This window comes from Herpailurus yagouaroundi, unplaced genomic scaffold (genome assembly GCF_014898765.1).
Source record: "Herpailurus yagouaroundi ecotype Mexico unplaced genomic scaffold, PumYag 201, whole genome shotgun sequence".
Taxonomy (NCBI): domain Eukaryota; kingdom Metazoa; phylum Chordata; class Mammalia; order Carnivora; family Felidae; genus Herpailurus; species Herpailurus yagouaroundi.
The window spans coordinates 8275922-8348010 of NW_024412432.1; the positions used below are offsets into that span (position 1 = coordinate 8275922).

The 72089-nt window shown below is 37.3% G+C and overlaps 1 long non-coding RNA gene across 1 annotated transcript; it reads right to left on the minus strand.

Annotated features, from left to right (window-relative positions):
- Positions 1-9024: 9024 nt before the first annotated feature.
- Positions 9025-29959, minus strand: LOC121014144 (uncharacterized). The gene is made up of 2 exons (XR_005783061.1): positions 29835-29959; positions 9025-9237 (listed from the first exon to the last, which is right to left on the minus strand). It is a non-coding gene; the product is annotated as an uncharacterized LOC121014144 (long non-coding RNA).
- Positions 29960-72089: the final 42130 nt, after the last annotated feature.

The window sequence follows — 72089 nt, forward strand, 5'->3', positions numbered from 1 at the left end:
TAGAATGGCTAAAATCAAAAGGACAACATATAACAAGTGTTGACGAGGATGTGGAGAAAAAGGAACCTTCAAGCACTGTTAGTAGGAATATAAACTAGAATAGTCACTGTGGAAAACACTATGGAGTTTCCTCAAAAAATTAAAAATAAAAATACCATATGATCCAGTAATTGTACTATTACTGAGTAGTTATGAAAACATTAATTCAAAAAGATATATGCACCCCTATGTTTATTGTAGCATTATTTCCAATAGCCAAGATATGGAAGCAAGCCAAATGTCTATCCTTAAATGAGTGGATAAAGAAGATGTGGTATGTGTATGTGTATGTGTGTGTGTGTGTGTGTGTATTCAATTACTCAGCCATAAAAAGAATGAATCTTACCATTTGCAACAACATGAATGGGCCTAGAGGATATAATGATGAATGAAATAAGTCAGAGAAAGACAAACACCATATGAGTTCACTCATATATGGAATTTAAGAAGCAAAACAAAAAAAAAATAAACAAGAAAGTAGGTTCTAAAATACAAAAAGCAAACTGGTGGTTGCCAGAGGAGAGGTATGTAGGGGGATGGGTAAAATAGATAAAGGGGATTAAAAATACACTGATCTTGATGAGCACTGAGAAATGTGTAGAATTGGTGAATCATTACATAATACACCTGAAACTAATGTAACACTATGTTAATTATACTTAATTTTTTTTAAAAAGAGCAGAAAAAATAAAATGAGCCACCGAGATTTGAGGAACTTTTTTTTTTTTTTTTAAACGTTTATTTATTTTTGGGACAGAGACAGACAGAGCATGAACGGGGGAGGGGCGGAGAGAGAGGGAGACACAGAATCGGAAACAGGCTCCAGGCTCTGAGCCATCAGCCCAGAGCCCGACGCGGGGCTCGAACTCCCGGACCGCGAGATCGTGACCTGGCTGAAGTCGGACGCTCAACCGACTGCGCCACCCAGGCACCCCGAGGAACTAAACTTTTTATGTTAACTGATTTACATTCAAATTTAAATAGACACATAAGGCCAGTGGCTAGCATACTGGATAATGCAGATCTAAATAGCATTCATATCCTAATCATCTTATTTAATTATAGTATCCCCCAAATGCAGAAAATAGCCCAATAAAGACCTAACTGATTCCAAAAGCTGGATTATTTGATTTTACACATAGCACCATGGTGCCAATGAGGGCAATGACATGGAGGCATATTAGCTTTATAAACAAAGCCAAACAAAATATATGCATTATCCTAGCCTAATATAAAAGGACTGCATAAATGAGCGCAGCTCTGGAAAAAGTTTCCCATGTCCTTAGAAAATAATGTATCCAAAGGCCTCAGAAGTTCACCTTTATAGACAAGGACCTGTTTATTCCATTAGTTGTACCTTAAATGTCTTGATTCTATAACAGGAAGTTTTGTTGCCCAGCATGATTCTTCATTCCTTTTTCTTATATATTTACTAAAAAACAATAATTTACTTTCTTAAATTTTTTTAATGTTTATTTATTTTTGAGAGAGAGACAGAGTGTGAGTGTGGGAGGAGCAGAGAGAGAGGGAGACACAGAATCCAAAGCAGGCTCCAGGCTTCCAGCTGTCAGCACAGAGCCCGACATGGGGCTTGAACTCACAAACGGTGAGATCATGACCTAAGCCAAAGTCAGATGCTTACTGACTGAGCCACCCAGGCACCCCAATGATTTACTCTCTTGATATTGAGATTCTTTTTCCTTCCTTAAGTGAATTAGTCTGAATGGATCCCCACTGAGCTGCCAAACACTGACCACTGTGGTGTTTCATTCAACTGCTACTCTTATATTGACACTGAATCATTGCAAATCTCATTGCCAACTAGGTATGAACCCACTTAATGGTAATCTAATTTAAACCATGTTTTTCCAGGAACACAAACATAGGACCAAATCTGTCCTTTAATTTTTTTAAATAGGACTTGCTAAGCACTATTCCTGGAGCTGGAAGAACACTACAACATGATGTAAGACCCAGTCCCCAATCTAAAATAGCTTAAATAGGGGCCCCTGGGTGGCTCAGTCGGTTAAGCATCCGACTTCGGCTCAGGTCATGATCTCACAGTTCATGGGTTCAGGTCCCACACTGGGCTCTGTGCTGACAGCTCAGAGCCTGGAGCCTGCTTCAGATTCTCTCTCTCTCTCTCTCTCTCTCTCTCTCTCTCTCTCTCTCTCTCTCTCAAAAATAAATAAACATTGGGGCACCTGGGTGGCGCAGTCGGTTAAGCATCTGACTTCAGCCAGGTCACAATCTTGCGGTCCGTGAGTTCGAGCCCCGCGTCGGGCTCTGGGCTGATGGCTCAGAGCCTGGAGCCTGTTTCCAATTCTGTGTCTCCCTCTCTCTCTGCCCCTCGCCCGTTCATGCTGTCTCTCTCTGTCCCAAAAATAAATAAACGTTGAAAAAAAAATTAAATAAATAAATAAATAAATAAATAAATAAATAAACATTAAAAAATGTTTAAATAAATAAAATAGCTTAAACATACAACATTTTATACTAATAATCAGAGAGTTAAGGGGTTCTCTTTTATTTATCACTTTTTCAATGTCCAATTATGCTACATTCCTCCAATTTATAATGATGTGTCTTCTGAAATTTCTGGATTCGTGAGCAGAGTGATTGCATGGTAATACCTGAACTTCTTTGTATTTCTGTTTCCTTAAAACTGCTTTGTTAAAACTTGCTATGATGCAGTATCTGTAAATTATCTCCAGTCCCTCAAAGGCATTATTATTCTATGTTAAATAAACTTTGTCTTGAAACACTTAGAAGTACCCCATTTATTAACTTTATTGAAAAAATAGAACACTATGGCTTAGAGCTCAAACTTTGATTCTTATTCTCTGAACTTCATTCTCACCTTTTTGTTTTGTGTAATCAATAAAACACAAGTGAAATACCATTAAAATCTTATTGCATTGAATAATTTTCAAATATTCTATTTTTCAGACATAAATTTTGTAGACTAATAATAACTAACATCTGCCCAGCACTTTATAGTTCAGAAGATCTCACTTAGTCTTCATATAATCCCACATGCTCTCATTGTTACTCTGCACATTACAAAACTACAGTTTAGTAGTAAGGTGGCTTCTCCAAGAGAACATGTGGAAATTATGATCTAGAGTAGTACTTTACATTTTGTGTCCAGTGAATCTTGGTTTGCCATAAAATAGAAAACAATGAATACCATATACCGTTGTTGAACTCAAAAAGCTCATTACCATACTTAAAGCTCTGAAAAGCTCTGCACTTAAAAAATAATCTGTTTAGGGGCATTTGGGTGGCTCAGTCAGTTAAGTGTCTGGTTAAGCTCTTGGTTTCAGCTTGGGTCATGATCTCGCAGTTTCATGAGTTTGAGAGTTTGAGCCCTGCATCTGGCTCTGTGCTGGCAGCGTGGAGCTTGCTTGCGATTCTCTCTCTCTCCCTCTGTCTCTGTCCCTCCCCCATCATGCTGTGTCTGTCTCTCTCAAATATATAAACTTTAAAAACAAAACAAAAAAATAATCTGTTTAACTTTTAACCCAAGCATTTCCCAAACTTATTTAGCCACAGAATGTTTTATTTTTAAAAAATATAATTTATTGGTCTACCAAATACCCTTTGAAAAAATATTGAGCTATAAAATGTCCTTAAAATATCAAAGGTGATAGGAAATGGGGTGACTATATAAAACTTCTTAACTCTCACATATTTGGGCTGTTACACTTCATGTAACCCTAATGTCTAAATATTCTAAATGTCCTCTTCTCAAAATATCCTCAGTTAATGTGTCTGTGATGTACCTGTGCCCAGGAAATAAAGCTAAAACTATGGTTCCATTAATGCTTCAGCAAGAAACATTAGAAATATGGGTTTGTTTCTAAATGTGAGGGCCAAGAAGCTAAAATAAAGTTATAATTATGTAAGTAGTGTCTATCATCCTGAATAGTGGTCTGGCAGAGCTCCTCCTCAAGACTGCATTCCTAGAGCACCAGGCATTCTTTCAGCCTAGAAGAACTTCTCTGGTGTCCCTAGGAGGTCTCTCAAATAGAAAGCCTCAGCTTCAAACAGAACCAACAGACACATCTCCTCACTTCCTCTCAGACCTCAGGCCCAGTCTTTGTTGCCCTTTGCTTAACTTCCTAAATTAGCTGAATTAGTATAGCTGTCCTAAAAGACAGCAAACTCAAACTAGCTTAAGTCCTTGGATGACCTCAAGATGTGCCACTTCTTAATTCAATAATATGAAAAATAAGTAACAGAAGATCGCCAAATGGTACATCCTTCCAAGAGAAGCTATTTAAGAAAAGGAAGGTGAAGGGTGGCAGGGTAGTCTGGAAGCTGGCCCAGAATAATTGTGTTTAAGAACAGGAATATCTTAAAAGGAATGACCATGACCACCAATCAGACAAGCACTCTGGCTTGGCCTTCACCCACTTCATCTCAACTTGAACCTTGTTTCCTTCATGAGTAGAACTTAATCACAACAGAAACGAGACCTTTGAATCTTCAAGAAACAGTTCATCAAGACTGTCTCTGCCATCAGCAAAAGAAGACTTAACTTTGCTTTCGGTTTGCAGTCTCAGCATCTCTGTTTGATTGGGCCTGCCTTTTCTCTGCTGCACTCTTTTCCTGACAGACCCATCCTGTCCTTACCCAAAGTTTCCTGGCTTTTAGAAACTATTCATTTGAAACCTGGCTCAGTCTCCTGTCAGAATTAGTCTTCCCTCCTCTGATTCCCTCCCCTGTCTCCACCAGCGCTATTCTTCTCTAGAAAGAAAAATAAAGGGCTGGGCCAGTTGGATGTTAGCCCTTCAGAATCAATAAAAAAAGGGCTTTCACTGGAATAAAATGGTATGATGGTAACATACAAATTGATCTTGCTCATCAAAGCTGATAGTATACTTGAAAAGAAAAAATCCTGACTGATAATAATCTTGCCTCTGTTAAATAGATGTTAAAAATTTTTTTTTAATATTGGTTTTAATAACATCAAATTATTAGATATTTCAGAATCTCCCACTGGTGCAGTCTAGGCCTATTTATCTGTTAGAATGCAAACACAATATAGTTAGTTGCATGTCTGTCTGTGTCATTTTATACTTGCATTCCCCAGAAATTAGCGCAATACCTTGCATTTGGTAGGTGTTCAATAAAAGTATGTTAGATGAATTAACTGATAGTCTTTCTTACTCCCAACTGTAGGCTATAATCTAATAGAAATTGGAAAAGAGGGCTGGCTATTTCCTCAGTTACACCCAAGCTATTTAATTACCTTAATTTCTCCAGGAAGTTTTGAAAAAAATAAAAAAGCAAATTGAGAGAGAAAAACCAGTTCCTTCTGTAAGGATAACCTGTGCTTGCCTATGACACAACTACTTTGTGGAAGAAGATAGTAGAGAGATGGGATTTAGCAGAGTTGATAAAATGTACAGCTTTCCTATTCCTTCCAAGTTGAATATTGACTAAATGGTCTCTTTATTTGTTTTGTAATTCTCTAAACCATTATACACACACCCAACGCCAAATGCAAATAATGCATTTATCCACTCTTGAGATTTTCCACCAGACTCTTTACCTCCATTAATGCCTCCATTAATGCAGAGAAAGTGAAGGCAAATAGCTAACATAGTAAATTGGGCTAGAAGTGAATTTACCCATTTGGTCCTTTCCTCTGCCTTTCTCATTCTGCTGCCACTTCATCATACTGTTAACATACATGCATGTACATGCTCGTGCACATGCATACACATACACACTCCAAATGAAACCATGATATGAAATAAATTCATCTCCATTATATAGAAAATTCATTTCCATTGCTTAGGTTTCTTATGCTATGTTCTTTGGACTTAGCCAGATCCAAATTCTATTCCAGCTCTACCATTTAGTAACCATATACATGACCTTTGGCAAGTCATATAACATCTCTGAGACTCAGTTTTCTTTTGGAAAATGAAGCTGATGATGTTTCAGCTTTCAGTCTTTCAGACTTTCTGGGAAAGTTTAAGTTGCGTGATATATATTCATATCATATATGTATGATATATGTAATAAATATAATATATATAATATATAAATATATAAATGTATAATATATAAAATGTATATAAATATAATATATATAAATATCCAGAAAAGTTGCAAATACAGAGTAAATACTCAATACAAGTGCCTCATTCTTACTGATTAAATTATCTTCTGAGAAGCTGGAACATACCCCAATGAATTTCTAACTGTTGTAAATTTGAAGTTGTTTGTATGCGCTCAACCATACCCTACAGCATGCCCAAAGTCTCTGCTGGCCTCCGCTGGGCCTTTGTAAGAATCAGGATCTTCCAAGCCCCCTACTCAGCCTTCATTATTCAGACACCCCAACCACATCCCCAACACACATAGTCCTGCAGGCCAGCTACTATGGAGAGGAGCAGGGCCTGTATTTTATCTCCCAGTTGACTCCTTACCCAGGCCCTTTTGCAGTTCACAAGCTACACGGTCATATGAGGGAAGTCTGAGTGTTTCTGTACTCCAAATCAGAGCCTTTCTAAACCTTTGTCTTCACCTTATCCCCAATGAACAGTGAAGGTAGTTCTTCAAATCCTCCTTTCAATAAGAATTGCTTAGGCATCATTGTTATCATTAACAAGAACTCCGAAAATATCTCCTCAATTTTGGGGCACAAAAATGGGAAAGAACTAGACCTTATAGTAGCATTTCTAAAACTGGAAACTTTGACTACTAGCATAGAAATTATGCTCTCAGACTTGGCAATTTCCCAGGAAAGCTGATGCAAAGACTCCTGGGAGTTCAAGAACTCAGAATTGGGTTTGCAGCATAGGATGGATGGTAAGTGCCCAGACCAAGTGGCCCACAATAAGTCAGAACCCAGAGTGTATACAGCAGCAACTACAAACAAGAAAGACTTGCATTCTGCTCAGTTCTGTCTCTGCATATACTAAGAGGTAATGCTGGGCCACACACTTTGCTTCTCTGGGATGCAATTTCCTCATCTACAAAATAAGAGTTAATACATACCCTATTCCTTAACAATTCCCCCCAAATTTTTGAGCTTCAAGTAGGTAGGATGGTATACGTGAACTTTAAATCAAAAAGGCAATATGAATAATTCATTATCAATCTTCGTCCCCCAAAATTCATCAGAATCACAGTAATAAACCAGCTGTTGAACCAATGTCAAAGAAACAAGCAAATAAAATATGATTATCATTAAGATGTTTAAGTGTCAATACCCAACTCAGGCATCGCCGTTTCTGCAGACCCATTCCTGACTCTCTACCCCATGCCATTCTTTCCCGGGACAAAAGATACTTGTCCTCGGTGTTGCTGCTATTTTTTGTAGTTACTTCTTTGTTGCACATACTCCCAAGGAATTATAGTTATTTGTTTGCTTGTCTGTCACCCCTGCTAGACTGTGAGTCATTGCAGGCTGGAGCCATATCTGTAGCCCAACTGTGACCTGGCTCAGTGCCTCCCACATAACCCTGCTGTAGGTGTCGCAGAAGGTGAGTGGAACGGAAAGCCGCCTGACCCGTGTTCTTTTCTCAACTCTGCACCTCATCAATGCCATGAGCTTGCACAGATCCCTTTTCTTCTGTGAAACAATGACAATAGACTAACTCAAGTTTGCTAACAGCTGCGCTCCAGGCCCAGTCTAGCCCCCAGACATGGCTTTTGGCCTGATAGCAGTTGGCATCCATAGTGTTAAAAAGAAAACTAAACTAATTATGAACACTTAGATATCAGAAATCACATAAAATTATAATTTTCAGCTTCTCTTTAAAAAATGAAAAGCTCTCACAGCACTGGGCTTCCACTCTTTCTAGCCACAATTGGTGGAGCTGGCTGGTGGCTTGATCCCTAAGACAGGCTAGATGCTGTCTGGTCCACCACAGTCCCTATTCCCTCTTGGCTGAGTTACTCATTCCATTCAAGTTTTCTAAATGTATTCTAGCCCCAATAACATCATTCTCGGTCTACAGGAATCCTCTCCCAAACAGATACAAACACACACTCACCCGCACAGGCACATGTTTCTTACCACAGAAACAGGAAGCTCTGAAGCCCACTGATGCTACCATACTACTCACTATCTTCGTTTCAGGCTGAAATCCTTAGTAATTAATGAATAAAAGGAAGGGATATCAAATACAGGAAAAAACAGGAAGGAGGAGGAAGAGAGTGAAGCTTTAGCTACAAAGAGTGCTACCAGACATATCATGATATCATGTGAGGAAAATTAGATAGTTTTAGAGTGCCAGATTTTCTATCCAGCAAAGCAATCATTTTGTCTATGATCCTGAAAACATACATAATAGCTGATGTGAAAAACTGGAAGTTAATCATCAGAAATTATTGTGGCTTTGGGTGTCACTCCCACTGCGGTTCTCTCCCTCCTGCTCCCCATGGCCTTCTTGCAAGGAGCTGCAACTAGCAATTTGAAATTTACACACCTTCACAGATGGGTTGCCCCCATCTGTAGCATATCCATAACTTCCCAAGGCAAAGCTGCCATTACTTACAGTATAATCAGTGGCACAGCGGGTGTAAGAGGAGGAGAGACCTAGGTACATATTACTAAGAAGCCTGATGAGTCCAACATACTGATTGCCTCTAACAAGTACTGCCCCAGGAAATTTAAAACAGCACATTTCAATGTGCATGGCACACATCTTCTACACCCACGGTGGTTTTTGACTGGACAGATCAACAACAGCCCAGCCTGCATTTTCTCTCCAGCTTCCTCCATACTCTGGCTAGATCAGTTACGGCACAGAGCCCAGCATAAGCTCTGTCTTCTGAATCTTCAGCCAGTCACTTACACAACTACCTGCATCCCCAAATTCCCAGGGCTTCCCCCTTCCCCCAAACTTCAAGTTGGTAACTGTAAGAAAAAAAAATTATTAAACATGCTGTATATTAGTATTCTTATCCGACACCATGGTGTTTTGAAACTAATCCATCAGCTAATGAAGAGCAGGAAAGTCTTATTTTATAATTTTGTTTTATTAGAATCTGTGCTTTGGGGGTGGGAGATTTTCATAAGAAACTTGATACCAAGCACAATCAAATTGCTAACTGTTCCACTCTCACCCAAAATATTCAAAGTGTAGTTTTCAGTCAGTGTCTCCATCTCATGAACACTGTTCTCAAAGGTGATAGGTCTGTAAAAATCTTAACATCTCTGGATTTCCTCAACTGCAAAACAAAACACATGAATTAACCTCTAAAGCAATGTTTCTCAAATTTTAACATGCAAATGAATCACCTGAACATCCTTCTAAAATACAGATTTTAAATCAGTAAGTTTAGAGTGGGCCTGACATTCTGCAGTCCTAACAAGCTTCCGGATGCTGCTAATAACTGTTGGTCCAGGGACCACATTCTAAGAGCAAGATGCTGAAGTACTGGTTCTCAAACTTGGCTACAAATTGGATCACCTAGGAAGAAAAGCTAACAATGACCGGTACCACCCCTAGGACCTGTTTTAATTGAATGGTTGTGTTTGAGGATGAGTTTTTTAAGTTCCCCCGGGTGATTATAATGCACAGCAAAGTTTGAGAACCTCTGCTCTCTTCCTTAAAAGTTTAAAATCATGACCTTTATTTTTTAATCACATTACATTTATACAGTGAAATTCCTCATAGCTATTATCTCATGACAACCCAGAGAGATAAGCAAGGCAAACACTATTAACTTTGATTTACAAATGAGATAACCAACCACCCAAGAATCAGGTGACTTGATTAATAGCATACAGCTAATAGCAGACCTTCTGCTACTGGAACACAGTTTTCCTGATACCCAACCTGTGTTTTCCCCAGACTGCTTCATACTAGCTTGTACATACCAATAATGACAAGCAAAGAAAGAAAAAGATGGCAGTTTTTCTGCCCCAAATTCCACTAAGAATGATATGAATGGCAATATAACAGAAAAATGTGTGCAACTAGTAAAACAATCAAAGGTATAATTGGTGGAGGAGCTACTTGGTTGCTCTGGATGCACAATAAGGTTGCTAAGGTTATGTCAGCAGGACCAGTCATTACATGTCAAGTGAGCACAGCAAGATGGATTAACTAACTCAGTACTCGGAACACAACAAAATGTACTGGCGGGCGGGCGGGGGTGCGCCATAACTCATCCTGGGCAAGAGACCAGACAGTCTGCCATCTGATGAAACTAATAACTCATTAGAACTTATTGAGATAGCCATCCCACCTCTACACATTTGCAAAACCTACACAGAAACAAAACAAACTTAAGAGTTCTGAGATCAGAACTAAGACAAATGTAGAAATTAAGGAAGAGTGGAAAGAAAAATAATGACATATTTAAACCTTACTATGGATCAGCCATTTCTATGAATTTTCATGAAAGGTAAGTTTTATTATTCCCATTTTATAGAGAGAAAAGTGACTCACAGAGTCCTTTACACCAAGTTACACACTTCAAAGTCAAAGCTGAGTTTAAGCCTAAATCTGATTTCAACTCCCCGTGTCTGTTCAGCTATTTCTCACTGATTCCTACACACACATTAAACAATCCTCAGGTCAACTACCATTCTTCCCCAAATCTTCATCTTGTCTATACAGCAGGAATAAAATGCTATTATAATGTCACAGCTCTTTGCTCCATCCCTCTGAAGGAAAATGAAAGCACTGTTTATGGGTAGATAAGCTGGCCAAAACAAAAACAAAAACAAAAAACATCCACGACTTTTTTGCCTTTTGGTTTTGCAAAGGTGAAGCCCAAATTCTTTTCAACAACAGAAGTTGCAAAATAGCAGCCTAAGGTCAGATCCAGCGTGCAGACATGTCTAGTTAAAATATACAGTACTGATCCTCATAGTGTTTTTAAAATTTTAGAATTTAACAAACCAAAAAGCAACATTTAAATACATTAACACTTGGAAATATGGATTTCTGGTGTGTTTCAAAAATGCTGGGAGGGTTGGGAACACCAGCACCATGATCTCTTATAGTATAATGAGCACAGCTGAAGTATGTGCTCTCCATTTGCCACAGTCCCATCTTTCCCCATTCACTATTTGTGTCAGATGACAATTGTCATCACACTTAAGATGACACTATTAAAGGCTGAATAATAAAACATACACCAAGAGGTCTACCCATTTATTTCAAGAAAAACTGAGGATAGCATACTTTTTCTTCTATCTAGCCCATATCATCCATTTACATTTAACAGGTTTCAAAGATATCTGAGTTTGTAAATCCTGCCCTTCAGGAATAGGTGGGTTGAGAAAACTAGATGCTAAACTCTTCTACCTAATAATATAAAAGGCCTTCTTAAATGGAGGTAGTGTTGCAGTGAGAATGAGGTTATGAATTTACTGGGGCATGAACTGGAGCCTAGAGGTAAATAGAAAAAAAAAATTAATTTTTAAACGCTTTTATTTATTTATTTTTAGAGAGAGAAAGAGCGTGAACAGGAGAGGAACAGAGAGAGAGAAGAGACAGGATCCCAAGCAGGCTATGCTCTGTCAGCATGCAGCCCGCAATGGGGCTCAATCTCATGAACCGTAAGATCATGACCTGAACCAAAATGAAGAGTTGGATACTTAACCAACGGAGCCACCCAGGAGACCCTAAATAGAAAATTTTTTATTGTTCCTTTTTCTTTGCAGCTCAAGAGAAAGTTGGGTGTCACAGTGCTGAACAGGAGAATCCTAGCCAAAGGACTCACCTTGTTAAGATAAAGATGGCCACTGGGTTGGCAAAGGAGAAGCAAAACCAGGCACAGGCACTCTATGGAGGAATATGGCCTATAACTCTAGGAGTTATAATATGCACAGTCTGGTTTAAAATTATTTCTGTGTTGTAATTTTCTAAGTAATCTGCAGTCCTTCAGCAGAGTTTGTAAAATGTTGGAATCTACATTTGTGCTACAGAGAATCAGATGCAGGGTGTGTGTTCACATACGGAACAGAATCAGAAGGGAATATGGCAGCATCCTGGAGAACCTTGCCACAAGACTCCCAAATGGTACTTGAGAGAGCCAGAACAAAGTCTGAGGCAGCAGGCATCCCCCAAAATAGGATTTGGAGAATATGTATGTGATCCTCGGGAATTCCCAGATTCGTAGGGGATAAAAACCTAAAGACAAGCCTTCCTATGGTTATATTGGGTGTGACTGTGAGGAGCTATACTATTTCAATGCATTTCAATGTACCAGGAATTTCAATTTCAATGCAAAGGGAAATGTGGCCCTAACACCTAGGGAACTTGGGAAAACTGGTTTACTAATGAAGATAGTGAACAGTAATACCTGTTCAATGCAACACTGCCTCCATTTAAGAAGGCCCTTTACGGGGCGCCTGGGTGGCGCAGTCGGTTAAGCGTCCGACTTCAGCCAGGTCACGATCTCGCGGTCCGTGAGTTCGAGCCCCGCGTCAGGCTCTGGGCTGTTGGCTCGGAGCCTGGAGCCTGTTTCCGATTCTGTGTCTCCCTCTCTCTCTGCCCCTCCCCCGTTCATGCTCTGTCTCTCTCTGTCCCAAAAATAAATAAAAAACGTTGAAAAAAAAAAATTTAAAAAAAAAAAAAGAAGGCCCTTTACATTATTAGGTAGAAGAGTTTAGCATCTAGTTTTCTCAACCCACCTATTCCTGAAGAGCAGGATTTACAAACATTTCTATGGAATGCCTCCAACCCTGCTGATGTAGAAAACAATTCATAATAAAAAAAAAAGGAATAAAAATAATGAATAACATTAGATGTAGTTATGCCTTCTTAACAGGTTTTAAAATTTTTTCCAGACACATAATGAAAATACCCAAAAACTGAAAAGCAAATCAGTGTTTATGGGGTAAAAGTGTGCCTAGAGTTCTGAGTAAACATTTGAACCTATACAGATCATATGATTCATTTATCTTTGGCCCCTATATATCTAGCACCCAGATGTTTCACACATAATAGGAACTCTTCATTTTAAATGAAAAAGGTTTTAAAGAGTCTGAGGAAGAGATTTGAAAGTTAAGTTAGCCATTCACAAAACAATAATCAGGAGAATTCGGACATGGTATTTCTGAAATGTCCCCAACAAGTCACAATTACCATTAAGTGAAACGTGGGTGCTGGGCGATAAGCTAAGTTTTTCATCGGCTGAAATTTTAGCACTCATACTAGGTACTTCTTTGTCCCACACAATCCTCAGTAACCCTAGGATGCAAATATTATTCCACTTATCAACTATTACATGATAAAGACCGTTGTGCCCTTCTGTGTTCAAAATACAAATGTATTTGCAACACCAAGAGCAAACCATGGAGAAAAGATACAAAAGGTAGAAAACAGCTATTCATGACCCATTACTAAAGAAATCAGAAGATCTGTTCCTCCTACTTGTTTGCTTTTTTGGAAGACTCATATTGGTCAAAGTAGTAATTATTGATAAATGAGCTTCAAAGTCATCCTTTGGCACAACAGATCAAGAATAACATCTGTGTAAATGTAATATCACAACATAAACACTCAAAGCCACAGAGAAGAAAATAATGCTGTTTGGTTTGGTTTCATTTAGGGGAGCTTATTATATATTTTTTTGAACAAGCCGTTCTCTCTATAAAACTCAGCTAGCAAATCTGCCTTGCCTATTATCATTGTGAGGATAATGTAGCAAACAGATGGAGGGTTTCATACAATTTGTTGAACTAAATTTAACAGGTTTGGCTGTGAGTGTTAACTTATTTTTATATTCTATTTGTGCTATGTTTGTAATAGATGCACACACATGAATAAAAACAGAAAATCTGTACACACAGTACAGCTGGTTTGATAATGTTTTCATTTTAGCATCACATACTCCTAATTAGAAGGCTTTATATTTGGCCACCAAGAAATGCTGGCTGCAGGGCTGCTTGTATGGCATTCACATGGCAAGAAAATCTTCATCAATACTGTAGGAACATTTGAATCCTTTCTCCACCTATGATACCATGTGTGAAAGGGACTAGGACAGATTCATTAAATTAATAGTGACCTACTAAATAAAAGAACAATTGAGTAGTACACCACAAAATTTAATAGGTGGAGTTCATTTGGCCCAGAGGCCCAAGCAGGAATGTGTCTATGACAGATAAAACATGGAGCACTATGTCAAAAATATGAGCCAAGAAAATTGAGTGTCATTAAATGTTAAAGGATAGCAAGAATCTTCAAACTTCAGCTCAACTTTACAATTCAAACTCTACTGTTAAGGAGGCTTTCATTTTATCAACACAAGGAACCAATTGGAACATAATTGAGAAACCATTTAGGCAATATCCTTCTAAAATTGGTTATTAACTCCAGTTGCCCTGTGATCATATTTCTTAATTCATTGAAATAGCAAGATGGAAACTATAAAAGTAATATATGTCATAGTACCTAGAAATGAAGAGTGCTGGTCCTCAGAAACCTGTCCTCTATACTGAAAAGCAAACTGTGGGTCCGTGCACAGGAAGATAGAGGCACATTCATATACACACCAAAATAGATCCAAGCAAGGAAAAAATGGCAAGGCACAGCTCCACATTCAGAATCTTAGATTCTCCAGAAATATAAAGTATGATATGTAGATGTCTGACTAAAGAAAAGGCCTTTTAAACTTCTTTAAATCAAATGGTCCTTTATTTAAGCGGGCTTCGCCCTCTAGTAAATTGCAGTGTATTTGGATGTTTGAAGGAATTTCTACAATTAGGAAACAGGGCCTGAGCCCCACTTGCCCTCAATTAAAGTCCCCACTCTCCGTGTCAAAGCTTCCCAGTGCCTCCTCCTCTTACGCTTCACAGAGCAAAGAGAGGTGAAAGAGTCACTGATTTTAATTGTACCAGCCTTTCCCCAGGCACAAGCCTTAGCAAGACTTTTATTTAAAAGAGATACGACACCATCTCATTCACCTGGCATGTTCTCTTAAGCGATATCTGCTTGAACAAAAATAGTATCTAAACAACGTTAAATTAATGGTATGGATCAGATATGAACCACCTAAAGTCTATGCTCCCTAAAGTTGATTGGAACTTAAATATTTTAGCAGTTTCTGAAGCAAACCAGTATCTGTTACAAAGTAAAGAAAGTGTTTTTTTTAAAAAAATAACCACAGCTGTAGTGATGATGCATGGACAGGAGATAGAGAGAAAACAAAATATAGCCTGAAAATAAAACAAAATAGAAACTTACTCAATAAATTCATCATTATAGCCATAAAAAAAAAACCTAGTACATTCCATCAAGCTTATATCTGTCTCTGTACAGTAAGAATATACCCTTCCATCAATCAATGGCCAGTATCCTCACTTTATGAAGTATAAAACTCCCAGAACGTTATTTTTAAGGTATTTAAGTTGGCAATCTTTGTTTCATTCTAGTTATAATAAATAACACTTTTGTTGAATTAGCGTCCGTTTAGAGACCAAGATTTTTTACTGAAATCAAGTTCAATCAGCATGTTAACCTTCAATGATGTTTTTGTTGAGATTTCCTCTATGTAATATTACAAGTATTTTATATTTTTAAAATTCTCTTCTAAAAAAATACCTTCCTAACAACCATTGTTCTTCAAATCAATGTTAGTACCAAAAATAAAAGACCTTCACTGTCCATATCCTTCATTTTTCTCCCTAGTTCTTACTAAGAATCCTTAGGAGGGATTTTCTTTTTTTGTTGTTGTGTAATTCTCAGAATTTCTTTAATTGTTAAATTTTCTAAAATATTCTTTATGCCTTTAACTGTCTGATTCTGTCTTCAGACATTAAAGACTTCAGGTGCTTTTTTCCTAACTTGTACCTTGCTCAGTATTGGGCACGTTGGGAAAATAAAAAAGACAGAATCCATCATTCCTGTCCTGTATTTTATTTTATTTTATTCTTATTGAAGTATAATTGGCATACAATATCCTATTAGTTTCAGGTGTACATCACAGGGATTCAATATTTTTATATATTATGAAGTGATCCCCACAATAAGTCTAGTTACCATCTGTCACCATACAAAGTTATTACACCATTATTGACTACAGTACCTATGCTGTACATTGCTTCTCCATGACTTATTTATTTTATAACTGGAAATCCATGCCTCTTTATCCCTTTCCTATTTTGCCCACACCCCAATCCCTATGTTTTGAAAGCTTACTATTAGAGACCCAAAATATTTGGAACCCTTTGAAAATTTTATTTCTAGCTGAAGACACAAGACATATGTAGAAATGATAGCAAAATGTTTGTCATCAACTTCATGTGTAGCATAGATTGAGCATATTACAGAAATTTCTAGAAGAAAAACACAACTTCTCAGTCTCTCTTTTGAAACCCGTATTTCCAAGTGCCATCTAGATAAAACATAGGTCAAATTCAGCATGTTCCAAAAAAAAAATAATTTCTACTACTTTCTATTATTGTGTCAGTTTTCTATAATAGTAATCATTCTAATTGTAATTCACCAGTTCAGTTTTCTACAAGCAGCCCTTAAGACTGTCGCTCTCACTCTCCATATCCGATCTATGTTTGATTCTAGCTTCTAAATACTTCTCAATTCTGTCCCTACTGCCTCTCTCCTGTTCCCACAGTGACTGCTTCAGTGAAGGAAACAATTTTATCTCATTTGGACCATTGCTTCCATTCCCTAATGCATTACACTTCCTGCCCATTCACTACCAGAAGAATCTTTCTAAAATATACATCTCAACAAAAAATAGCCCACTGATGTTTCCTTCTGGATTAAAGGTTAAGTGTAAATCCCCGCCCCCCCCCCCCTTTTTTTCATTTCAGCCCCTAGGATCTGTCTCAGTGTGACCACAGCCTTCCTTTTCAGCCCTGCCCCAGCCTCCATTCACTTGCACCCTAACTCCAGTCTCATGGACATTCCCTGAACACCTCAAGCTTTTTCACACTCCAAGCCTCTACTCATTCTGCTACTTTTGTCAATAATGCCCTTTCCTCATTTGCCTCGAATCCCTGCCAGACCCAGTTCCTGTGAGAAACCTTTCACAAATCTTGGGGAATCAGTCCCCCCACCTTGCTTATCTTCCAAAATACTGTGTTCTCATGTCTCTATTACAGAATTTTCACACATATTTAAACATGTAAATATTTAATAATTTAGTAAATAATTTAAGTAAATTTAAGTAAATGATTTACTTACTTTTTAAAGTTTATTTATTTATTTTGAGAGAGAAAGGAGAGAGAGAATCCCAAGCAGGCTCCGCATTGTCAGCACAGAGGCTGTCACAGGGCTCAGTCTCACAAACTGTGAGATCATGACCTGAGCCAAGATCAAGAGTCAGACACTTAACTGTCTGAGCCACCCAGGTGCTCCTAAATAATTTATTCATATAACTATCTCTTGAACCCCTGAAATACATAAAGTTTGGACATTCATCTTTAAGTCACCAGTATCTACCACTGTGTTTGGCATAGTAGCTAGCCAACAAATGTTGAATAAATATGTTAGAGAGGGCACTTATAGAGGAAGTGGGACTTCAAGCTTTGCCTGAAGAAATGAAATACATAGCCTGTTGAAGAGTCCACAAATACTCAGGCCTCATCAGAATGAACCCTATTATAAGAAATGGTTCGTCCAAAGTCTTTTCTATGTACCAGCTTAAAATATCAGTGCTTTGCTGGGTTGATTATAAATAATTTTCTTCCTCTGAATAACAGCCAGTCATCAGATATATTGGATAAGAAGAGAACTGAATTCCTCACAGATCATTATATCTGTTACCAAGTAGAAATTATCCTTCAAATGCTCCATCTATAACCTTACCAACTACAGAAAGAAACCACTGGATTTACACAACTTTCATCAAAGAGTAAACTAATATAACACTCAGAAGAGCCAAAGGAGCTTGGACGGACAAAAAGGAAGACAGGTGAATATGTGGCATATTTCTCATTTTCCTGAGAATTCAAAGAACATGCTTTTACTCATTAATTTACTTTTGACCAATTGAACACCATCTCTATTTCACCTAAGCTCTTTCAAGACACACAACTTGGGGTGGGGGTGGGGATTGGAGAGAAAATATTTCATAATTAGACAATGCAATGAATATTTTGGGGGGTGGCTGTGGGCATTTGTTGCAATGATATATAAGTACAGATATTAATCTTATATAGGTAACAAAGGTTTGATTTTCATCTTTGTACCCTAGAAAGTTGTGCTCTTGGTCATTGAGTTTCCACCTCTAAAGTATATTTGGAACTTGAGCAGAGATTGTATGTATCTTTTCTATCTCAAATCTCTAATTTTACCTAGATCAATGGACCTCTTGGGGTCCCAGAGACTATAGGAAAATCTGTCAAGTCAAAACTACTTTCATATTAATAACAAGATGCCTGTACACTGGTATTTTCCATAGTAACACTGCAACAGACTAAATGCAGTTGCAGATATAAAAATCCAGATGTCTTTGTGCCAGACATTAGAGATTTGTAAAAGTAACTCCACTTTCTCTAAATATTCTTGTTTTGGAAACAGTTATTTTGCATAAGAATGTTATTTATGGGGTGCCTAGGTGGCTCAGATGGTTAAGCATACAACTCAATTTTGGCTTGGGTCATGACTGCACTATTCATGAGTTCAAGCCCCATGTCAGGCTCTGTGCTGATGGTGAAGAGCCTGCTTGGGATTCTCTTTCCCTCTCTCTCTGCCCCTCATGCGCTCTCTCTCTCTCTCTCTCTCAAAATAAATGAACTCAAAAATAAAAATTAAAAAAGATGTTATTTATGAATAGTGTATAACAGGTTTGGTTTTTAATGAATTAATGAGTAAATTTTCTTAAAATTATCAGCTTTTTTTTTTAATTTGACAGAGCATGAGAGAGCAAGGGAGGGGGTAGATCATTTTTTTAAGCTAAAGGAGTTTGTTTTTTTAATGTTTATTTATTTATCTTGAGAGAGAAAGACAGAGAGCATGGGGGAGGGCCAGAGAGAGAATCCAAGCAGGCTCTACACTGTCAGCAAAGAGCCTGATGATGGGCTCAAACTCACAAACCATGAGATCATGACCTGAGCCAAATTCAAGAGTCGGATGCTTAACCGACTGAGCCACCCAGGTGCCTAGAAAGAGAGAAAATCTTAAGCAGGCTCCACACTCAGTGCAGAGCCTGAAGTGGGGCTCGATCCCACAGTCCTGAGATCATGACCTGAACCGAAATCATGAGTTGGATGCTCAACTGACTGAGCCACCCAGATGCTCCTAAAATTATCAGCTTTAATTTCTAATATGGCACTGATAGCTATAAGCCACATAAACACAAGCTCTCCGGGATCCTCAGTAATTTTTAAGAGTGTTAAAGCATCTTCAGATTCAAAAAATTGAGAACTGCTGATTTAGATAAAACGTTGAGCTAATCAGTGGTAAAACTGGCAGCTCTGGTATCCAAGCCAAACTATTCAAATTACTCCTGAAATACCGTCAACAGAGTTTCTTAAAAGACCTGATCTGAGGATTTGACTCTTCCACTAACTTACTGGCTAACTTCTATGATATCAATTAGTTGTTTGTGTTTCCATTTTTTTTTTAATCTGTAAAATGAACTAATACTTATGGAATGTTACTAAGTAACCAGGATTATTCTAAATGCTTCATAGGTACTAATAACTTAATCCTTACAGCAAACCTATGAAGAATGTACTACTTTACTATCCCCATTGTACACAGAATAAAATGGAAGCAGAGGAAGATAAAATAATTTATCCAAGGTCATACACTTGAAAAGCTTTAGAACTGGGGTTTGCACCCCTATAATATGGGTTATTAGACCTCTTTAAGCACTATGTAATATGACAGTTTCCCAAACACTACAAGTCATATACACTGTTCATCTCCTTTGGCTTTGTACAATCTGCACCCCTAGGCTGTTTGTCTTTTAGTTTTGACTTAAGTCCCTTCTTGTAAATTCTTTCTCTAATACTATTTTCCAAACATGGGCCATTGGGTATATACAAATAAGATCATCACATTACTCCAGACGTTTATGCTAAGTCTCCCAATTTGTAAAATTCCAAACAGACCAAATAAAACAAGTCTATGCACTGAATATGACTCATAGGCTATCAGTGTGCAAACTCTAATATAACAGGAACTAATTCTTTCACTTCATGAAATATTACAGTATCATACTTTATGTGATTTTTAACCAAAAATGTTGGAGAAATTATGTGATTATAAAAAGAATTAACAATACTATAACTACCACTTCACAGAATGAAACTACTTGAACAGACAGGAACTATCCAGAGAACATATTATTTACAATACTGACTTACCAAATCCATGGAAAAGCTGAATGCTAAGTGGCTGGAAAAGTACAAAGAGAAAGTGGCAGAAGGAAGGAAAAGCAGATCATACCAATCCCCAACTCAAAAAAGCCACCCCAGTGGCTTCCAAGTGTAGCTGGAATAAAATCCAAACTCCCAATCACAGTCTTCAAGACCCTGCACAATCTTCCCCTAATCTCTGCACTGTGGCATGCAGGCTTCTTTTCTGTTTTTTCAGTATGTTACAGTTGAGCTCTGACCAATGTAGAGGTCAGGGGCACTGACCCCTTGTGCAGTTGAAAATCCACATACAAGTTTTGACTCAACCAAAACTTAACTACTAATAGCCTACTGTTAATGGGGAGGCTTATGTTAACATGAAGAGTCAATTAACATGTATTTTGTATGCTATGTGTATTATAAGATGTATTCTTACAATAAAGTAAGATAGAGAAAAGAAAAGGTTATTAAGAAAGTCATAAGGAACGGGCACCTGGGTGGTTCAGTCAATTAAGCATCTGACTCTTCATTTCAGTTCAGGTGATGATCTCCTGGTTAGTGAGTTCAAGCCCTGCATTGGGTTCTGTGCTGACAGCACGCAGCCTGCTTGGGATTCTCTCTCTCTACCCCTCCCCTGCTTGCTTTCTATCCTATCTCTCTCAAAATAAATAAAAAATAAACTTAAAAAAAAAAGAAAATCATAAGGAAGAGAAAATACATTTATAATAGTATGCTGCATTTATTGAAAGAAATCGACATATAAGTGGTTCCCCATAGTCCATACCCATGTGTTCAAGGTTAACTGTTAATCCTACTTTGGGGTCTCTGGATTATGGTTCCCTCTGCCTTGGAGTTCTCTTTTTTCCAAATCTTCAGCTTAAAGTCATTTCCTTAAAAAGACCTCCCCAGACTACTCTATAAAATTAGTCCTGCCAGTCCCATTCCCCACGTTACAATACTCATCTCATTATCTTTTAGAATTGATATGTAATAGCTATAAAATGTCTTGTATGTTTATTGGTTTACCTATTTATCTTATGTCTTCTCCCACCATACAGTACACAAACATCAGAGAACCTACCTGTCTTCTATTTCCAACAATGCCTAACATCTAGAAAGCACTTAATAAATATTGTTGAATAAATAAAAGACTCTAAATATGTACTGGTTGTGCATCATCAGGTTCATATATGTACAGAACCATTGTAGAAAGATATTGCCCATCCCTCTAGGATTAATTTCTTTCTTCTTATTGCTCAAAGTAAGGTGAGTTACTGAAGCCAGTTTCCCTGGAACATTAGAAAAATTAGCTACAGAGATGAGATATTGAGAGACAAGGTCTAATAGCTACTCTGACTGAACTCAGTTGAAAGCCTTTAGATGCATTATTGATTATGCAGCCATTCAGCCTCTTGCTGTTTGCACATCAGCATTTGCATCAAGGAATCAACTCTAGTTGGATCTATCTAAAACCATCCGAACAGAAGTCATTTATTCCAGCAATTAAAAACAAATACGGTCGTGAGGTTCCTGCAAAAAATAAAAGGATATTTATTAAGTACACTACCTTAAGGAGTTCTATTAAATTGTATTCTTGAGTGATCCTTAGATATATAGCACATTAATTAATATTGGGCCACCTTTTATTAGGAATTGATGTTTCTCATGCATGTCAGTGCACAGTAGATAATTTGAACGAAAATATGTTGGCTAAAGAAAGAGTGAGCTAATAGCAGCTTTTGATCTGGGAAATTTGCCAATCTTGATAGCATCAAATGTGCATAGTATATTAAGGAAAGTTCTTATCTCTCTGTATTTAATTTCTTTATTAAGAACTTTCCCATACAATCTGTAGACAGATTTGACCAAAGAAATAAGATAGTAAAATGTCTTCTTCACTTTTAAACTCACAAATAGACCTTCTACCCTGAAGGATTAACTTTCCTGGCCATTTGATGATGCATAATATCTCTTTGAAAGTAAATGTTTCTGAGATAACTCTACAGGGTGTGAGTCTTACAGCTCACTAGAGTATACTTTCTAAAGTATACATTTTATAAAGACAACCTTCAAGAAAACATTGTATGACCTTAGATTTGCCCATACACTAGAGATCCACTACCACCGGTCTACAGTACCTACTCTATGAAAGAAATTCCATCTTATACTTCTTAATGACTGAATCCAGAAATCTTTATTTCATCTACTTCCTTGTGCTCATAACCAACTACCTCTCTTCTTTAAACTGCTGAGATCCAGCACATTCCAACTCTTCATTGACCGTCATTCCAAGTTTTCACTGATCCTCCCAAGCTAATTTTTGGCTTCCAGGTCTGCCCTTTAACCTTGTAACAATTTTTAGAAGTGGGATATGGCAAACAAATATCAATATAGTACAAGGAAATGATCACTCCTGTACACAAGAAAGTCTCTATCTATATTTGGGTTTTATGTCATTTATATTTCAGAGTAGTATTCTGAAGTTTATATAGCACAGTTACATTCATTCATTGATTTTATCATACTGTGATAATGACTAGACAGTTGTATTAGGTGTATTAGTCAAAGTTCTCCAGAGAAATAGAACCAGTACTGTGTGTGTGAGTGTATGTGTATGTTTGTGTGTGTGTGTGTGTGTGTGTGTGTGTGTGTGTGTAAGAGAGAGACAGAGATTTTTAAAAATTGGCTCACACAATTATGGAGGCTGGCAAGTCCAAAATCTTCAGGGCTGGAGAACTAGGAAAAAGTTGATGCTGTAGTCCCAAGCCTAAATGCAATCTGGAGGCAGAGTTCCTTCTTCTTTGGGGGACCTCAATCTTTTCCCTTACTTTTAACTGTTGGGATAAGGCCCACCCACATTATGGAGGGTAATCTACTTTACTCAAAGTTTATTGATTTCAATGGTAGTCACATCTTAAAAAATGCCTTCATGGTCAACATTAACATGGGTGTTTAACCAAAAACAGGGTACCATGGCCTACCCAAGTTGACACATAAAATTAATCATTGCAATATTATTAGTTAATTAATATTATTCAGCACTAAAAAAAAAACAAGCTATCAAGCCATGAAAAGACATGGAAGAAACTTCAATGCATATTACTAATTAGTATTATTATTAATTTAATATTATTGCAAGTGTACAGATAAGGAGATAAGTTTTGTAAGACTTAATCTAACCAAAGTAATCAGCTACCACATATTGGCCCTCACACTAGAAACCAGATGTTTTTACTCCTCATCACATGCACATTCCACCAGTTATATTACCTCTTACACTACTGCAGTAGCTTTCAATTTTTGTGGAAGTAAGTTTTAAATTACCTCCAATGAGAGACCCAGAATCCAAACAATATTTAGCTCTGACTTCATGGCCAAAACCTCAAACCTGCCCAATGTCAAGAGCATAAAACTCCCTTTGAGCGGGTGAATGCTGACACATATAATATGAGCCTTCAAGGGTAGACTAAGACATCAATTTTAGAATGTCACTCCAGAGAGTACTTCAGAATTCACAAAAGCTACTTCACCTTTCAACATGAATTTCCAAATTCCAGAAGTATTTCTCAGCACACAGAGCCAGACAGCACAGAACATAAAATTTTACATCAAAAATGAACCCTGAGGTAAAAGACAATGTCAAGAGAATGAATGAGAAGACAAGCCACAGATTGGGAGAAATATTTGCAGAAGACACATCTGATAAAAGACTATTATCCAAAGCATACAAAGAACTCTAAAAACTCAACAATAAGAAAACAACCTGATTGAAAAATGGACCAAAGACTGTAACCTCACCAAAGAAGATAGCTGATGGAAAATAAACATATGAAAAGATGCCCAACACCACATTGTCATTAGAGAAATACAAATTAAAATAACAATGAGGTAGCACTACACACCTATTAGAAAAGCTTTGGCCCAGAACACTGACAACACCAAAGGCTTAGAAGGATGTAGACTAACAGAAATATTCCAGAACCACAACTTTAGCTGTCTGTTTGTAACTAAATGTCTACATGGTCTTTCCACTCAGATTTTGAAACCAACCTTTATATTTAACTTGTCCAGAATCCAACACATGATCTCTTTCCCTGCCAAACCTGGCCCTCATAATGAATGGCACCATCATCCATCTATCTACTCAAGCCTTGAAATTACCATTGATACCTTTCTTTCTCTTCCACTTTGATACCATGTAACCAATCATAAGGTCTTGCCAATTTTACCTTCTAAATAACTCTTACATTTTTCCCCTTTTTTCCATTTCCAGTGTTGCCTGCCATCTCAGTCCAAACTAGCATCATACCTCAACTGGACTATTTCTCTCACTATTCCACTCAAATCCTTTCTGGCCCCCCACCCATTGCAGTCAATCTGAATAAACTTTATAATTGCAAATATAATTGTGTCATTCCTCCCATAGTCAACTATGACTTCCTAATAGATCTTTCTCCAACCTCCAAGACCATGACACTTTACATGGCACTGTCTCTCCTAATAGTTCTTTCAATCTTACACTATTTGTGTGATTATTTTATTAACACCTAAATAGAATCCATATATGCTCTTTGACCACCATAATACACAAAGTATACATGGATTCAAAAAAAAATTCAATGTATATTCTTAAATGAATATATACATATTTAATAGAATGAGACCTCTAAGAAATATTAATCTTGCATCTGGATTCCCTCCCAAATGGTCTAATATTGCAGAAATTGAAAGTCCAAATAGTTTCTAAGGTCTCTTCTTGTTTATCTAATCTGTGTTTCTAAAGGCTACTATAAACAGCAAAGAAAACACCCCCTTCCCCCACCACAGGGAAAGTGTATATGAAAACTCTCAAGAGGACGTTAAGGGACCCTTTGGCTGATGATGAAGACACAGAGCTATATGTATTTACACAAGAGAGAGGAAAAGAATGTGAGGACATGCAAGCCATATCCCCTGAAGAATTCAAAGAGAACTTCATAAAATATGAGCTTGGTTTGAGAATAAACCCAGTGAAGAAGGAAGTGACTTTCTAGGATTTTAAACAGGGAAAGCAAGAAATAGAACAATCCAAAAGAATTACAATAAGAGCAACAAGAAGGCAGGCCACTGCTTCAAGAAAGTCTAAATGAAGGATTCCCCATATTCAGAGCCATTAAGAACTACATTGGCAGACTTTCAAGGGATCAAAAATTTGGCAGGATAAGAGAAGGAGGATTTGCCAGATTAATATACCAACCACTGACAAGAAATCTGTCTATGTTAATTAAGCATATTTATATACATGTATGTTAACAGTTCTTGTCCCATATATCAGATAATCCCAGGACAGCTAGGAGAGGAGAATTTAACAGTCCTATAATATTCAATAATATAATGATATTTGGATAGTATATTAGTACACCAATGTGAGTTTTTCATTTATAACCAAGTAGATACTAAAGCATAAACAGCTTTGTTTTTTAAGAACTTTTAGATAAAAAGACCTAAAAATATAGCAAACGTAGATGTTACCACATGAAAGAGGGTCCCTTCATCAATTAAATAAGATTTAATATTCCTCTGAAGTAGAATACCTAAAGTTAGGATTTTTCTTTTTGAAAAGTAAGGTATGGAGAAATCTTCTGGGTAAAAGTGTCCAACTGAGAGTACACATTTCCCCTTCCTTCTTCTCCAGAACCTCTTAAAACTATTTTGAAGGAATAAAAGAGGTGTAAATCTATAACAGAGAATTATATTCTCTAAAGTTTGAGGGAGTAAATTTTCAACAAATACCTAAGATAGAAAAGAAATAAAAGAATGTCAATAACTGAAATAGAAAGGAGAAAGTTACAGACTAGAATATTTGTGAAGAGAATTTCAGTCATTGAGGGAGTAGAATCTTGGAGTTACTGTGAAATACAAATCAGCCAATGAGTAGATGGGGTTTGGAAGTGGCCTGAAAAACTAGGGTTAATAAAAGGTCTCTCTATATGAATGATCAACCCCTCACTCTCTTCTCGTACACCCTCAGTCAGGAATAGCTTCCCAGCCACTCATTTTAGAGTTAAGACTCCTGGTTGACTAGGTCTACCTGTACACACGGAACTCAGAGGGCCTACCTACTTTCTCATTCTAATATATGAACAGATACCCATACATTAGAGGTCATTTGAAAAAAACTAACTACATGAAAAATAAAGGCCAAAGTGAACAAATAGAAAACTGAATCTGAAGGAAACTGATTTAAAAAAGAATTAATCTCTCATAGATAATATTCACAAATGTTCAAGAAGACATGTGAGCTAAAAAGAAAAACAGAATGCAATGAAAAAAGCAAAAATCAGAAAATGAGAAAATGGTCTAAAAAATTAAAAGCATGATTGAAAAAAAATTAAAAGCTGAGGAATTCTTCCAGAACGTGGAACAAAAGATAGAAATAAACATATAGAGAGAATCAATCTAAAAAGTCAAACATGTGATGAATAGGAATTCTAGCAAGAACAGAGAAAACAAAGGAAAGATTATTAGCAAAATAGTAATAAATGAAAATTGCCCAAAGCTGAAGACATAAAAATTCAAAAGGATCTAACAGACATTAACAGAGGATCCATGCTTAAACACAACTTTATGAAATTTCAAAACAAAAAGGAGAGAGAAATCTAACATCTGAGAAACAGAGAGGACAAACAAAACACAGCACCTACAGAGGAACAAGAGTCAGGCTACTGTCAGAGTTCTCATTAGAAGTAGCAGCGAGAAGACAGTTGGACAAGATTTTCAAAATACCAAAAGAAAGTTTTTCAATCCTAAAAAACTACACCCTGACAAATTTTCAGATAAATGTAAAAAGAAAACAAATCATTTTTTGACATAAGGCCTCAGAAAGTTTACTTATATTCTGTAGAAGTTGCTTAAAGCTATCTCCCAGCAAAATATGAGTGAAAACCAAGAAAGATGATGTAAGACACAAAGAACAAATAACAAACCAAAAAAATACATGAAAAGAAATCCCAGGGTAACAACCTACAAAGCAATCTGTGCAAATTATAACCAGAATCATTTGGATCCAGGAATATCTTCAAGACAAAAAAAAAAAAAAGGTATGGATTATAAGCATTACAAAAAGTAAACAAATAGCTATAAATCATCATAGGTATAATAAAGTAAGCATTTATTTCTTAAGGGGGAAGATGGCAATCATAAATCCTGAGTGGGGAGGAATGTATGGAAAAGAAATGGCCTAATATAAAACAAAGTAAAATAAAATATAATAATTGAGCAACTGATGGAGTCTATGAAAGAGGTCTCTTCAATTTTATTCTTCATGTTAAGTGATAACATCGAAACTGTAGAGACTGAAATGTAATCGTAGCACATATTGGCTCTCCAATGAATAACACTTATATAATAGAGAGCAATACATGTAATGGTCAAGGGAACCATGGCAGAATATAAAATGGCCACAATTCTCCACCTTTCTCTATAAGCACACTACTATAACATAACTTTCTAGCAATTCCCAACAACAAGTGAAGTCTATTTCCTTTACTCTCGAATGTGGGCCAATTATGTGACTTCTTTTGCCAATAGAAAGCAGCAGAAGTGACAGTGTGCCATTTCCAAGCCTAGGCCTCATGACACCTGGCCTGCTTCTGCTCTCTCTTTCAGAACCCTACCAGCAGTCATCTGAGCAAAACCAGACTAGCACTGGGTGATGAGATACACGTGGCTACTCTTCCCCTTTGCCCCAACCAATATCCATCTAACCTGCAGAAGCAGGGTTACCTCAGTGCCTACAGATGCTGGAGGAAACCAGCTAAACCCCAAAGAACTACTCAGTTAAGGCCAGACCAGATTGTTGGCCCATAGAATCATGAGCTAAAGAAATGGTGCTGTTTTAAGTCACTGAAATTTTGGTGTGATTTGGTACATAACAAAAGCTAACTCAAAGGGGTGTGTGGTGACTTAGTTAAACATCTGACTCTTGATCCCAGCTCAGGTCTTGATCTCAGTGTCATTAGTTTAAGCCCTGTGTTGGCCTCCATGCTGGCCATGGAGCCTACCTTAAAAAGAAAAAAAAAAGAAAAAAAAAAAAAAAGAAGACAGAAATGCACTGAGAAAGACTATACTAATATAAATCATGACCACCACTTTTAGTTAGTTAACTTGCCAACATCTCAGTTTCATACCTATAAAATATTTTGGGGGGACTAATTTATATGTGTAAAGAAATCTGAGCTATTGTATACAAAGCAATTAGAACGGTGCCTGGCACATTGTAAGCAATCAATTAGCTACTATTATTTAAAACAGACAAAACTTGAATGGTATTTATTAATTTCTAACATCTAGAGTTATGCACAAAACACAGACAACTTAACAACAGCTATAGAATGGTATGAAAATGTTAACAGTCTTGTGAAAAATGCAGCCTTCAGAGGCTGGGAGGTAGAAAAAGGAAGGAACAGGTGGAAGGAAGGGTAGGGGGTTAATATATTCATCATATAAAGTGATGAGTCTAGAGGCACTGTCTAAAACTAAAAACAAAGAAATACAACTAAAATAAGTAGAGGTTATATGAAAATGTATCTTTATAACGGTAAAAAAATGAGAAATTGAATAGTGATATAATTTTCAAAAATTAAGAAAATGGGGAGAAATAAAGGTGGGAGATGGCATCCTCATATATCCTCAGATATTATCTATTATCTGTCATAGCAAGAAGAATGAAAAGTTTAAAGGTGAAAACTCCAGAATTTGTGCTCAATGCATATTTACTTACAGATGTAAAACAAAAAGTCCACGTTGCCTCTGCAGACTGGGATGGGAAAAGGTGGAACAATGAAAATTCTTCTATCCTATTAGTTTTCTTAATGATGTACACATAATTTTGATAATTTTTTCTTTTTTATAAAAGAAGGTACAAAGAAGATTCCCCAAACCATCCATACTTCCTAGCTTTAGGTTTACAAAATATAATGTTTTTCAAAATCACAGTCTGGTAAAATTTTATAATATTCAGAACCTAAACGGTTGAAAACCTTCAGGAAAGCAACTTAAAAAATTTCTTAATAAATGACTTACATCTTTGTTTGCTGGGGATTCAGAAAGTTAAAATTCTGGATCCTAAGTGAGGTGCATTTCATGCTCAAAAACTAAAAGAGAGGAAGACCCTCTCCTCTACTGCATGCTTACTTTATTGCCCCTCATTTCCTAGAAACTGTGTCATTTCTCTCCTCCCACTGGAGCCTACTACCCTTCCTCTGAAGCATAGCAAAAAGAGCATCACCTTGGAAGAAGATATCTGAGTTTAGTCCCAGCTCTGACTGCTCTATGTGGCTATGGTAAGGCTACTTCTCCTAACAGAAAAGCAATGCCTCCCTGACTCACTGTCTTTCAGAATTACATTGAATGTATATAGTATTTGGATGTACATATAGAGAACAAGTGATGCACCACTTTTCACAGTAATTATTTAATAAATAGGCATTTCCAGGTTACAGAAGGACAATGAAGAAGATGCAGTAACATAATCAGAACAAAAATTTTCCTTTACCTCCTGGGATCCCAAGTTCCTTTTAAGCCAGAAACATAGGGAGATTCTGGAACTCTTCATGCTGTAGTCACCAGCACCACATTGGCCTTTGCAAATCCTCTCCAAAGGCGATCCATGGACAGCTTTATCTCTGCAACAAAGTTCACATGTGGAGATGTAAAAGGTTGACTTTTTCCAAAACATTTCTGAAATCATTCCTCAGAATGGTAAAAAGTACTGGGACATATAACATTTACTTTAAAATAGGTTCATGGGCAGAAATTTACTTAGTTTTTGTATAGTAAAAGAAATGGGCAAAGATCTCAAATGCAAGAACAGAGAAAACATTACTTGCCCAGCCTGTTTGGAACAGTGGATGACTGCCAAAACAGAGACCCTCTGGTCCTTAAAAAAAGGGGTTCTTAGGGGATTGTGGTTGCAAAATCACTAATTACATCATTATGTGGGGGGAAAAAATCTACAAATTTATAATTACTAAAGTACTTGGAAAAAATACCACATACTTAATAATGGCCTGGGCGTTATAATTTGGACACTTCTAAAGCCCACTTCCCAGGGCTGCTATGTAAGAACAGTCATGATTTTAACACATTTTGCTGTAGGTTCCTATAGAAGTTCTACACTCAAAATGAAGTCAATAAGCTACTACTTTGAAAATCATTCCTTAGAGGTCTGTGTTTTTTCCAAAGATTCTATCACAGACCCTGACATACAACTTATTCCCCATGAACCATTCAGATTTGCGAACAATGTTACCAATCACAATTTATCTTGTCTTCCCTAGCCATGACATGTCTTTATGTTCTTTTATCTCAGACTAAAGCAGTGACAAGAAATTTCCATTAAAGGGATATTTTATTTTCACTTTTCAGTCTTTTCAGAAAAAAAAAAAAGATGTTACCTCCCACAGAAATGCACAGTATTATCATTTGCCATTAAAAAAACCAATCTGTTATTATTCAAGAGCAAATGATGCATGTGGGAGAAATAATTGTAGAAATGCCATGTTTTCTCTCAAAAAGATTAAGTACAGGTAAAGGAATACTAAGAATGCTGCTTTGGCAAATACACGTGCCTGAAGTGAGCTCCTCATCCCACAATAGGAAAAGAAATTCAAACCCTTTCAGTTCCATGCATCAAAACATATTTAAAAAGAAATTAAAAAAAAACACTGGAAACCCAAGGAGTAATGATGAGTGAAATACAAAAGTATTATCATTTTGTCTGAATTATTCAATATTTGAATATTTGAACTTAAATATGAATGAGGGAGGCAGGAATTCCAGAATGGTGAAGTGAGGAGCTCAGATGACACACTCCTCAGCAAGCAACAAACTAGTGAAAATTATATAAAGTCTCTAGAAATTGTCCTAAGAGCATAAATCAAACACAGAAATATCAATTCAAGAAAATATATTAAATCTTGGTAAGAACACCAAGAGTCTGTGGGGTTTGGGCCTTGACACATTCCATTATGTACACATTATGCACCACCCCCTCTCCAGGATACAGAAGGGTCTACTCCAGGCATGTGTGGCCAAGAAGACAGACTCCTTCTCCCCCAGCACCCAATATGGGGCTATAATTTCAGCCAAAGCAGGGTGCTCACGCCTCAGCCCTTTGCTAAAGAAGTTCTTTTCTGGGTGGCATAGCTGAGAGGACCAGGTCACTCTTCTACCAACTGGCTCCACTCGGGGTGGAAACTCTACCCTAGGAGAAGTAAGCCAAGAATACTAGGGCCCCAGCTAGATCACTCATATGACAGATACTCCATGCAATAATACCAAGCGTTACTACCCCTCTTCAGTTAAGAGAGGTTCAGGGGAAGGGGTCACTCTAGAAAAGCAGGTCCCTGCCCCTAGTTCCAGGGCACTAACTCTGGGGTTCTGGCCAGCTAGAAAGGCAGGGCATAAAGGCAAAGAGCTCTACAACCCTGCTTGGAGGGACTCACTTTATTTGGAACAAGTAGAGAACTCCATTTCTAAAAGTGTGGCTATGTTTCAATAAGGCTTTATTTACAAAAACAGGGATGTTAAAGTTCAAACTAAATGTTCAAATATAAACTTGTACATAAATGGTCACAAAAGCAATATTTATAAAAGCCAAAAGGAAACAACCCAAATGTCCATCTGATGATGGATAGTGTGGTATATCCATACAACTGAATATTATATAACAGTAAAAAGAAAAGTACTGATACATGCTACAACATTGATGAACCTGGAAAACATTATGCTAAGTTAAAAGAATCCAGGCATTATTAAAGGTCACACATTGTATAATTCCCTTTATATTAAATGTCCAAAATAAGCAAATCTATGGCAACATAAAGTAGATTAGTGGTTACTTAAGGATGGTGGGAGGAGATGTGAAGGAATGGCAAGTGACTGCTAATGAGTACAGGATTTCTTTAAGGTGAGAAAAAAATGTTCTAAAATTTTATTCTGGTGACTGCTGTACAACTCTATGAGTATATAACAATAAGTTGTATTGTTTAAATGGGTCAATTTTATGATTTATGAGTTATATCTCATAAACTTGTTTTTTTAAAAAGAATCTATACTGACCCAAGGTCATATTCTCATCATTACTTTTTAAACTGCTCTTTTCTTGTAACTTATTTCTTTCTTCTAGAAGTGAAATATACATAATTTTTATTTAATTGATAAAACTGATTAGTAGAGTCTTTTAAGTATAAATAGATTCACTAAAAATAAAACATGTGAATAGGGAAGAGTGGGAAAAGGTTAGGGGTGAGAGATAGATTTTCTTCCTAATGTAAGGCTGCAAGATCCCACCCACCCTCACTCCCACTGCTACTATGGTCTAAAGCTGTTCTGGGGACCCACTACCAGCCCAATAAAGCCTAAAAAGAAGTATAAAACTGTACACAGGCATACTAACCATCTCTGCAGACCCCTGGCTGTCCAGCCCACTTTATGTAGCCTGATTATCCTGACACACTGATCTCTCCCAACATTTCAGGAGCCCTTTGCCTGCCCCTAGAAGGTCACCTATCTTCTATAAAATGCTTAAACCTATTATTTTCCACAGGTCAGTTGGATGTGGTTTCCCCAGGTTCATTCCAGCCTAGGAACATAAAAGTACCATGGGAAAACCAAATTTGTAAATTTATGAATGTTGACTATCAGATGCACTTTGGAGCATTAATATAGTATCCTTTACATTAAACATGGGATTTCTACATATAATGTTAAATATTATGTGCCCCATTTTGAACTGTAACTATTTTATTTGCTTTGAGTCTGTCATGGGGCAAACATAGAAAGACTCTACTTACACTTTTCAAAACCTGCATTTGTCACAAGCACTGAGTTGCTCTTGCAGAAGCTTTATTATTCAACACATTAAGTAATGAATCTGAGAAAAATTAGTGTTCATTGTGTTGAAAATAAAATAAATGAATATTTATGTGTTAATAGCTTTAATATCTATTAAAGTCTGCTAGAATGATGTTTTTCACTAAAAATAGTTTGTTCAAATACATTTCACCAAGGAATATTTTTATATTCTAGTACTGTATTTAACTAAGATTCTCTATGATGGTATTTTTTAATCACTTGAATTTACATCACCCAAAACACAATTTGGAAAAAATCCTCTGGTAACCACTTTGTGCACTTGAATTAGCCTTATAAACAGGAAGCCACATTTTATCATGAGCAAAAATCTCTGAATATAAGGAAGAGTGGTTTTGGTTTCTCATGTCAACCTCTCTACGTTTAATTAACTTCCAAACTTCACTGAATGTATTTGTTTTCATTCCTCCCATTTATTTTTATATCTCTTAAAGCACACCTATGATCTTAGGTTTAAAGAGACAGGAGAAGACTTGGAAATAACAGTTAATGAAAACTTTTAAAGTAGTCATGCCAATGGAGGGGAAAAATGAAGTCTTGTCTAGACCCAGTCAGCTCTGTTTGACCTAGTTAGAGTTAAATGATATATCAATGGGAAATTCAAAGTAAGCAAACTACGCAAAGTTCTGCAAAAGGTAGCTCTGATGACTTGAGAAGAATGACATCTGATCCTTCTAAAGAAAACACATTTCTCATGGCTGTCAGCGTACTAACAAGGAAGAGAAGGGAATAAGCTAAAGCATAAATATTAGTATTCCTAGAGGATGTCCTTCAAGAAAGGAAGGCTTTGTCTTGGCTGTGTTTATATAAATCTTTGGAATATCTGACCAAAAAAATTCACATAAATGCAAGTCACAGCCAATGAAGTAGAAACTAGTTCAATATGTCCAAACACAAACTCCAGGCAACCACAGAAAAAAAAATATCATGTTCTATTGGAGCTTCCATAGTAAATAAATAATGAAGATGACATTGCTAAGATTGTACAACAGTGGTCAGACTGCAAATGTGACTTTAGTTAATAGACTGACCAAATCAGAACCCAAGAATGTGTTAGAAAAGAGCTGCTACGAGATGGGTTAGTACATATTTTTTTGTGAAACAAGTCAAGCACTTACAGTGAGTGGAACTAAATGGTACTCTAAATTGAATAAAGTTGAACTATTTGAGGAAGATGGCGGTGTAGGAGGATGTTGGGCTCACCTTGTCCTGCTGATTTTTAGATTCCACCTACATCTGCCTAAATAACCCAGAAAACCACCAGAAGACTAGCATAACAGACTCTCCAGAGCCAAGCATAGAAAAGAGGCCTACGGAAGAGGGTAGGAAGGGCGGAAAGGCAGTGAGTGCTACACGAACTGGCGGGAGGGAGCTGGGGCGGTGGAGGGGCAGCCCATCGGGCAAGGGAGAGCCCCCGAAGTCTGGCTTGCAAAAGCGGAGGGGCCGGAATCCATGAGTTCTGACAGCCAGCGAGACTTAACATCTGGAATGTTAAAAGTCAACAGCTCTGCTCTGAGAGAGCAGGCAGGGTGAGAGGATGCCAGGAGGGAGAGTTGTTGAGCCCCGGAAGGACAGAGCTCATAGGGGGAAAAGCACTGGCAAGGGCCATTTCCCTCTCCCATCCCTTGGCCAAAATTCCAAAGGGAACCAGTTCTTGACACCAAACTTGCTTGCACCACACAAACGCCCAACACTGTGCTTCTGTGGATCCATCCCTCTGACGAGCCTGCCTCCATCCCAGCCTCCCTCCCAGTGCTGCAGTGCCCCTCCCACAGGGAACCACTGAGGGCAGCTAGCTCAGCCTGCCCCTCCTGGCCCTGTGCACCCTGTGGATCCACCCCGGCTAATACATCTTTGGCCAGATCCCACCGAAACAGTACCTGGCAGGTACTGCCCAGCAGCCCAGACAGGGGCCACACCACTCCACAGTGAGTCCTGCTCCTGGTAGAGGGCAACACAAGGTACACACCAGTCTAACTGTGGCCCCAGGGTTAGGCTGAGGGCAGACATTGGGTCTGACTGCGGCCCCGCCCACCAACACAAGTTTCTCCCGACAGCACAGGGGAAGTACCCTGCAGTTCGGAGCTACCGCAGGGGCTAACCAAAATGACGAAATGGAAGAATTCTCCTCAAAAGAAACTCCAGGAAGTAGCAACAACTAATGAATTGATCAAAACTGATTTAAGCAATATAATGGAACAAGAATTTAGAATAATAGTCATAAAATTAATTGCTGGGCTTGAAAAAAACATAGAGGACAGCAGAGAATCTATTGCTACAGAGATCAAGGCACTAAAAAATAGTTATAAGGAACTAAAAAATGCTATAAATGAGGTGCAAAATAAAATGGAGATGGCCATAGCACAGACTGAAGAGGCAGAGGAGAGAATAGGTGAATTAGAGGATAAAATTAGGGAAAAAGAGGAAGCTGAGAAAAAGAGAGATTAAAAAAAAATCCAGGTGTTTGAGGGGAGAATTAGAGAACTAAGTGATGCAATCAAAGGAAACAACATCTGTATCATAGGAATTCCAGAAGAATAAGAGAGAGAGAAAGGGGGTAAAGGTGTATTTGAACAAATCATACCTGAGAACTTCCCTGATCGGGGGAAGGAAACAGGCATTGATCCAAGAGTCACAGAGAACTCCCTTCAGACATAACTTGAATTGATCTTCTGCATGACATATTATAGTGAAACTGGCAAAATACAAGGATAAAGAGAGAATTCTGAAGGAGCTAGGGATAAACAGGCCCTAACGTACAAAAGGTAGACACATAAGGGGCGCCTAGGTGACTCACTCGTTAAGCATCCGACTTTGGCTCAGGTCATGATGTCACAGTTTGTGAGTTTAAGCCCCACATCAGGCTCTGTGCCGAGAGCTCAGAGCCTGGAGCCTGCTTCAGATCCTGTGTCTCCTTCTCTCTCTACCCCTCCCCTGCTTGCACTGTGTCTCTCTCCCTCTCTCAAAAATAAATAAACATTAAAAAATAATTTTTTTTTAAAGGTAGACACATAAGGGTAGTAGCAGACCTATCTACTGAAACTTGGCAGGCCAGAAAGGAATGGCAGAAAATCTGTGATGGCAGGAAATGTGACGAACAGAAAAAATATACAGCCAAGAATCCTTTATCCAGCAAGTCTGTCATTCAGAATAGAAGTAGGGATAAAAGTTTTCCCAAACAAACAAAAACTGAAGGAATTCATCACCACTAAAACAGCCCTACAAGAGATCCTAAGAGGGACTCTGTGAGTGAAATGTTGCAAGGACCAAAAGTACCAGAGACATCACTACAAGCATGAAACCTACAGACATCACAATGACTCTAAACCCATATCTTTCTATAATAACACTAAATGCAAATGGACTAAATTCTCCAACCAAAAGATATACGGTATCAGAATGGATAAAAAAAACAAGACCCATCTATCTGCTGTCTACAAGAGACTCATTTTAGACCTGAGGACACCTTCAGATTGAAAGTGAGGGGATGGAGAACTATCTATCATGCTACTGGAGGTCAAAAGAAAGCTGGAGTAGCCATACTTATATTAGACAAACTACACTTTAACTTAAAGGCTGTAACAAGAGATGAAGAAGGGCATTATATAATAATTACAGGGTCTACCAATCAGGAAGAGCTAACAATTATAAATGTCTATGTGCCAAATACAGGAGCCCCCAAATTTATAAAACAATTAATCACAGACATAAGCAACCTTTTTGATAAGAATTTGGTAATTGCAGGGGACTTTAATACTCCACTTACAACAACAGATAGATCATCTAGACACAAAATCAATAAAGAAACAAGGGCCCTGAATGATACATTGGATCAGATGGACTTGACAGATACATTTAGAACTCTGCATCCCAAAGCAACAGAATACTTTCTTCTCAAGTGCACATGAAACATTCTCCAGATAGATCACATAGTGGGTCACAAAACAGCCCTTTATAAGTATAAAAGACTTGAGATCATACCATGCACACTTTCAGACCACAATGCTATGAAACTTGAAATCAACCACAGGAAAAAGTCTGGAAAACCTCCAAAAGCATGGAGGTTAAAGAACACCTTACTAAAGAATGAATGGGTCAACCAGGCAATTAGAGAAGAAGTTTTAAACATATGGAAACAAATGAAAATGAAAATACAAAAATATAAACACTTTGGGATGCAGTAAAGGCAGTCCTGAGAGGAAAATACATTGCAATCCAGGCCTATCTCAAGAAATAAGAAAAATCCCAAATACAAAATCTAACAGCACACCTAAAGGAAATAGAAGCAGAACAGCAAAGACTTCCCAAACCCAGGAGAAGAGAAATAGTAAAGATCAGAGCAGAAATAAACAATATAGAATCTAAAAAAACTGTAGAGCAGATCAATGAAACCAAGAGTTGGTTTTTTGAAAAATAAATAAAATTGATAAATGTCTAGCCAGGCTTCTCAAAAAGAAAAGGGAGATGACCCAAATAGATAAAATCATGAATGAAAATGGAATTATTACAACCAATCCCTCAGAAATACAAGCAATTATCAGGGAATACTATGAAAAATTATATGCTAACAAACTTGACAACCTGGAAGAAATGGACAAATTCCTAAACACCCACACACTTCAAAAATTCAAACAGGAGGAATTAGAAAGCTTGAACATAACCAGCGAAGAAATTTAATCAGTTATCAAAAATCTCCCAACAAATAAGAGTCCAGGACCAGATGGCTTCCCTGGGGAATTCTACCAGACATTTAAAGCAGAGATAATACCTATCCTTCTCAAGCTGTTCCAAAAAATAGAAAGGGAAGGAAAACTTCCAGACTCATTCTATGAAGCCAGCATTACTTTGGTTCCTTAACCAGACAGACAGAGACCCGGCAAAAAAAGAGAACTACAGGCCAATATCCCTGATGAATATGGAAGCAAAAGTTCTCAACAAGAAAACAGCAAATCGAATTCAAGAGCATATAAAAAGAATTATTCACCAGGATCAAGTGGGATTCATTCCTGGGTTTCAGGGCTGGTTCAATATTCACAAATCAATCAATGTGATACGTCACATTAATAAAAGAAAAGATAAGAAACTTATGAGCCTGTCAACCGATGCAGAAAAAGTATCTGACAAAATTCAGCATCCTTTCTTAATAAAAACCCTCGAGAAAGTTGGGATAGAAGGAAGATACTTAAACATCATAAAAGCCATTTATGAAAAGCCCACAGCTAATATCATCCTCAATGGGGAAAAAATGAGAGCTTTCCCCCTGAGATCAGGAACACGACAGGGATGTCCTCTCTCACCGCTGTTGTTTAACATAGGGTTGGAAGTGCTAGCATCAGCAATCAGACAACAAAAGGAAATCAAGGCATCAAAATTGGCAAAGATGAAGTCAAGCTTTCACTTTTTGCAGATGACACGATATTATACATGGAAAACCCAACAGACTCCACCTCTGCTAGAACTGATTCATGTATTTCAGCAAAGTCGCAGGATACAAAATTAATGTACAGAAATCAGTTGCATTCTTATACACTAATAATGAAGGGGCAGAAAGACAAATAAAGAAACCGATCCCATTCACAATTGCACCAAGAAGCATAAAATACCTAGGAATAAACCTAACCAAAGATGTAAAAGATCTGTAGGCTGAAAACTATAGAAAGCTTATGAAGGAAATTGAGACGATATAAAGAAATGGAAAAACATTCCGTGCTCATGGATTGGAAGAATAAATATTGTTAAAATGTCAATACTACCCAAAGCAAAGTACACATTTAATGCAATCCCAATCAAAATTGGACCAGCATTCTTCTCAAAGCTACAACAAGCAATCCTAAAATTTGTATGGGACCACAAAAGACCCCAAATAGCCAAAGTAATTTTGAAGAAGAAGACCAAAGTGGGAGGCATCACAATCCCAGACAGCATGGTATTGGCACAAAAACAGACACAGAGACCACTGGAATAGAATAGAGACTCCAGAATTGGACCCACAAAAGTATGGCCAACTAATCTTTGACAAAGCAGGAAAGAATATCCAATGGAAAAAAGACAGTCTCTTTAACAAATGGTGCTGGGAGAACTGGAAAGCAACATGCAGAAGAATGAAACTATACCACTTTCTTACACCATACAGAAAAATAAACTCAAAATGGATGAAGGACCTGAATGTGAGACAGGAAACCATCAAAACCCTAGAGGAGAAAGCAGGAAAAAAAACCTCTCTGATCTCAGCCGCAGCAATTTCTTACTTGACACATCTCCAACGGCAAGGGAATTAAAAGCAAAAATGAACTATTGGCACTTCATGAAGATAAAAAGCTTCTGCATTGCAAAGGAAACAATCAACAAAACTGAAAGGCAACCGATGGAATGGGAAAAGATATTTGGAAATGACATATCAGACAAAGGACTAGTATCCAAAATCTATAAAGAACTCACCAAACTCCACACCCGAAAAACAAATAATCTAGTGAAGAAATGGGAAGAAGACATGAGTAGACACTTCTCTAAGGAAGACATCCAGATGGCCAACAGACACATGAAAAGATGCTCAACATCACTCATCATCAGGGAAATACAAATCAAAACCACACTGAGATACCACCTCATGCCGGTCAGAGTGGCTAAAATGAACAAATCAGGAGACTATAGATGCTGGCAAGGATGTGGAGAAATGGGAACCCTCTTGCACTGTTGGTGGGAATGGAAACTGGTGCAGCTGCTCTAGAAAATGGTGTGGAGGTTCCTCAAAAAATTAAAGATAGGTCTACCCTATGACCCAGCAATAGCACTGCTAGGAATTTACCCAAGGGATACAGGAGTACTGATGCATAGGGGCACTTGTACCCCAATGTTTATAGCAGCACTGTCAACAATAGTCAAATTATGGAAAGAGCCTAAATGTCCATCAACTGATGAATGGATAAAGAAGTTGTGGTTTATACATACAATAGAATACTACTTGGCAATGAGAAAGAATGAAATATGGCCTTTTGTAGCAACATGGATGGAACTGGAGACTGTTATGCTAAGTGAAGTAAGTCATACAGAGAAAGGCAGATACCATATGTTTTCACTCTTATGTGGATCCTGAGAAACTTAACAGAAAACCATGGGGGAGAGGAAGGGGGGGGAAAAAAGTTAGAGATGGAAGGAGGCAAACCATAAAAGACTCTTAAAACCTGAGAATAAACTGAGGGTTCATGGGGGGTGGGAGGGAGGGGAAAGTGGGTGATGGGCACTGAGGAGGGCACCTGTTGGGATGAGCACTGGATGTTGTATGGAAACCAATTTGACAATAAACTTCATCTTAAAAAAAAATAAAGTTATTTGAGAAGAAAAAAATAAATTGAATAAAGTTAACGAAGCTATGAAGTGTAGTGAAGCCATAAGTTCTTCATTAATGGTTCAAAAACAAAAGGAATGACAATGGTCCTAACTCACATCAGTGGGGAAATAGCAAAAATAACCTCTTCTTCTCCAATCCCAGTCATGTGAAGATCTTCGATATGTGGTTTCCTCAACAGACATTCTCAGGCATTAAGAGAATGTTTTTTTGGAACCTACATAGCTCATCTCATGTATAGAAAGTAAAAAATTAACTCTAGTGTAAGTCTACTAATACTGAAAGCAATATTCCCAAACACCTATGATTATATAAGTCATATGTCTCTAAGAAATAGTAAATAAAAGGATGAAAGTACAACAAAATAGTCCAAATTTGGCATCATTCTAAGGTCATTCTTTAAAATCAACTGCCTCTGTGCCTCTCTCCTGCTCTCTATGTATACACATGTATATGTATATATTGTTTAGTGGATCACAAAATTTATTTGAGAAATATAGATGTGGCAACAGTATCTCTGCCTTTATTTAAAGGCTTTCCCCTCAAGATATTCACATCATTTCCTACCATATCTCTTAAAGAGGACTATGAAGTCAAGATATTTGCAAGAGTACACTATTTTCCCAAACCTCATAGAGTATAACTGTGTCCTGATTAAAAGTAAGACCTCTTATTTCACTAGTGGTTCAGATTGTTCACAAAGGATCTCAGGTCTCACTCAATAATTCTTAGGATTGCCTCAACCATGTCTTATAGGAGTTCACAAGCAGTCCTCCATATAACCAACTAGGCCCCACCATGTTCTTCCCATCCTAACCCCCTTCACTGATGTCTACTGCTTGAAAAATAACATAAGGGCAGTTTACTAAATTCAATGTAGCAGCAGCTCACCATGAAGATTTGATGTCTATGGAAGGACACTGACTCCTGTTGCTTGCAATGGTGACTGAAAAATCTTGTGAAGAAAATGATACTAATTTTCCCCAGAGACTTCAATATTCTGAAACAGCTGTGTGCTTTCTACAGAAGTGGAGGGGCTGTGCTTCTTCCCTGTTTTCCAACACTGTTTGCCACAGGAGGACTAAAGTGAAGTATGTACCCATTTGTCTCACAGAGGACCTCAAGGAAAGGGCTCATCTTTCCCTTTTATTATCCTTCCCTCTCCCTCTCTTCCCCACCACCGCACCCCTGCCCTCCAAAATGCTTAGATAAACATCCATACAACCAGGCCAAGGGATTAATCTAACAACAACAACAACAAAAAAGACCTTGTGCTGTAATCCTTATTCCTTCATTTCCTAGGCTTCTACCTCAAATATATACTTCCTCAATATCTTCCAGCAACAACAACAGCAACAACAACAACAACAAAAAGGAAAATCTCATCCAAACTGATCTATCCAAATAGTCTCCTGGCAGGCTGTCCACCAGTTCATTAGATATATCTGAATGCTTACTTGGATTAATATAAAGGCCTCAGTTACCTAAGGAAACTCAAGATGAAGCAAAATCCTCTCTGAGATTACCTAGTCTCAGAAATAAAGTCCAAATGTGAAGTAGCTATAGTTTGAAGAGTGGGTATGAAACAACTCTATAACAAGCTATTCATACTAGAAGGATTCCTTAGCTGGAGATACAAATGGTGACTCCCGACCAAGAGACAATGTGAAGGCACAGGCTGGGGACTAACACTAAGAGCTATAAGATGGAGATAGAGGTCTTTTCTTTGTTGACAAATGATACTGAGCCCAAGGAAGAAAAGCATGTGGTATGTATAGTCTCCATCTATTGATCTGTCATGATGAACCAGATAATATTATGACAGAACCTGAAAATGGTATGGGAAGGGAAGGAAGGTAATAGAGTACCAAAGCATACCAGTCACCAAAATTATTGTTTTCAACAAATTATGTTTTTAGAACTGTTTTGGAAATAAAGTAGGCAGTGAACACAATCCTAATAGATGTAAAAACTAGGTGTAACCACATAGTCTTGTGGAATTGGAATGTCCTTTAGAATTCTGGTTATATCATTTTAAAAGCAGAGGGGGCGGGTGGTGCCTGGGTGGTTCAGTCAGTTAAGCAACCAATTCTTGATTTTGGTTCAGGTCATAATCTCATGGTTCATGAGATCAAGCCCTATAACAGGATCTGCACTGACAGTGAGAAGTCTGCTTGGGATTCTCCTTCTCCCTCTCTCTCTGTCCTTCACCAGCTCACAGGCTGGTACACTCTCTAAGTAAATAAACATTTCTTTAAATAACAATAAAAATAGAAGGGGTAGAGAAAGAGAAAGCCTTTTAGTCCCTTACAAACTGTGCTTAATAAGCTTAACTGATTTAAACCCAACAGGCCTTTATTAGAACATGAAAAGATGTTTGGGTTCCTCCCACAGAAGGAAGCAAGGAAAATCTTTATCCCACTATCTGGTTTTTTCTATCTGAAAGTTCTCAAAGGGCTATTCTAGGATAAAAGCTCTGGAGAACACACAAGACCTGGCAGACTGAGAAATGGTAAATTTTAAAAAGAGTAAGAAAGATTCTCCTTCTTTAAGAAGGGAGGTCATGTGGCTGCTCTCCAACACCGTCTTCTTGGTTGTAATACCATCAGATGAAGGAAGTCAATCAGTTCTCCTTCTGTTTAAACCACTTCAAATTGCATTTCTGCCACTTGCAACCAAAAAGTTCTGACAAATACACTGCACAAGAAAGCAGACATTACAAATCATAAAAAATGTAACGCGAAAAGTAAAATAAACGGGGGCGCCTGGGTGGCGCAGTCGGTTAAGCGTCCGACTTCAGCCAGGTCACGATCTCGCGGTCCGTGAGTTCGAGCCCCGCGTCGGGCTCTGGGCTGATGGCTCAGAGCCTGGAGCCTGTTTCCGATTCTGTGTCTCCCTCTCTCTCTGCCCCTCCCCCATTCATGCTCTGTCTCTCTCTGTCCCAAAAATAAATAAACGTTGGAAAAAAAAATTAAAAAAAAAAAAGAAAAGTAAAATAAACCAATCAACTAACTAGCTGAGATTACGTTTATGGCATTATGACATGATTGCAAATTCATTTCAGAAAATGAGTAAAGAGGAACACGGGGATGATAAATCATTAGTGCAGGGTCACATAAGGCTCTGTGCTCTGGCATCTGAGGTGACATTAAAACTTAGAAATCCTGGAGCCAACCATTTTTCCTAGCCATTATGTATTAACAGTAAGTCCTGATTCAGAAATAAAAAAAGAGGTAGCTGATTATGGACATTTACTCCTTTGACATGAAATATTTGACACAGCCCACTGGTCTCTATTTTTAGATTAAAAACCAATCACTGGAAAAGGCCCATAACCAGCACAGTAATGAGCCCATGGCCATTTATTTATAGTTAGCTCTAGCTGATTCATGAGCTGCAACTCAATGTCTGGTAAATACTATGTGACTCCTGGACTTTATCGACTTATTTATGGGTGGCCAAGACTTCTCCCATAGAGTGTGTATATATGCAAACACACTGCCTTGTGTGTGGGTGTAGAGGAAAGAGAAAGAAATATATATTCAGTTGTACAACCTGACTACATTTTATGAATCTGTCCAATCACATTTGGCTTTTCCATAACTTACTAAGACCATCCACGCTGAATTTACTGCAGGCTGCATGCAAAACTAGCAGTGCAGGCAAGATGGTAATGAGAGTCTAAGAGAGACACATGCATTTTCATATATATTAATAGTTTATATGGAGGAAAAAAACCTGAAGGATAAAAGAGGCATCAAATATTTCCAGAATGACAGATGAAATACTGATGTGATGAAATACTGAAATTATAGTCCTTTGAAGTAGGCTCTGGGTAAACTAACTACACAGCACATGGCAAGAAATGTGTGGCAACAGTTGTGATGAAATTTGCCTTGATTAATTCCCCCATGTGAAAAGATAAATCTTGATAAGGAGGTTCTGCAAGTTCAGTGAATGGAAGCCAAATATTCACACTGCCATTTGAGTTCAAAAAGAGAACTAAGCCTAATACTAATGCATTTGCATCATGCACAAGCCTTCCCTGTAACTTATTAAGAAAATGCACATTTTGTATCCACCTTCTTTTCATGTTTCTTACTTATGACTGTTGTGAGTGTTGACCATTCTGTTCCTGAAATTAAAGCTTACAAATGCATGTGTTTTATAGCACGTTTGGTGTCTATTAGCTCTTAAATGTGTTCATTAATATGATCAACTACAAAATTCATTTTTAGAAGATATGATGAAAGGGAGAGAAAATGTGGTTCTGGAATTATGTAAATAGACTGGAAATATATTTAGTACCAAAAAGAATGGTATTTGCTGCAAACAAGGGAGGATATTGTATTTAATATTTCTACTAAAAAATGTATATGATAACTGGGGTTTCACCATAATTAGACTCCGTAACCAAGAGATAAAGGAAAATACTCTATTTTGAGGCCAGGTTCCCTAAAATTAATTTAGGTTGGAAAACTTTTAATCATTGGGCAAGTTTATTCTACTCAAAGAAGAAATAAAATTAAAAACACAATCCTTCTTAGTGCCTCATCATAGTCAATAAAATATGGAAGATAGTAAATATCTTTCGTTTGTATAAGGTTTTACAATTTATAAAATCCATTCTCATTAACTATTTTGTTTGATTCTCTTTCTTGGTCTCATTTTATAGAAAACTGGATTTGGAGAAGTCAAGTTGCTTATCCAGAATTATACACTTTATAAATGTGGGAGCCAAGGTTAAAACCCTATCTTTCCCATAAAGTAGTATTTTTTTCCATGTTTGTTTATTTTTGAGAGGGAGAGAAAGATCACGAGCAGGGAAGGGGCAGAGAGGGAGACACAGAATCTGAAGCAGGCTCCAGGCTCTGAGCTGTCAGCACAGAGACTGACACAGGGCTCGAACCTACGAACCGCGAGATCATGACCTGAGCCAGTCAGACACTTAACCGACTGAGCCACGCAGGCACCCCATAAAATACTATTTAAGAGCAGAATGGAAGATGGAAAGCCTACTATATGTTGTACAGTATTCTGGTGGATTCTCATCTGTTCACTCATGTAATTATATAATTACCCTTGTAAGATAGGAAATATCATTCCCATTCACAGATGACAAAACTGGAGACTCCCAAGTAGTGTAAAATTTACCAAAGTCCCACAGGTATGGCAGGGATGAAAAGCTAGTTGTGTCTGATACTAAAATCAAGTTCCTCCCATAATAGGTAAAATTATACATCTATGGCATGCACAACTTTTATTATGCAATGACAGACAAGAACAAAATTAAGAAGAATAATTCACTTTGTTTTCAGAAAATTACTTTGTCAGCAGGTACTTATTAAAAGCCAACCAAGGGGCACCCAGGTGGCTCAGTCGGTTGAGCGTCCGACTTCGGCTCAGGTAATGATCTCACAGCTCGTGAGTTCAAGCCCCGCGTTGGGCTCTGTGCTGACAGCTCGGAGCCTGGAGCCTGCTTCGGGTTCTGTGCCTCCCTCTCTCTCTGCCCCTAACCCACTCGCATTCTGTCTCTGTCTCTCTCAAAAATAAATAAACATTAAAAAAAATTTTTTAAGCCAACCAAGTGCTTCAGCATTGTATTCAGAATTGTAAGAGAAATAGAAGCAGAAAACAAGCTTCCTTTTCCCAAGGAGATTTCAACACAGAACAACTTTAAAATGCTAAAAATATATGTATTGTTATACAATAGCATTAAGGAATATTTAATGCAAACAAAATAAATAAAGGAATTAGGAAAATAAATAAAGCTATTACTCTAGATCACTGGGACAGAAAAAGGGAGAAAAACAAAAATATTATATGAGCTGGCAGATGTTCTGTATCAGTGATACAGTAGGAAAGAGGATGTTGATCCATATGGTTTAATATGAGCTAAATTTTAACTCAAAGTTAAAGGGAGATACCAGCTGAACTCTGGATTAGTTGCCCATAGCCCTCCTTGTGTTCTCTTTCTCAGTGTAACTGAAAGGGAGAGAGTCATGTGCTAAGAGTGGTGGTGGATAGAAAGGCACTATCTCTAGGAGTGGAATTTACTGGGACAGATGCCTAACTCACATCATCACTAAACATCATCTGTATTTCTCACCCCATTTATTTGTTTATTCTTCCCTTAAAGATATGTGTGAAGTGCCTACTGCATGCCAGGCATCAGACTAGGGGCTGTGGGTATGATACTGACCAAGACAGCGATGGCCCTAGCCAACACCACCCAGAGCAATGCACAGACTTCACTGGAGTGAAGGTATAATCTAGGAGGAAAAATTCAGAATTTGGGATCAGAAGACCTGAGGTTATGCTCTAATTCAATATTTGCATATATGATTATATTTGCATACATAATCATATATTACATATGGCTCAATGTCCTCATCTATGAAATAAAAACAAAATACCTATTCACATGTTTTGTACAAGGAAGAATAGGGAAAGCATATGAAAACAATTGTAAAGAGAGAAAGTACACAAGTGTGAATTGTTACTTTTATGTTATGTATCCAGTCTTATCATTGCGGTTCCTTTCTCACTTCAAAAGTCATATATATGTACTGGCTCTACTCAGAAATATATGTTCAGAAAACAGCTTACACTGAATATAAATAGAAATTGCCTTTTGGTTATTCACTTCTCTTGCATTTACCCACTCCACCTTGCTCCATGACAGTTAAATTGCCATTGCTACTGCTTTTGTACATATACAAACTTCTTTCCTTGTTCATAGCTATCTTTTATGTTTTAAAAAATTCATACTTTCCCCCAAGATCTCAACTCAGGTGATCTCATAAATCAGTAGCCATAGAAACCTCACTCCAAAATGTTTCAGGATTATTATTTGAGCTATATTGTCAGCTCCTACAACACTAGCCTTACCTTAGCTATTTGGCATGAGTACCTCTGCCATAACCCTACCCTAGAACCAACCAATAAGGAACCTGATGAAAGTAGCCTAACAGTGTATGTCCCACAAGTGGCAAGAGTAGAATAAGTTCATTGCCTCCAGGTGACAAAGGGATAGCCAGACACTCCTAAGATACTATCCAATGAAGGCCAACCCAAAGCATTATTCCCTAAAAGGGCTCTACCGTACTTCCCATTTTTCTGTCTAGAACCAGTTTGCCTGCACTATTCCTGTTCTCCCCTTATTGGCCTGCATATAATTTTCCTGGATAATGCAACACACTCTAAAACCCTTTAGATAGATACTCAACATCGTCAAAAGCATACCTCTATCTCTTCTTTGCAAGAATTAAAGCTGACAGATCTTAGAAAAACCTGTGGGTTAGTCTTATTCCTTCCTGGATTCCATGTCCCTTCTCTGGGGTTCCATTTTTACCCTCATTTTGTCCCTTACTCTTCCTGACTTTCCTCTAGTGCTGCCTTCCCCTGGCTCACGGCCTCTTCTCCTAGCACACCAAACCACATGACTGCAGTGTTTCTAACCTTTTGCCAGAAGCCAGCACTGACAGTTGTAGAGTAGGAGGAGGTGTGACTCACTCTTTTGAGAATTGGTTGCCACACATGTCAAAGCCCCAATACATTTTCATGCAACATTTTCATGCAAGAGACAAGTATAAGCTCCAGGACTCAGCCAACTCAAGTTATTTGTTTTTGAAATATGATGCCAACTAACATCTGCCACATTTAATTATCCTGATTTGCTTAAGGAACTCTCTCCAGAGTTAATATCTTTATCTAGGGAGATATAATTTCACCTTGGTGTCTAAAGTATAAAACAGAATCATTCTTTTGAGGTGATCCTCACACAGGGTCACAGTGGAGTAAAATGATCAAAGATCTGGCACTCTTAAAATCTAGGTTAAAGTCCCACATCTGTTGTATAACAACAGTGGGACCTTACTTTTTCTAGCCTCACTAGAAAGGGAGGGAGAGATTTTCAAGTTGATTGCTAAGACACTCCCAGCTCTAATATTCTCTTTTAAGTTTTCCACTAAAAATAGCTAAGAAGTTTAACAAATAAGTAGGGATAAAATTGTTTCCATTTTGGGCCCAAATTACCCTCTTCCAAATAAGTTACAGAATAATCATTTTAATTTTTCAGTTCTTTAAATATACAAATTTTCCACAGACTGTCAAGTCTTTCAATCAACAAATTATTTAAAAGTGACAATATCAGGAGCAGGACAAGTCAGGAGGAACAAAACAAACATATACAATCTAGTGGGGAAACAGGCCTCTAGAGGTAAATAACTAACCAAACAAAATAGGTTCTCCATCTCTCTCACGTTTATTAATGTGTCTTCAAATCCCTAAAGAATACCTAGCACAGAACATACAACAATAATTATTTTTGATGGAAGAATGATTGAATGAGTGGAAGGAAGGAAGGAAGGAAGGGAGGAAGGAAGGAAGGAAGGGCCGAAGGGAGGTAGGAAGGAAGGAAAATCTGCATCATAGACTCTCCGGAGTTTGTTCCAGGACACAAGAATAACTATAAGACAAAACCTAATGTTCTAGCTGCTCACTGCTGTTAACACTCTAGTAAGATATGACATTAGATATACAAGTAGCCTTCTGAGAAGTGATTTAACCTGACCATTGTAAAATTAGCCTTTGCACTAGAAAGAAAAAAAATGTCATAGGAAATGATGTCTAGGTGAGTAAGAATACTTTGAGAGCATGGAGAGTAGGGAAATATATACATGAATGGGCCTGAGTACCAGAGGAAGTAGTGAAAACATCTCAGAAGTATAAAAGCTACTTATCTAGGTTACACTACTCACAAGATTCAAGTTCTAGGAAAGAAAGGAAGAAGGAAAGGAAAGGGAAGGGAAGGGAAGGGAAGGGAAGGGAAGGGAAGGGAAGGAAAGGAAAGGAAAGGAAAGGAAAGGAAAGGAAAGGAAAGGAAAGGAAAGGAAAGGAAAGGAAAATGGTGGGCAAATGTTTACCTAAATGTATTTACTAAATTAATGAATACATGCTATTTTGCAATTTTTTTTAATGTTTATTTTTGAGAGAGACAGAGTGTGAATGGGGAAGGGGCAGAGAAAGAAAGGGAGACACAGAATCTGAAACAGGCTCCAGGCTCTGAGCTGTCAGCACAGAGCCCGATGTGGGGCTCGAACTTGGGAATGGAGAGATCATGACCTAGGCTGAAGTTTGACGTTTGACTGAGCCACCCAGGCGCCCCGTTATTTTGAAATTTGATTCCAAAGTTGTTTTAAGTCATTCCTAAAATACTTCTTCCATAATATTTGTAGCACATAATTGATAAGACCCTTTTTAGCACATCCTTGTGATTTGCTGTCCAAAAAAGAGGCAAAGTCATTTTGATAGATCTTGGTATAAATCAAACATAGTCAGTGTAAATCGAATACATTTTATAAATGAGCTTAATTAGTTACAATTTTTGCAGCAACTTGCTCATTTGAACAGGGACACAGAACATTTTCTGAGGTTTTAAGTTTATTAAGAAAATGAGGTGATTATTAAAACCATGAAAGAAATTTGATTTCCTTTATTAAAAGGTATATTTTCCAATGCACCTATATATGATATGTTCTTGAGAATATTCTTAAAATTTTTATATCTAGGGCTCTTTACTTAAATCATCATCACACATTTTAAACTCATTGTGTCCATGGTACTACTAGGTACTAAGATATTTGTGGAATGTGAATAATTCACAGAACTAGACCTCAAAGCATTTATGGTCTATAGATTTTACTGACTTGTAATAGCCATTTGGATTCTCAGTACAGTTGACAATAAAAAAATCAAGAAATTGTAGCATAAAAGTGTATTTAATGAAAGGGCAGTCATTTCCAACAAGACAGCTCTCAGAGGATGGCTGGAAAAGCTTGACATTTGGCTTATGATGAGGTAATTGGATCTTATCCTGATACTTTCATTAGAAAAGAAAGGCATTTGATGTTCTCCTTCAAAACTGAGTTCCAGCTAAAATGGCTGCCACCATAACCCTACCATCACCATCACCACCACCATCACCAACACCATAGCTTTTCCAATAACAAATATTTATCAACCACAGTTTATGTGAACAATATAGACTGGTGAAAATAGAATGGGTATTACAACTGAATAGATATAAATAATAAAGTCTCACTACAGGCCAGGAACTCTTCTCAGTGTTTTGCACGTATTAATACATATAATCCTCTCAACAAGTCTGCTAAATAAGGAAAATGATGTAAGAAGTTATACACTTTGCCCTTGTTTTATAGATAAGAAAACTGAGATTCAGAGAGGTCAAGTAACTTGCCTAAGGCAAGTTAAAGGTGATGGTAGAAGTGGGATTTGGACCCACTGATCAAAAAATCCGTGCTCTCAACTACTGAGCTAGGCTATCTTATTACACAAATTTGATAAGGAAATATAATCAACCTCCAATTCCTTGTCCTTTAAAAAAAAAAAAGAAATGTGGCAAAAAGAATAATAGAATATTTTATAGAGGAAGAACTGAGTCTTAAATGATATACAAGAATTCGATAATAAGACTTAGGTTGAAAGACTTCACAGGCAGAGAGAACAGTATTTTTATTACTATTTTATAAAGAGCACACACACAAGCTAGGGAGAGGAGCAGATGGAGAGAGAATCTTAAGCAGATTCCACACTCAGTGCAGAGCCAAATGCAGGGCTCAATCCCATGACCCAGGGGTCATGACCTGAGCTGAAATTAAGAGTTGGTGACTCAACCAACTAAGCTACCCAGGCACCTGAGGGAAAAGTATTATAAGGGTCCAGAGACATGAAAGAACAGAGAATGATTAAAAGAGTATAAGCAATTAAGAATGGATGGACTACAATGAAAAATTAGGAAATGGATTTTTTTTTTATTCTTGGGAATAAATATAAGAAAAGAAGTACAAAACTTTACTCTGGAAACTATAAAACATTGCAGAAAGTAGATTTACCTACTTGGGAAAAACAATCCCATGTTCATGATCAGGAAGACTTAACATTGTTCAGATGGCAATACTCCTTCAAACAGTCTACAGATTCAATGCAGCCCTCATCACAATTCCAGCTGACTTTAATATAGAAATTGTCAAGTTTATTCTAAAATTCATATAGAATTGCAAAGGAACTAGAATACCAAAAACAATCTTAGAAAAGAAGAGAAAAGTGGGAGGACTCATGCTTCCCAATTTCAAAACTTACTATAAAGCAACAGTCAATAAGACAGTTTGGCACTGGCATAAGAATAGACATAGATGGTTGGAAAGAACTGAGAATCCAGAAATAAACTCTTATATCTATGGTCAACTGATTTTCAACACCAGTGCCAAGACTATGCAATAGGGAAAGAATAGGTTTTTCAAACAAATGGTGCTGGGACATCTAAATACCCACATGCCAAAGAATGAAATTGGTCCCTTACTTCACACCATACACAAAAATAAATTCAAAATGGATCAAAGACCTAAATCTAAGAGCTTAAACTGTAAGACTCTTAGAAGAAAACATGGAGGTAAATCTTCATGACCTTGGGTTTGTCAAAGGACTCTTAGATATGACACCAAAAGCATAAGTAACAAAAGAAAATAAAATAGAATGCTCTTCATCATAATTAAAAATATTTATGTTTTTGCTAATGGATATCAAAATAAAGTTGGAGTAACCATACTTATATAAGTATATATTATACTTATATATAAGTAACCATACTTATATATAAAGTTGGAGTAACCATACCAACTAGATTTTAAGACAAAGACTGTAACAACAGATGAAGAAGGGCACTATGTCATAATTAAGGGGTCTATCCAAATGTAAATATTCATGTCCCCAACTTTAAGCACCCAAATATATAAATTGATTAATCACAAACATAAGCAAACTTACTGATAATAATATCATTATTGTAGGAGACTTTAATAGTCCACTTACAGGAGTGGAAAGATCGTTTAAGCAGAAAATCAACCAGGAAACAATGGCTCTGAATGACACACTGTACCAGATGGACTTAACAGATATATTCAGAACATTTCATCTTAAAGCAACAGAATACACATTTTTCTCAAGTGCTCGTGGAACATTCACCAGAATAAATCACATATTGGGTCACAAATCAGCCCTCAACACGTACAAAAAGATTGAGATCATACCATGCATATTTTCAGATCACAATGCTATGAAACATGAAAGCAACCATAAAAAAAATTGGGAAGTCCTCAAATACATGGAGGTTAAAGAGTATCTTGCTAAAGAATGAAAAGGTTAAATAGGAAATTAAATAAGAAATTAAAAAATACATGGAAGCAAGTGAAAATGAAAACATGACAGTCCAAACCATTTGGGATGCAGCAAAGGCAGTCCTAAGAGGAAAACACACTGCAATTCAGGACTATCTCCAGAAGCAAGAAAGGTCCCAAATGCATAACATAATCTTACACCTAAAGGCACTAGAAAAGTGGCAGCAAATAAAGCTCAAAGTCAACAGAAAAGGGAAATAATAAATATTAGAGCAGAAATAAATGACATTGAATCCAAAACAACAAAAAACAAAAACAAACAAAAAACAATAGAACAGATCAGTGAAATTAAAAGCTGGTTTTTTTTGAAAGAATAACAAAATTGATAACCCCCTAGCCAGACTTCTCAAAAAGAAGAGAGGACCCAAATAGATAAAATCACGAATGAAAGAGGAGAGATCACCCAACACTACAGAAATACAAACAATTATAAGCAAAAACTATGAAAAATTATATGCCAACAAACTGGAAAATCTGAAAGAAATGGACAAATTCCTAGACATTCACACACTACCAAAACTCAAACAGGAAGATATAGAATTTTGGAATAGGCCCGTAACCAACAAAGAAATTGAATAGGTTATCAAAAATCTCCCAACAAATAAGAGTCCTGGGCCGGATGGCTTCCCAGGCATTTAAATTCTACCAGGCATTTAATGAGTGAATACTCATTCTCCTCAAACTGTTCCAAAAATTAGAAATGAAAGGAAAGCTTCCAGACTCATTCTATGAAGCCAGAATTACCTTGATTCCAAAACCATATAAAGATCCCACTAAAAAGATGCCAAAATGCTCAACAAGATACTACTAAAAAATATTTCAACAGTACATTAAAAGAATTATTCACCTTGATCGAGTGGGATTTATTCCTGGGCTAAAGGGCTGATTCAACATTCACAAATCAATGTGATACATTACATTAATAAAAGAAAGGATAAGAACCAAATAATCCTTTCAAAAGATGATGAAAAAGCATTTGACAAAATACAAAGTCTTTCTTGGTAAAAACCCTCAATAAAGTATGGATAAAAGGAACATACCTTAACATCACAAAAGCCATATATGAAAGACCCACAGATAACATTACCCTCAATGGGGAGAAACTGAGAGCTTTCCCCCTAAGATCAGAAACATGACAGGGATGTCTACTCACCCTGTTGTTCAACATGGTACTGGAAGTCCTAATCTCAGCAATCAGACAAGACAAAGAAATAAAAGGCATCCAAATAGGCAAGGAAGAAATCAAACTTTCACTCTTTGCAGATGACATGATCGTCTACATGGAAAAGCTGAAAGACTCCACCAAAAAACTGCTCAAGTTGATACATGAATCCAGCAAAGTCGCAGGATACAAAATCAATGTACAGAAATCAGTTGCATTTCTACACACCAATAATGAAGCAGCAGAAAGAGATATCAAGGAATCAATTCCATTTACAACTGCAACAAAAACCGTAAAATACCCAGGAATAAACCTAACCAAAGAGGTAAAAGATCTGTATGCTGAAAATTATAGAAAGTTTATGAAAGACACTGAAGAAGACTCAAAGTAATGGAAAAAGATAACATGCTCCTTGATAGGAAGAACAAATATTGTTAAAATGTTGATACTACCCAAAACAATCTACATATTCAATGCAACTCCTATCAAAATAACACCAGCATTCTTCACAGAGCTAAAAACAAAACAAAAAATTTGTATGGAACCAGAAAAGACCCCAAATAGCCAATAATGCTGAAAAAGAAAACCAAAGCTGGAGGCATCACAATTCTGTACCTTAAGCTGTATTACAAACCTGTAATCACCAAGACAGTATGGTACTGGCATAAAAACAGACGCAAAGATCAGTAGAATAGAACAGAGAGCCCAGAAAAGGACCCACAATAGCATGGCCAACTAATCTTTCACAAAAAAGGAGAGTATTCAATGGAAAAAGAGTCTCTTCAGCAAATGGTGCTGGGAGAACTGGACAGTGACATGCACAACAATGAATCTGGACCACTTTGTTACACCATACACATAAATAAACTCAAAATGGATGAAAGACCTAAATGTAAGACAGGAAACCATCAAAATCCTACAGAAGAAAACAGGCAGCAATCTCTTTGACCTAGGTCACAGCAACTTCTTACTTGACAGGTCTCCAGAGGCAAAGAAAATAAAAGTAAAAATGAATGATTGGGACCTCATGAAGATAAAAAGCTTCTGCACAGCAAAGAAAGCAATAACAAAACTAAAAGGCAACCAACAGAATGGGAGAAGATATTTGCAAGTGACATATCAGACAGAGGTGTAGTATCCAAAATCTAGAAAGAACTTACCAAACTCAACGCCTAAAAACCAAATAATCTAGTGAATAAATGGGCAGAAGACATAAATAGACACTTTTCTCAAGAAATCCATATGGCTAACAGACACATGACAAGATGCTCAACATCGCTCATCATCAGAGAAATACAAATAAAAACCACAGTGAGATACTACCTCACACCTGTCAGAATGGCTAAAATGAACAATTCAGGAAACAACAGATGTTGGCAAGGATACAGAGAAAGGGGAACACTTTTGACTGCTGGTGGGAAAGCAAACGGGTGCAGCCACTCTGGAAAACAGTATGAAGGTTCCTCAAAAAATTAAAAATAGAACTGCCCTATGATCCAGCAATTACACTATCAGGTATTTATTCAAAGGATACAAAAATGCTGATTTGAAGGGGCACATGCACCCCGATGTTTACAGTAGCACTATCAACAACAGCAATTATAGAAAGAACCCAAGTATCCATCAACTAATGAATGGATAAATAAGATGTATGTATACATATATACATATGTACATACACGTACATACACACACACAATGGAATACTACACAGCGATGAAAAAGAATGAAACCTTGCCATTTGCAATAACATGGATGGAACTAGAGTGTATTATGCTAAGTGAAATAAGTCAGTCCGAGAAAGATATCATATGATTTCACTCATATGTGGAATTTGAGAAACACAACAGATTAACACAGGGGAAGAGAAGGAAAAATAAGATAAAAACAGAGAGGGAGGCAAACTATAAGAGACTTCAAAATACGGAGAACTGAGGGTTGCTGGAAGGGATATGGGTGGAGGGATGGGTTAAATCAGTGATGGGCATTAAGGAGGGCAATTTTTAGGATAAGCACTAGATGTCCTATGTAAGGGATGAATGACTGGGTTCTACACCTGAAACCAAGACTACACTGTAACTACACTGTATATTAACAAATTTGAATTTAAATTAAACAAAATATTTATGTATTAAAGCATACCATCAGGAAAGTGAAAGGCAATGAAAAAACTGAGAGAAAATATATTTTATTCTCATTATTCATAGTAACTCTGTTACTAAAGTTACTACAAACACTGAATTAGCAAATAGGGAATCATTGCTCCTAAGGAAAATACAGGATTAGTTTTCTGCAAGCCTTCGGTCACAGCATTTTTATCAACCAATGAATTCATAACCTTTTTTGTGTTTCTGTTTAAAGACAACATTTTAAATATATACTGTTGATTCCCTGACACTGAACTCATGGCTAACAGCAATATAACTTATGCATGAATAAAGCTTATTTAACACATATAGTTTCTCCTTAAGGCACATCACAGCCTTCTTGTACTTAGGGACACTAAACAGCATTTCAGCATTACACTTGAGAGTTATTTTAAACAGCAGAGTGACCAACAATAAGTACAAAAAAGAAGAAAAAAAATCTGTCACTAAATAGATCAAAAAAAGGAAACTTATTTACAATATGAGAGCTGAAACAAGAAAGCAGAAGTCCGCTTTATGCCACCTCACCTGGGAATGTACACACCAGGCAACTCTTTTTTTTTTTTTTTTTTTTTTTGCCACTCTGCACATCTACATGTCCTTGAATGTGAAAGTACTACAAGTATTGACTGGGGGCTACAAATAAATTTCAGTGAGTAGGAAAATTTGCAAATATGGAATCCATAAATAGTTAGAAACAACTGTATTTGCAAATCATATACCTCATAAGGTTCTTGTGTACAGGAATATACAATTAAACAATTAAAAACTACAAATAACACAACTGAATGTGGGCAAAGGATTTGAATAGACATTTCTGCATTAAGAAATTCATATGACTAATAACCACACAAAAATGTTCCTCAAAATCATTAGTCATCTGGGAAATGCAAATCAAAACCACTATGAGATACCACTTTAAACCCACCAGAATAACTAGAATCAAAAAGTTGGAAAGGGGCACCTGGCTGGCTCAGTCGGTGAACCATATGACACTTGATCTCAGGGTTGTGGGTTTGAGTCCCACATCGGGTGTAGATGTTACTTTAAAAATAAAATCTTTTAAAAAAAAGTCGAATAACAACAAGTATTGGCAAGGATGAGAATAAATTGGAAGCTTCACACACTGCCAGTAGGAATGTAAAATGGGACAACCCCTTTGGAAAATAGCATGGACTTTACCAAATGATTAAACATAGTTAACATATGACCCAGAAATTCCACTCCTAGATATATATCCAAAAGAAACGAAATCATATGTTTACACATAAACTTGGACATGAATGTTTATAGCAGCATTATTCTTAATAGCCTAAAGGTAGAAACAACTCAAATGTCCATCAACTGCTAAATGCAGAGACAAAATGTCATACATCAATTCAATGGAATATTATTTGGCCACATAAAGTACTGACAAATGCTACAACATGAATAAAACTTGAAAACATTATGCTAAGTGAAAGAAGCGAGTCACAAAAGACCAAGAAGTATATTATTCCATTCCTATAAAAGTCCAAACAGTGAGATTTATGGACATAGAAAGTAGATTAGTGGTTGCTTAGGCCTGAGTAGGGGGCTAGGAAGGTGGGATGGTGAGATAAGAAGGTGATAGCTAAAGGGTATGAGATTTCTTTACAAGATGATGGAAATGTTCTAAAATTGGTGACCCTTTCAGATATACTAACAACCACTGAACTGTATACTTTAAATGGGTGAATTGTACTGTATGTGAGTTATATCCCAATAAAGCTATTTTTAAAAAAGAATGCATGGAGCATAGAATTTAACAGTGGTCATTCTGAGATACTGGCCTAGAATCAAAGTAGACATACCATGAGGCAAGAGAGAACAAAGGCAAGCCAAAATTATGTTCCTCTCCACACCAAGCTATCTCACTCATCCTTCCTCTGGCTAACCCATACAAAAGCAAATTTTCTGCCTTCAGCAACATTTGCTTAGAAGATACCGAAATTGAATGTTGGGCATTATCACAATTGGTTCTAACAAACTGAAGTTGACAAATGGCCATAAACTCTAAATTACCCCAGAATTTCAGACTTTCTTCTAGACTTATTTAAAGACTTTTTCCTGACCAGTGGACAAAAGGACTATTTTAACTAAACACACACAGACCAAAGAATATTCTACCCTATCCAGAGTGCTAGTTTTCTTTAAAAGAAATTCTTAAGTGTTTATTTTTGAGGGAAAGAGAAAGAGAGTGAGCACGAGTGGGGGAGGGGCAGAGAGGGAGGAAGACACAGAATCTGAAGCAGGTCCAGGTTCCCAGCTGTCAGCACAGAGCCTGATGTGGGGCTTGAACTCACAAACAGTGAGATCATGACCTGAGTTGAAGTTGGACACTTAACCGACTATGACACCTAGGTGCCCCAAGAGTGCTAGTTTCAATCTTTAACACGACTACCTGAAACTTCCTTTAGAACACATTTCCCCCTCTGTGTCCACTCAGTGAATTTCTTCTCTGCCTGACAAATAGATTTAACTTTGTTTTTTAAAGTTCCTTTAATTTCTGCTTTGTTACTTGGCACCCTTTACCTATGATCCCCCCTTTCCTCTCACTTCCTACCACATGTGCCTCTCTTCTTGTACTTTCATTCTTTCCTTCCTTCCTACTCCTAAATCCACCCCTAAAATTCCCAAATAAGGAATCTCAGGATTGCTATCATCACAAACCATTGTTCTCTTTCTTTTGACTTTTACAAGAGTCTGTGCTCACCACCATCATCTGTTCAGCTTTATTCACATCCGTCCTTTTGTATGGAATGCCCTCCCACCTCCTCTTGGTATCTTTAACTGTTAAAATCCACCCAGTACATAGAAACCCACTTTAAATTGCTTGGTACTGCCTCACAAAGAAACCTTCCCCAATGGCCTCAGAAAAAAAATGATCCCTTGCTTCTCTGAACTCTTCAAATCTTTGCTTATAGTTTTCTCATGTCATTTGTCACTTTCCATCAGAGGTTCCAGCTACTGATATTATTCAATTAATTTTCCTAAAAGACAGAATGCTGTTTGAAATTCAGGGTATTTACAAGAAAAAGATATATTGTCCATAGTTATTCTAGAGGAAAAAATTGCTGAGTTTGGTCTTTGAGCTCTTCTACTTTTGCATATTTCTCTAGGTATTTCTAGTACTAAAAAACAACTGATGTATCAATAATGCTGTATATTTAAAGATAATTTTCAATGCATTTAGTCCTCAAAAGAATGCTGAGAGATAAGTATTTTTATTAGCTCTATTTTACAGATGAAGGAACTTAGAGAGTTAGGGACCTGATGAATGTTATACAATAGTTCCAGTTTGTAAATCCCACCAACTGCTTTCTGCTGATGGTGTCATCAATAAAAACTGGGGGTATTCTACAGGACAAGTTACTAAAGTGATAGGCAAAGCCACATATTCTGTGTTTCTATAAAATTAGGCAATAGTATACACTTCAGTACCTTGAATTTCCTTACCTATTAACACACCATCCACCCAGTCATATCTTGTACTCTTGGTGGTTGAACGTCGCTCACCTTTCCTCCAGTTAACATTTATAAAAATTTTTTTTACATTTATTTTATTTTTGAGAGACAGAGTGAGACAGAACGTGAGCTGGCGAGGGACAGAGAGAGAAGGAGACACAGAATCTGAAGCAGGCTCCAGGCTCTGAGCAAGTTGTCAGCACACAGCCCGATGTGGGGCTTGAACCCACAAACCATGAGACCATGACCTGAGCTGAAGTCAGATGCTCAGCTGACTAAACCACCCAGGAGCACCCCCCCATACGCTTGTTAACATTTAATATCTACATAATTCTAGTGATTTATCTAGTCTATTGATGTTGAATCCCATCTGAAAGTCACAGGATGCTGAAGACTCACAAAGAAGAGATAGGCAACCTCTAAAAACAAACATCGTTATTTCAAGGGCAAAGATCATACTACAAGACTAACAGATCCTTGATAACTCCACCTTACAATGATGGGAAGAGACAACTAAGAAGACACTGTGAAACACCATGACAGAACAGATTTTCCCTCTAATTTATAAAAGCCTATTCAGAATGTATAATTTTGAGTTAGGCTGAAAACACATATGGCTTCATGTCCAAGGGTCCAGTCAAGAATCATGAAATTAAAAATCAACCATGAGATTCTTAACCCAGATAAGCCTTTGTCTTCTTATAAATTGCTCCAAGACTCCAAAGAAATCCGAGTTCCTATAAATGGGGCCCTGGCAAGAACAACATTGGCAAACTTTGTTTTATTATACTTTCCTGATACTGTGTTTTTTACAAATTGAAAGTTTGTGGCAACCCTGCATTGAGCAAGCCTATCAATGCCAGTTTGCCAACAGCATTTGCTCATTTCATGTCTCTGTGGCACATTTTGGTAATTTTCGTAATACTTCAAAATTTTTCAATATTATTGTATTTATTATGGTGATCAGTTACCTTTAGTGTTACTATTAAAATTATTTTGAGACACCATGAACTGTACCCGTGAGATGGCAAAATTGTATGTGTTTTGACTTCACCAACTGATCATTCCTCTATCTCTCTCCCTCTCTTCAGGCCTCCCTATTCCCCGAGACACAACAATATTGAAATTGCACTAGTTCATAACCTTACAGTGTTCAAGTGTTCAAGTGAGCAATAACCCTTTCAGTGTTAAGAGAAGGGAAAAGCCATATGTTATCCACCTTACATCAAAAGTTAGAAATGACTAAGCCTAGTGAGAAAGAGATGTTGAAAGCCTAAAAAGACTCAGCCTCTTGTGCCAGTTAGCCAAATTGTGAATGCAAAAGAAAAGTTTTTGAAGAAATGAGAAGTGCTACTCCAGTGAGTACACAAATGGTAAACACACACACACACACACACACACACACACACACACACACACAAAACCCCACCAGCCTTATTGCTGATATGAAGAAAGTTTAAGTGGCCTGGATAGAAAATCAAACCAGCCACAACATTCCTTTAAGCCAAAGTCTAATCCAGAGCAAGGCTCTAATTGTCTTCAATTCTATGAAGGCTGATAGGGGTGAGGAAGCTGCCGAAGAAAAGTATGAAGCTAGCAGAGGTTGATTCATGAGATTTAAAGAGACAAACCATCTGCATAAAGTAAAAGCACAAGGTAAAGCAGCAAGTACTGATGTAGAAGTTGCAACAAGTTATCCACAAGATCTAGCTAAGATAATTAATGAAGGTGGCTACACTAAACAACAGATTTACAATATAGATGAAACAGCATTCTAATGGAAGAAGATGCCATCTAGGACTTTCATAGCTACAGAGGAGAAATCAATGCCTGGCTTCAAAGCCTCAAAGAACAGACTGGCTCTCCTTTTCGAAGCTAATGCAGCTGGAGACTTTCAGTTAAAGCCAACATTCATTTACCATTCTGAAAATCCCAGGGCCCTTAAGAGTTATGTTAAGTCTACTCTGCCTATGCTTTATAAATGCAAAAACAAAGCCTGGATGACAGGATATCTGTTTACAACATGGTTTACTCATTATTTTGAGGTCATTGTTGAGAACCACTCAGAAAAAAAAAAAAAAAAGATTCCTTTCATATTACTGTTCATTGACAATGTTCCTGGTCACCCAAGACCAATGTACCTGGTCATCCATCACTCTAATGGATACGTACAACAAGCTTAATGTTTCCATGTGTGCTAACACATCATTCTGTAGCCCGTGGATCAAGGAGCAATTTCAACTTTCAAGTCTTATTGTTTAAGAAATACATTTCATAAGGCTACAGCCACCACAGACTGATTCCTCCAACGGATCTGGGCAAAGTAAACTGAAAATCTTCTGGAAAGGATTCACCATTATAGATGTCCCTGAGATCATTCATGATCCATGGGAAGAAATAAAAATATCAACAGGGACAGGAGTTTTGAAGAAGTTTATTCCAATCCTCATGACTTTGAGGGGTTCATGACTTAAGTGGAAAAAGTAACTGTGGGTGTGGTAGAAAGAGCAAGGGAACTAGAATTAGAAGTGCAGCCTGAAGATGTGACTGAATTGCTGGAATCTCATGATAAAACTATAACAGATGAGTAGTTGCTTCTTATGGATGAGCAAAGAAAGTTGTTTTTTGAGTTAGAATCTACTCCTGCTGAAGATGCTATGAATATTGTTGAAATGACAACAAAACATTTAGAATATTATATAAATTTAGTTGATAAAGCAGTGGCAGAGTTTAAGAAAACTGACTCCAATTATGACACAAGTTCTACTGTAGATAAAACGCTATCAAATGGTACCATATGCTACAGAGAAGTCATTTTTGAAAGAAAGACAATTGATACAGCAAACTTCATTGTTATCTTATTTTAAGAAATTTCCACAGACACCCCAACCTTTAACCGCCGCCATCCTGATGAGTCAACAGCCATCAATATCAGGCAAGATCCTCCACCAGCAAAAAGATTACAAACTGCTGAAACTCAGATGATAGTTAGCATTTTTTAGCAATCAAATACTTTTTAATTATGGTACATACATTGCTCTTTTAGACATAATGTTATTGCACAGTTAATAGAGTATACAATAGTGCAAATATAACTTTTATATGCACTGGGAAATGAAAAACATAATTTGACTCACTTTACTGCAATATTCAATTTTTCACGGTGGTCTAGAACGAGCCCACAATATCTTTGAGGTATGCCTATAGCTCCCATTTAAAAAATCCTGTTCTCAACTAGATTTTAAGTTTCCTCTGGTCAGGGACCACAGTTTGCAAATCTTCTCTATTCTTCCTCAGCATCTCATTGTCTTGTACAGATAATGCCTAGTGAAAGTGCTTGCCTTGAATTAGATTAATCCACAAAGATAAACTGACAAGATAATTCCCTATCTAGCATAGACATGACAATGTACTTATCAAGAAGTTAATTCTAAACAATGGTCTATATTAAAAAGGGAAAGTTTGATTCATGTTCTGGATCCCTTCAGCTATCCCTGTCTATTTCACAGGTGGCAGATCAATAGAAATCTCTCTCACATATGGAAAAAATGAAACATAAAATTTAATTTCAAAAAAGTTCATACATAAGATTTAACATTTTATCAGAATGTCAGTTACACTACACTTTGTACATTAGGACTACTCATTTAATTTGTGAAAATGAATATTTTCAAGGTTTTTTTTATTTATTTTGAGAGAGTCAGAGACAGTGCAAGTAGGGGAGGGAGAGGAAGGGAGAGAGAGAGAATCCCAAGCAGGCTCCCTGCTGTCAGCACAGAGCCTGATGCAGGGCTCAAACCTACAAAGCCATGAGATCAGGACCTGAGCTGAAACCAAGAGTTGGACATTTAACCAATTCAGTTAGCCAGGTGCCCCGAAAATGAATTTTTAAATAAAAATTGTGGATACATAACTGAAAAAAATAAATCTTAATGTTCCTCCTTCTGAGATTTTGAAAAAATATTTAATTTACTAAACAATGAAATGTCTTAATGTTTTAAGCCAAACACTCTTCCTTGGTTCCCAAATGTTTTCCGAAATAACTTTTTCCTTGTTAATTTCCAAATCTTGGCTGCATTTCCTGCTAATTTCAAACATATGTCATATATGAAATATGTTTTTTTCCAAGCCTAATTTTGGCAGGAGGGCATTTGGAACTGGCATAGAAAGATTTGGGGACAAACAAACAGGACAGCTTGAAGCTGCCACAACTTCATAAAAATTTTATTTTTTTCATCTATCTCCAGGTCCACAAAGGCAAGGGCAACAATGAAGGGTAAGTGGGCTCTAATATAAATTTCAACATGAGGTAAAACACACCTTGAAGTTTTTTATCTGACCCTGTAACTTGATTTCCAAAAAAAATCACTTCTAAATAGTAATAACTTTTTTTTAGGATATAGGATGCAACATGAAGTTAAGACCATCCATAACTAGAGCAATCAGATCCTCATATTATCACTCTAGTTCCCTGAGATTTATAGTCAAATGAAATAAATGGGTAAAGCAATGTGAAAAAAATTCTTCTTAACCTTACAAAGTTTCACTGTACTGATAACATTTGGAAAACACCAGACATTTCCAAGTATATAAAATCTATTTTCTTCAGATCCTCTAACACTGATTTTGTGGTCTTAGTACTCAATAGATAAAAAGAATATGATTTTATCACAGCTTTCCAGATCAGTACTTGAGGACCAAGACATACACTAAGTCACAAATGTTTTTTTTTTCCCAATGAACATTCAAATTTATCATATAGGTAAATAGGAAGAACAGTTTGTAACATAAAAAGAAACCCAGTCTGGCGGCACAAAACAGGGTCCTGATCCCAATTCCGTCTGTTTCGAAAATAGCGGATTGAATCCCGTGGCCATGATTATTCACCCCTCCCTGTATCTATAACCTTTCAGTTGTTACTTTGCAGTTCATCAATAGCTACAGTCTATTCTGTCAACCTTTGTGACTTGTGAAAGGAAGTGATATTTTGACAGTTCCAAACCTAAGCCTCCAAAGATATAGTACATTTTCTGCACTTGCTCTCCACACCCTTTTCACCACAAGAACATGCCTGGGCTAGCCTACTGGAGAATGGCACACATGGAACAGAGGTAAGTCTAATGACCCAGACATGAGAGAACAGGTCAGGGTTAGCAAAGTCACATACCAGTTCACAGCCGACCAAAGACACATGAACAAGCTTCACCAAGTTCAATCCAAATCAGTAAAAACCCTCAGCTGAGTTACATATTTAGCTGTTCTAAGCTTCTGGTTGGTATTTGGAACTTCTAAATATGGGAATTTTTTTTTAATTTTTAATGCAGGTATAACTAACTGATACCTATCTCTAGCTTATTTAAGTGACTTCCTTATTTAACTGACATAATAGTATAGATAATTAATAGCAAGTACATTTAAGAACTCTATATAAATTACTACTAATAAATTGTTAGGAAAGTATTAAATTAAAAACCTACAAATGTTTCATTGCTTATAATGACCTGCATGTTTCATCTATTGGAATTAAGTATTAAATTTAGGCCCAAATGCAAAAACTGGCTCTGTTACAGATCAGCAGATGGCACCTATTCAAATACCAAGAGGAGCTTGATTCACAGATTTGAAAGGTTTAAAAAATCAGACAATAAAATTATTTTTGTATGTCCCTGATTTTTAAATGAAGAGATTATTTTAGCAACTTAAATCATTCACTTCATTTTTAAAACCTTGTTTTCACTTAAACTTACTTTTAAATTTCCTCTAAGACTAGCTTAGTCTGGGAGATTTTAGTTCTAAGTGGCATTCAGCCGCTGCCACTCCCTTCTCCTAAAATACCTATAAGGAACCAAAAAGAGAGATTAAATATAGTAACATTTAAAACTATCTACCAGAGGCCAATATGGAAGAACTTCATGGAAGTCTTCTCTGCCTCTCACATCCATGAAATACAGCCACATGAACACTAAACCATCCTGCACACCTAGTAAAGTGATTTGAAGATTAACACAACAGTCTGCACAACCTGAACCACAGAACTCGACAGGTATGTGGCGTGGAGAGGTGAACTGGGGAGAGAGAAGCCATGGAGGTCAGGGAGCTGTTTTTGCTTGTGGAGAGAGGACAGAGATGAGGGAGAGTACAGCAAAAGCACACACACACACACCCACAAAAGGACCTGGAAAGAAAATGGAAAAGTGGAAACAGGCACAGGGATTGAACAAAAAAGGGAGAAAGGTGAAAGGAGAGGGTTTAAATTCCATTAAGACCCTATAAATGGGAGAGAGTAGAGACTGAAACTCTGTAGCCTGACACCTGGAGGTGCTCTGGTGGGAAAGGCAAATCCCCAGGAGCAGCGTGAAGTTTGGGTGGGAGGGTTCGTCCTCAGGCCACATGGGGAGAGGTGGTTCCCCTGCTGGGAGGACATTTGGTAGTCTGTGTGTCCACCCCATCAGACCCTAGAGATCCCAGCAGACCCCAGACAACAACCATATTCACTGGTGCTGGAACAAGGTGGTTAAGGGTGAAGGATGTTGCCAGATGTGTGTTGTGATTTTCCATAATCCCTGAAATGCTGCTGCTACACGATCACGTGAACTTTTTCTGGGGCAGGCTGGCACCCAGCAGCAGTTTCTGTGCATCAGCAGAAGCACTGTCCCGCAAACATTCCTGGGTGCGGCCAGCACCTGGCCATTGCTCAGTGAGATCCTCCCCAAGGAGGTCTGAGCAGGTCAAAGCCGCAGTCCCTCAGAAGGCAGGGGTCGGGAAACACAGCCGAATCTGAGATAAAACTCAAGAGGGAGGTGCCGCCTAGCAACCTGACAGCTTGATCACGGACAGTGTAAAAGCAGGGAGTGGACAGAAGCCGGACACAAAGGACAGGTGGGCGATTACTGATCCGGGGGGACAGGGTTCCAATACTAGAGACTGGGTAGCTGGGTGACACCATTTTCAATCCTCCCATGAATGCGCATACATACCTACAAGTGCCACAACAATCCACCCCAGTAATTAAGCAGCAAGCAGCGCCATCTAGTGGAGAACAGAACCATTATGCTAAGCCCCACCTAACTGGGCCAATCTCCCTCTTCAGGAACACCACAGGTCTCTCCGCCTGCTTATTTTACAGACTATAAAGTGCTTCATAGTTTGACTTCTAGGGGAAAAAGAAGTAATTTCAATCATATTTCAGGCAGTTCGCTGGTCCAACTATTCAATTTTCTTTTTTTCTTTGTCATTTCTTTTTTTTCTTGAATACAGAAAGAGAAAACATTTATTTTTATTTTCAATTTTTATTAAAAATATTTTTAATTTTATTCCACGATTTTTTTACTTTTTTATAAATTTTTCAAATTCTATTTTACTTTCATCATTTCATTTTATTCTATACCATGCATTCATTATTTCAAATTTTCAAATGTTTTCCTTTTTTTGTCTTTGTCCCTTTCGTCTCTAATCTATCAAGCCCCTTTCAGCACCCAGACCAAAACACACCTAGGATCCAAATTCATTTATTTGATTTGTGTGTGTGTGTGTGTGTGTGTGTGTGTGTGTGTTGTTTTTAATTTTTTATTTTATTTTTTTTACTTTATTGATTCATTTTCTTCCTTCAAAATGATGAAACAAAGCAATTCACCCCAAAAGAAAGACAGGAAGTAATGACAGCCAGGGACTTAACACAGATACAAGCAAGATGTCTGAACCAGAATTTAGAATCACGATAATAAGAATACTAGCTGCAGCTGAAAATAGATTAGAGTCCTTTTCTGCAGAGATAAAAGAAGTAAAAGCTAGTCAGGATGAAATAAAAAAATGGTATAACTGAGATGCAGTCTCGAATGGTTGCCACAGCAGCAAAGATGGATGAGGCAGAGCAGTGAATCAGCGATGTAGAGGGCAAACTTATGGAGAATAATGAAGCAGGAAAAAAGAGGGAGACTAAGGCAAAAGAGCATGATTAAGAATTATAGAAATCAGTGACTCATTAAAAAGGAACAACATCAGAATCATAGGGGTCCCAAAAGATGAAGACAGAGAAAATGGTAGAAGGTTATGTGAGCAAATCATAGCTAAATTTTCCTAACCTGGGGAAAGACACAGACATCAAAATCCAGGAAGCACAGAGGAATCCCATTAGATTCCTGATCATCCACAGAAAACTGATCATCGACAAGGCATTAATAGATTCTCAAAATACTAAGGCAAGGAAAGAATCATGAAAGCAGTAAGGGAAAAAAGTCCTTAACCTACAAGTGAAGACAGATCAGGATCCCAGCAGACCTATCCACAGAAATTTGGCAGGCCAGAAAAGAGTGGCAGGATATATTCAATGTGCTGAATCAGAAAAAAATATGCAGCCAAGAATTCTTTATCCAGCAAGGCTGTCATTCAAAATAGAAGGAGAGAGAGAGAGAGTTTCCCATACAAACAAAAATTAAAGGAGTTCGTGACTACTAAACCACCCTGCAAGAAGTTTTAAGGAGGAGTCTCTGAGGAGAGAAAAGATGGGGGAATAAAGGCAACAAAGACTAGAAAGGACCAGAGAACACCACCAGAAACATCAACTCTACAAGCAACATAATGGGAATACATTCTTATCTTTCAGCACTATTTTAAATGTCAATGGATTAAATGCTCCAATCAAAAGACATAAGGTAACAGAATGGATAACAAAACAAGATCCATCCATATGCTGTTTACAAGAGACCAACTTTAGACCTAAAGACACCTTCAGATTGAAGTTAAGGGGATGGAGAACCATCTATCATGCTAATGGTCAATAAAAGAGAGCCACAGTACCCACACTTATATCAGAAAATCGAGACATTTAAGTAAAGACTGTAACAAGATATGAAGAAGGGCATTATGTCATAATTAAGGGGTCTATCCATCAAGAAGACCTAACAATTATAAACATTTGTGCTCTAAATGAGAAGGAACCCAAATATGTAAATCAATTAACCACAAACATAAAGAAACTCATTGATAATAATACCATAATAGTAGGGGACTTCAACACCCCACTTACAACAATGGACAGATCATCTAATCAGAAAATCAACAAGGAAACTATGGCTTTGAATGACACACTGGACCAGATGGACTTAACAGATATATTCAGAACATTTCATACTAAAGCAGTGGAATATACATTCTTCTCCAGTTCACATGGCACATTCTCCAGAATAGACCACATACTGGGACACAGCCCTCACCAAGTACAAAAGATCAAGTACAAAAAGATTGAGATTATACCATGCATGCTTTCAGACCACAGTGCTATGAAACTGGAAATCAACCACAAGAAAAAAGTTGGAAAGGTAACAAATACTTGGAGACTAAAGAACATCCTACTAAAGAATGAATGGGCTAAACAAGAAATTAAAGAGGAAATTAAAAAGTAATAGAAGCCAATGAAAATGATAACACCACAGCTCAAAACCTCTGGGACACAGCAAAGGTGGTCATAAGAGGAAAGTATATAGCAATCCAGGCCTTCCTAAAGAAAGAAAAAACGTCTCAGACACACAACCTAAGCTTACACCTTAAAGAGCTGGAAAAAGAACAGCAAATAAAACCCCAAACCAGAAGAAGACAGGAAATAATAAAGATAAAAGCAGAAATGAATACTATCAAAACCAAAAAAAAAAAAACAAAAAAACCAGTAGAACAGATTAATGAAACCAGGATCTGGTTCTTTGAAAGAATTTAAAAAATTGATAAACCCCCAGCCAATTTGATCAAAAAGAAAAAGTAAAGTACCCAAATAAATAAAATCAAGAATGAAAGAGGAGATACCACAATCAACACAGCAGAAAAACAAACAATAACAAGAGAATATTATAAGTAATATATGCCAATAGAATGGGCAATCTGGAAGAAATGGACAAATTCCTTAAAAAATATAAACTACCAAACCTGAAACAGGAAGAAACAGAAAACTTTAACAGACCCATAACCAGTAAAGAAATTGAAGTAGTAATCAAAAATCTCCCAAAAACCAAGAGTCCAGGGCCAGATGGCTTTCCAGGGGAATTCTACCAAACATTTAAGGAAGACTTAACACCTATTGTCTTGAAACTGTTCCAAAAAATAGAAATGGAAGGAAAACTTGCAAACTCTTTCTATGAAGCCAGCATTACCTTGATTCCAAAACCAGACAAAGACTCCACTAAAAAAGAACTACAGACCAATTTCCCTGATGAACATGGATGCAAAAATACTCAACAAGATATTAGCCAACCGACATCAACAATACCTTAAAAAAATTATTCAAGTGGGATTTATACCTGAGATGCAGGGCTAGTTCAATATCTGCAAAACAATTAATATGATTCATCAAATCAATAAAAGAAAGGACAAGAACCATATGATCCTCTCAACAGATGCAGAGAAAGCATTCGACAAAATACAGCATCCTTGCTTGATAAAAACCCTCAAGAATGTAGGGATAGAAGGAGTATACCTAGAGATCATAAAAGCCATATATGAATGACCCAACGCTAATACGATCCTCAGTGGGGAAAACCTGAGAGCTTTCCCCCTGAAGTCAGGAACAAGACAGGGATGTCCACTCTCACCACTGTTATTCAACATAGTATTGGAAGTCTTAGCCTCTGCAATCAGACAACACAAAGAAATAAAAGGCATCCAAATCGACCAGGAGGAGGTCAAACTTTCACCCTTCGCAGATGACTTGATACTCTATATGGAAAACCCTAAAGACTCCACCAAAAACCTGCTAGAATTGATTCATGAATTCAGCAAGGTTGCAGGATATAAAATCAATACACAGAAATCGGTTGCATTCCTATACACCAATAATGAAGCAACAGAAAGAGAAATCAAGGAATCGATCCCATTTACAATTGCACCAAAAACCATAAAATACCTAGGAATAAATATAACCAAAACGTGAAAAATCTATACACTGAAAAGTATAGAAAGCTTATGAAAGAAATTGAAGAAAACACAAAAAAAATGGAAAAAGATTCCATGCTCCTGGATAGGAAGAACAAATATTGCTAAAATGTCGATACTACCCAAAGCAATCTACATATTCAATGCAATCCCTATCAAAATAACACCAGCATTCTTCACAGAGCTAGAACAAACAATCCTAAAATTTTTATGAAACCAGAAAAGACCCAAAATAGCCAAAGCAATCTTGAAAAAGAAAACCAAAGCTATACTACAAAGCTGTAATCATCAAGACAGTATGGTACTGGCACAAGAACAGACATTCAGATCAATGGAACAGAATAGAGAACCCAGAAATGGATCCACAAACGTATGGCCAACTAATCTTTGACAAAGCAGGAAAGAATATCCAATGGGATAAAGACAGTCTCTTCAGTAAGTGGTGCTAGGAAAACTGGACAGCAACATGCAAAAGAATGAACCTGGACCACTTTCTTACACCATACAGAAAAATAAACTCAAAATGGATGAAAGACCTCAATGTAAAACAGGAAGCCATCAAAATTCTCAAGGAGAAAGCAGGCAAAAACCTCTTTGATCTTGGCCGCAGCAACTTCTTACTCAACACGTCTCCAGAGGCAAGGGAAACAAAAGCAAAAATGAACTACTGGGACCTCATCAAAATAAAATCTTCTGCACAGGGAAGGAAACAATCAGCAAAACTAAAAGGCAACCAACAGAATGGGAGAAGATATTTGCAAATGACATATCAGATAAAGGGTTAGTATCTAAAATCTATAAAGAACTTATCAAACTCAACACCCAAAAAACAAACAATCCAGTGAAGAAATGGACAAAAAACATGAATAGACACTTCTCCAAAGAAAAGACATCCAGATGGCCAACCAGCACATGAAAAAATGCTCAACATCACTCATCATCAGAGAAATACAAATCAAAACCACAATGAGATACCACCTTACACCTGTCAGAATGGCTAACATTAACAACTCAGGCAACAATAGATGTTGGTGACAATGCAGAGTAAGAGGATCTCTTTTGCATTGTTGGTGGGAATGCAAGATGGTGCAGCCACTCTGGAAAACAGTATGGAGTTTCCTCAAAAAACTAAAAATAGAACTACCCTACGACCTACCAATTGCACTACTAGGCATTTATTCAAGGGATACAGGTGTGCTGTTTTGAAGGGACACGTACACCCCCATGTTTATAGCAGCACTATCAACAATAGCCAAAATATGGAAAGAGCCCAAATGTCCATAGATGGATGAATGGATAAAGAAGATGTGATATATATATATCACATCTAAAGAAGATGTATACACACACACACACACACACACACACACACACACACACAATGTAGTATTACTTCGCAATCAAAAAGAATGATATCTTGCAATTTGCAACTATGTGGATGGAACTGGAGAGTATTATGCTAAATGAAATTAGTCAGTCAGAGAAACAAAAAAATCGTATGATTTCCCTCATATGATGACTTTAAGAGACAAAACAGATGAACATAAGGGAAGGGAAACAA